Genomic DNA, 62103 nt, shown 5'->3' with positions numbered 1-62103 from the left:
CCTCTCCAAGTCCTGAGACTGCAACTATCTGAAATAAACTTTTTCCTCTACAAGTTGCTTTTGGCCACAGTGGTTTTTTATAGCAATAGAAACCCTAATGTTCTCACTCGAGTTGTTACCAACTGGACAACAGAGGGCATATGAAAGACTGGTAGAATGAAAACAGTTCTGTGACCATGAACTGACAGTCATTGCTGCTGACCCGACTGACCACACTTGAATACATGCTTATGGTAAAAGCTGACTCCCTGGTGAGCTGGGGTGGTGTGCCAAGCTGCTGAGGCACTGGCAACAGAGAACTGTTGCCTGTGTGCATTGTGCAAGGCACAACACCAGCTGTCATCACTGACCATAGCGTGGTCAGCGTATCTACAGCAGCAGCTCCTGATGAGGCTCACAATTACCTCAGTGGATGGGACTGTGTTCTTAGACTGCAGCCCCTCAGGGATACAGGTGCCTTTTTGCTTTTCCGAGACAGGGTTTCTCTGTGTAGCCTTAGCTGTCCTAGACTCGCTTTGTAGACCAGGCTGCCCTCAAACACACAGCCATCCACCTGCCTCTGCCTCCAGTACTGGCATTAAAGGCAACCACAACAATGCCCAGCTACAGGTGATTTATTTTATGGTTGGTATTCTTTCAGCCCATGATATTTCTACCTCACCCCAATCAGTTGATTTTAGCCACATAGTTACGTGGTTTTGGTTCTTAAAGCTAATGTCTTTTTTTTTTTTTTTTTTTTTTTTAACTTTGTGAGCTTTTTACAATCTGATAGCTGGAGTACCTTTCATTGTGAAGGTCGTTACCCAGTGTCACTAGTCAAGGCACTTAGTGTAGAATCTCACATTCTATCTCCTTTATTTTTAATCCATACTCTTTTAATACTAGATCTTTTTGGTACTAAATGTAGCTGCTCCCAGAAAATAATAACCTCCTTGTAGCAGCTTCCTAGGTGATGATAAGGACATAAGAGGTGGCATAGGAAGCTCGTAGATTTACTTTGAAAATCCAGAATTGCTAGGGAAATCCTGAGAGTGTATCTATCTTTCTTCTCATGGCAACTGCATGCTTGGCTGGTAGGTACTCTGAATGGGAAGTCGCTCAAAGAAGGCCCAAGGAATCTGAGCTGCACCCTACCTACCTCCTGCCTCCTGTTGGATTGATGTGGTAATGAGCACTTGGTTGAGAGCCTTTCTCCCCAAATGTTCCAAGAGTGGCCAGTGTAGACCAAAATGGGGACATAATGGGTCTTCTTAAGTATTGGAAATACAGCACTCAGGAGGCAGAGGCAGGTGAATGGCTATAAGTTGAAGGCTAGCCTGGTCTACAAAGCAAGTCCAGGACAGCCAAGGCTACACAGAGAAATCCTGTGTCAAAAAACCAATAAATAAATAATAAAAAGTATTAGGAATATGTAGGTCCTTGGAACTTGCAGAAAATGGACTCTGAATTTTAGAGCTACTTTAGATATTTTAGTTTTGGAGAGGCTATCTGATTCGGAGTTGGCTGGGTCTGCTGTATGCCATCAGACAGCTCTGGCCACAGGTGATAGTCTTCTCAGACTGTTGTTAAGAGTGTCTGGCAGGTCCTGGCCTTCATTAGGTACTCTCCTGGGAAGCTCGGCCCTTTGAGCACAATTCCTGAAGTGTGTGCTCCAGGCAGAAAATGGGGAAGCACAGAGTCAGTGGAGCCTAGGACCCCAAAACCCCAGGAAGGCAGCAGTGAGGGCCCAGCCTGACTTGGCAAGTTGGTGGCTGCTTTGTGAACCATCAGTAACAGAGGCTCTGAAACCAAGAGAGGTAGAGTCAGGGACACAGTTTTGTCCGGGCGGACAAAATGGTTGCTTGAGGAACAGCCAGGCACTTGCTCCAGCAGATGGGCACTGCAGTGGGCGTAGCAGCACTAGAAAGATGGCACTGACATGCAGGTGAATGGTGGAAGAAAGCTCTCAATTGATTGACCTGCAGCCAAGCCTCAGGGGCACAGGAATGAATTCTTTGTGGAAAAGGGGAGCCTGCCCTTCCCCAGAATAAGTGATGAGTACCAGATGTCTTTGATGAAATAGATGAAGCTGCCCACCCCCCCCCCCTTATTTTGTGTGAAATGGGACTTAGAAACCTTGGTTAGTGGGAGGGGTTTTGAGGGTGAATGTGTTTGATTTGCTGGGACTAGAGGAGCCAGGGATACTTGATTTACATAAAGTGGCACAGTCCTATTTAAGAGGGGGAACACAGTACTTAATTATCCTATGGGTGTGGGAAGAACGCCACGTGTGGTTAAAGGTCATTGGTTGAAAGCCAAGTCACCAAGACATCTCATTAGGGTGGGTGTTTCCAGAAATCCCCAGGTACTTGCTGAATGGGTTTCTTATCAGGAAAGGTTTGGGCTTGTAATCTCCCTGAGGGCTATATGATGCTCTTTAGAAGATCTGGAGTTTCCCAGATCAGGTGGAGAGGGCACACAACTGAGAAAGTGAGTCCTGTCATTTTATACCAAGCTCAGAGGCTATCCAGAATTGCCAGACTTCGATGTTAACAGCAGGGTCCCACATCAACTTGCTTCTGCCTCTCTTATGGAGAATATCTGTCAGCACATTGAGCATCTTCCCACTAGCATCATCCTGCTTACCCTTTGCCAGCCATCCTGTAGGATAGATGAATGCTACTTACAGTGTGGCATGGATACCATGCTTTGGATTGATTGCTCTTAGGTAGGCTCTCCACAAACAAGAACTAGACCGAATATCCAAACTGAGGTGTAGCTATCAACCATCTTGGAGGTCCCACCTACCTGTACTTCCCAATTGATATGGGTCACAATCTTGGCCTCCAAAAATTACAAACAACACACAAGTCATCAGTAGCATCCCACTTGAAAACACGGGACTTGGACTCATCTTAAGAGCCTTGAGAGCTCAACAGATCTCTGGTAACTGGGAAGACGGACAAAAAAATAAGACTGCTTAGGGTCACTTTAAGGAGCCTCTCGCAGAGCAATGACTGGTTGTGTGTGTGTGTGAATCTTGCATATGTTACTCCATACAATCGAAACCACCCAGTTGGAAGAGATGGAACAAAACTTGGCCTTACTTTTACTGGAGTGATCAATGATGTCACATTAGTCTGGGAGACTGTTCAAATTGACCACAACTCACTGTTGTTGTAACCAATAGCACTGCCCTACATTTCTTCCTTGCAGGCTATGACAAAAGATATGAAAACTCTTATATAGCCAGTGTTGGAACTAATGCTTCGGACCAAGTGGTAAAGTCAATACGGATACAATAATCAGGATGCAGCTGAGGTAGAGTCCGGTGGGTTTGGTATTTGTTCAGAGACACTGGGACTGGAGCACTAGGGAATGTGGTGGCTAATTCTTCAGGCTGCTCTTGTCCTGCTAGGAGCCCTGTGGATAGGACAGTAGCCTTAGTAATACAGATTCTGGATTTGTTCCAGCATCTGGAGTTCAGATTGATCAGTGACCACAGGACTGTCACATGCATGGGAAAGTTTACCAGCAGTCAAGACTGCAGCAACAGTGTGCGGATATTTTAAATACAATTCTTCGTGGGGTCCTCCTGCTTGCATGTTGATGTGTGACAAAACTTTTCCTAGGGGGGAAACACAATACACAGTCATCTCCTTACCACAGATAGAGCCCATGACAAACCAAAGCAGGGATACCACCAAAGTACAATTTTATGAACCAATGAATTTTATTGGGGTTACTTAAAGGACTTGGGGCGATGCGCAGAAATGACTCAAAGACAGTTGAATCACCAAAGCTCACCCTAGCGGGGTGACACAGCTCACAGAGCTGCCAACCTGAAGCACACTGCACAGATTTCAGGCAAGTAAACACATTGGAACGTGCCCTTTCCAGGTTCCTGTGTTGGTCTAAACCCCTTCCTGGCAGTCTTCTTTGCAGTTGGGCTTGTCTGAGAATCTTCTTTGCAACATTGTTCCTATTGCTTACTCTGGCCAGGAGGGGCCCTAGAGAATCTGGTCAGTTTCAGAGACTTCTTGAAGCTATATGAATTGTTTGCTCTCCTAATTAAGGAGTTTCCCTGTAGGATGGAATGTTTCAATCTCAAAGGAAACTGTTTCACAACACCTGTCCAAGTGTAGCTTACAGAAGCCTTGGTTACACTGTTGCATGCAAAAGAGGCAGCTTATCTGGGTGGGCCAAACGTCTTAAAAAGAGAAAAGGCAAACAGACAACAGCAGAGGGTAAATGATGTAGTCACAAAGAGTGTCCCCTAGAAACCAGAAAAGGCCAGGGCTGGCTTGATTGCCCCTGAGTGTTCCAGAGGTAAAAAGCCTTTCATTACAGACCTGATTTCCGTCCTGAGGATGTTTTCCCTCAGATGCCTTATCATAGCTTTGTTTCATAAAACAGTTTGAAACTGTGTTACTGTAGGGCATCTACCATTTCCATTCAGCTCACCCTCTGATGGCTACAACTGTATAGGGCTACTAGAGAAGCCCAGGAAACACGTTGTATTTCAATTAGCTTATTCATTCATTCATTTATTTAGGTTTTTCCAGACAGGGTTTTTTTGTGTAGCCCTGGCTGTCCTGGAACATAATCTATAGATCAGGCTGGCCTCAAACTCACAGAAATCTGCCTGCCTCTGCCTCCTGAGTGCCCTCTCCCCCTAGCCAGGAAACACATTTTAGATCCAATTGTAGGGGTAAATCTGCCATCTGCAAATTATTAGGCTTGCAATTTTGAAAGCCAGTATGACCCAGCTAGAGCCTGCCTATCAGAGCACTGTTTCTAGTTCCCAGGAAAACCAGTCTTGCAACTTCTGTGAGATGGGCAGCTCTAGGTTGTATTCCCAAAGTCAGCAGCTCTGTGTTTGTAGAAAATGCCACAGGAAGATGCACAGGCCTAAGTAAATCTTAGTGTGAAATACAACTGAAGTTAAATATAAGTTTATAATGGAATCTTGGCAACACTATAACTGGGGGAAACACACTAAGATTTATTCTGAGACAAGCGTGGTGGCACATGCTGTAATCCCAGCACTTAGCCAGCTTGGTCTACAAAGCACAAGTCCAGGGCAGACAAGGCTACACAGAGAAACGCTGTCTTGAAAAACCAAAATAAATAAATAAACAGACTTATTCTGAGTATTACACAGACTTGGAACTAAACTTAACACACCATTTCTTTTACTTTCTTTTGAGGTCAGCCTCAAACTCTAGCTGGGGATGATCTGGAACTTTGGACCCTCCTGCCTCTACTAACGGCACTGAGCTTTATTTTATACAAATTGTAGAGAAGAGGAGTGTTCTCCTTAGGGTCACCATTGCTGCGACGAAACACTATGACCCTAAGCAGCTCTGAGAGCATAGGGTTTATTTGGCTCACACTTCCACATCACTGTTCATCACTGAAGGAAGACAGGACAGGAACTCAAACAGGGCAGGACCCTAGAAACAGGAGCTGATGCAGAGGGCACGGAGGGGTGCTGCTTACTGGATTGCTTTCCATGGCTTTCCCAGTCTGCTTTCTTATAGAATCCAGGACCTCCAGACCATGGATGACACCACCAAAATGGGCTGGGCCCTCCCCATCAATCACTAGTTAAGAAAATGCCCACAAGCTTCCTGCAGTCAGATCTTATAGAGGAATTTTTCTCAACTGAGGCTCTCTCCTCTCTGATGACTCTAGTGTTAAGTGGACATAAAACTACAGCTAGGATGGGGGGCTTGGGGGAGTTTGTGCTACTTTTATCACCTATATGATAATGACATATACCTGATGTTGTATTTGTTATGTTCCTTTTTGGTTGGTTTTGGCTTTGTTGTTGTTTTGGTTTGGTTTTTTGAGACAGTGTTTCTCTGTGTGTAACCCTGGCTGTCCTGGATATCACTCTGTAGACCAGACAGGGATCTGCCTGCCTCTGCCTCCCAAGTTCTGGGACTAAAGTCATGAGTCACTGACTAGCTGGAGCTAGCTCAAACTAGCTTGTGAGAGCTGAGTGGTCAAAATCTAGGTGTTCTTTTTTTTTTTTTTTTTTTTTTTTGGCTCCAAGGGACTTCAAGTTGGTAGCTTAGATTGGACATTTGCAAGGAAATTGCAGGATGCTATCTATCAATCCTTGATTCAGTTTTGGGAATTAATTGCACTCAACTAAATGTAGAACAATTGAAATATGTTCTTCTAATTACCTCCAGAACAACCATTTAATAAATCCACCCCCAAAATATTTAAATTGACATATAGACCAAAGATCAGCAAATCTATTCCCACTGAATATTCTGGACAGAGACCATTTGGCCCATCTGGCCCACTGGACCCCTCATCCCTGGAGAAAGTCTAAAGACCCTTCATCTAGAATCCACATTGCCCATGGTCCTTCAAACTTATGATCCACACAAGTTAGCACCGTAATAATGATAACTAATGACACCTTATCTTCTTGACTGTGCTGGCTAACCCCAGGCATTAGTGAGGGTTCATCTTTGGCTGTAACTATTTGTTAGGTTTATCTAGTGAGAAATAATAGAAGATCTACCATGACTGTAGGCAACAATCTCCCAGAGGTCTGGGGTCCAGCATTCAGTGTGGGCATTTCCTCTTCTGCTTCCTGGTTCACATTCCTGCCAGCACAGCTACAAGATGACCCCACTGCCAAGCCTCCCTTACCACGACAGACTGTATTCCTCAAACCTTGAGTCCAAATGGCTCTTCCTCCCTTAAGTTGCTTCTTGTCAGAAACTTGATTAAAGCAACAAGGAAAGCCACTAATACACTAAATACTTTATAAACTATGCCCAGTTGCTAAAATCTCTTCCCAGAAGACAACATAAGCAATGGCTGCGCCTTCGCCTAATGGCTCAACAACAAACCAAGGCATGATTCCACCAAAGCTCTCGGGCGAACCCTGAGTTTATTGGACTTGTTTATAGAGCCTCGGTGAGGGGGCCCTTACAGGGATACGGGTGCTCTTGGAAAGCCTCTATGAAGTAGCATGAGGGCCTGAGCTGCACAGATGGAGCTCCTCTCCTGGTCTACTTTGACCTATTTACTCTAGCCCTTCCTTGGGTCCATGTGCAATTAAGGCAACATTGAAAACAGGTGGTAGGGAAAGGCTGGATACTCCGGCAAGGGTCTTGTGACCCTCCCTACCACTCCAGGAAGGGTTGTGACAGTCAGTAAGGCCAAGTGGGATGAACGTTTTCCATGAAAAGTGCAGCTGAACTCCCCAGGATGGCAGTTGCTGGTTTGGCTGGGAGAAGAGTCACCGACATCAGAAAATTTTTAGAAATCAACATAGACCATTACAAGGCTATTCCATACGCACACCATTAAGGCTTATCTCCCACCGATTTATTAGAGCGCAAGAGATAAGGTTTCTAAAGGGCAAGGGAGAGTGATGGCTTCTAGGGGAATGTGATGTGAAAACAGACAGGCAGGGGAAGGCAAGGGAGAGCATTGCGGCCACAGAAGGGGCCCTAGGAAGTACACACGGAGAGCACAGCACAAAGGAAAACCAGACAACAGGGGATTGATAAAATTGGAAAGAGATTTTATGTACTTAAAAATATAAAATTACAAAATGCTTCCTTGCCGAATGGTGGAGCTTTCAACCTCAAAGGACTAACGATTTCCTCACACCCACATTGAACAGTGCTGGGAGACATTCAGGCAATATCGACCGACACCTGTATCGCAATTCATACCTTCAAAACTCTGACCCAGATTTCAAAGGGCTCTGTTCTAAGAAGGGTTTATGCAACAGTAGTTAATCATAGAACAGGGCTCGATGGCCTAAGAGCAGAAATATGGACCGTCTTTGCATATTTGGGTCACAGTATGCTGTCAGAGTTCACATTTGTGCAATGCTGATTAATATAAAGTGCCGGACTGTATGATAAGTTATCTTTACGAATAAATGACGTGGGACCCACAGGTAACTTATTTGTACCAATGTTATGCTGGAAAAAAAAAAAAAAAAAAAAAACTTTTTCAACGATTATCCCTGATGCCATCTCAAGCCTGGGCAATGCAGTAACGTCGTTGGACAGAATACAAAAGGCACACATCAGCTAGACTAAATCCTACCCGTCGGATGGACAGTCCTAGGCATCTGTTTCTGCCCCACAAGGCTTGGAAGACAGACAATAAGGGTTGCCCTATCCTCTGACCAAACCGGTTTGACAACAGGGAGGGAAGCTCTGGCCTCATTGAAACAGTGAGTGCTTGAAATCCTTTCTCCTCTACCGACTCAGCTTCCAAGTCCTGAGCACAAGACAGGACAATTCCAGCTCCTTCCACCCGGGCAAACAGCACGAATAAAGTAACTCGCCGCTGTTCTATAAGCCGACGCCCACGGAGACCGGGTGGGGAGGAGACCAGGACCGTGAGCGCCAATGGGCCAGGTCGTTTCTAGCAATTTCGCTGCCTGTGACGTCATCTTAGTGCACCATCATGGTGCCTTCCAGAAACCCCGTTTAATTTATTTTAAAAGAAAAATGGCAGAAGCGAACTGAGTTATGTTCTCCTGCCGACCCCAGCGCTCCTCTGTACCACAGGGGGCCCGCGCTTCCGCACTTGGACAACCTGCTAGGACGGGAACGAGCCCTGCCATGAGTCGGCTCCTTCGCCAGCGCGCTACCCGGCGTGCCTCGCGCGGCCGGCCACCAGAAGTCGGCGCCTCGGCCAGCGCGTTACCCAGCGTGCCCTGCGTCGCGCCGGCGACGAGCGTGGGGGAGGTGCGGGAGAAGGAAGCGGTGGCGACGCGGAGAGTCCCCCCGCGTCCACACAGCAGCCGATCGTCCACCGGGGCCTGCACCCGCAGTCTGCGTCCGCGCACCGCACGCCCTCGGTGACCCCGCAACCTGTCGCGCCTCGCGGACCCGGCCGCAGCTCCCAGCGTCCCGCTCGCCTGAGTCACCGCCATGGCCGAGAGCGCAGAGAGCGGCGGCCCACCGGGCGCGCAGGACGGTGCGGCCGACGGCGGCCCCGCAGAGCCCAAGATCATGAAGGTCACGGTGAAGACGCCGAAGGAGAAGGAGGAGTTCGCTGTCCCCGAGAACAGCTCGGTCCAGCAGGTGAGGCCCGCCGCCCGGCCCCCTCCGTGTCGCCGGCGCGGTGGGAAGGGCGGCGGAGGGGCGGCCTGGCCGGGCGGCGGCCCGGAGGAGCTCCGCTCAGGCCCCGCCGGGTTCCGCTGCGGGAGCCCTGCGAGGTCGGGCCGGGCCGGGCGGGCCGCGCGGCCTGAACTGGGCTGCGCCACGGCCGCCAGGCTCCGGGCCCCCAGATCCCCCGGACCCCCACTTCTCACAAAGGAGCCGGGCAGTGCGGGCAGCGCTCGGCCTCTAGCCAGGCTGGGTGGGGGTCATTGTTTTACCTGCTTGCGAATTGGAGGGGTTTGCGGGTTGTGAAGAAGCACGTGGAGGATTAGTTCTCGATTTTGAATGCTGAAGTCTTTCCCACCTTCCAGCCTTTTATATAAAAATCATGACGTGGAAGTTGTTCTCAGTCACATTTTAATAGCTCACACCAGAAGGAGAAAAAAAAAAAAGTAAATGGCTTTGATTCGTAGGCGACTTGCCGTTTCTGTTTCAATACATTCGTCATCGCTTAGCTGCCAGTCATTGGATAGGTTTTTGTTTGATTTTAGGGGGACGACAGCGATGCCTGGCTGGGTGTTCGAGGTTGCAACTAAACGAGAGAAAGCAAAATTGGTGTTAATGGGAAATCTTACCAAACAAGTAATTGTTTTGGTCTGTTCAGGAAACCACATCTTGCAGTTAATTAAGAGCCTTGGTAGAATTTATCAAATTTACTTTTTCAGCACATTCTAGAGCACTTGAATGTTGACAGTCTCAAACATTGTTAACAGTTTTACGCGAGGAAGCAAACAACCACAGGAATATACCTTTAAATTCCCTCAAGGTTTATCTAGTTTCAAAGGTAAAGTTGGTGTGTGTGTGTGTGTTTGTGTGTGTGTGTGTGTGTGTGTATGTGTGTGTGTGTGTGTGCTTTGTGAACTGAAGGGTGTGTGGCATCAGCCGAGAGAAGCTCCTGTTGACTGACTCATCATACCTTATTTATTAGCGCTACAAAAACTTGGGCATCTGTATGCTCCACAGCATGTGTATACATCACTACAATTGACATCTTCCCATATTATGCGTCTCTTGTTTCTAAAATGCGTTTTTAAATTGTAAATATCAGTATTACCCTTACAAGGAACATAAGCTGTTTTCGTGTAGCTTGAGGACAATTTTTTTTTTTGAAAAATGTATTTATTCCACATAAATTTGAGGTGCAATGAGATGTACACGGTTGCCTTTGCCAGTTTTCACAGACCTATCTATACCCGTGTCAGCCAGGCACACAGTAGGTGTAGTCTCTTATAGTTGGCTCTCAAGCTTCTGGCTCCTCTTTTCTCTTCAGTCACTCTTTTTGTCATCCCTGTGTGAATTTTGTCCACGAGAAATTGAATTTGCCTGTCTACAAATTCACATAAGCAGAGTCATAAATGCTGCAGTCTTTTGGATAAGGCTTTTATTGTCTTCTTTCCCTCGCTCAGCATCTTTTTGGAGAATCATCCTTGTGGATATTTGTACTCCTCCCACTTGAGTCTGACGCTGAACCATGTCCCCAGCTCAGTACTCAACTGCCGTGTGGATCCGTACCATGAACATGCCGTAACCCCTGCCCAGGGTCGTCTCTCTTCGGCTGCTTACAGTTCCTGCTAACAGTCTCATATACATCCTTTTGAGACTATATGTTTCTATCTCTATCAGAATAGTTCTGTTTTGGTTTTGGTTTTAAGACAGATTTTCAGTCAGGCATGGTGGACACCTGTAATCCTAACAGGGCTACACAGGGAAACCCTGTCTCGAAAACAACAACGAAGACAGATTTTCACCACGTATCCCCAGCTGTCCTGGGACTCACTGTGTAGACCAGACTGGCCTTAAACTCATGAGATGGAGATTCATCTGCCTCTTCCTCCAGGTGCTGGGGTTACAGGCATGCACCACCATGACGGGCTAGTTCTGTTTAGTTTTATAAGAAACTTGGAAAATGTAATATTTTGCAGTTCAGCTGTATGGGTGTGTGTTTCTGTCCCTCTGTATCCTTGCTAACATTTGGTATGAGCAGGGTTTTTGGTTGGTTGGTTGGTTGGTTGGTTGGTTGGCTTTTTTGGAGACAAGGTTTCTTTGTGTAGCACTGGCTGTCCTGAACTCGCTTTGTAGACCAGGCTGGGCTCAAACTCACGGAGATCTGCCTGCCTCTGCCTTCTGATTAAAGGCGTGCGCCGCCACGCCCGACTGTTTGTTCTTTAATTGTAGCTGTTTAGTGACTGTGTGGCCACACTAAGTTATGAAGCTCTTGAGTCTCCTGAGAGCCCCAGTTTAGATTTCCATCATCCTGGTGGCTTCCACATTTTATTTCAGGAAATTAGAAATATATGTATATTTCTTTGAGACATAATTTCTCTGTGGAGCCTTGACTGTCCTAGGCTCGCTTTGTAGATTAAGCTGGTCTCAAACTCAGAAATCCACCTGCCTCTGCCTCCTGAGTACTGGGATTACAGGCGTTTGCCACTACACGTGGCTTAGAAATATTTTATAAGTTGAAAAATTATTTAGGTGAGCATTTGTATGATTTTTTTTTTGTGATAGTGACAGTAAAATTTTAAATTCTGTAGAAGTTTATGTTTTACTATGCTGTGACTAAAATGACTTTAATGGATAAAAGTAAAGCTTTCCTAAAGTAACTTATTCTGCTGTTAGTCAGTGTTTACAGTTTTGTCTATTGTTTTCTATGGGAGCAGAAAATGTGATGGAAGTTGAAAGCTTATCTCTGCACCACAAGCTGAAAGAAAACACTTCACACTGCTGGATGAGTACAGGCAGGCGGTACACTCAGAAACATGTACAAGAATAAATAAAGCAGATTTCAGAGGCCCTATTTGTAAAAGTATTCATAGCACAAGAAAAGATCTACCATTTTCTAACTTAGATTTTTCTTATAGAATTTACTAGGTTTGGTATTTGTTATAAAGGTTGTCACTGAGTAATATTTGATGGCAGTAAAATTTTCTTTAAAATGCTTAAGAGTAATTGTGAAGGGTCTACGGTCAGGGTTCAGTGTTGGAGTGTGTGGTTCAGTAGGCCCTGGTGGAGTCCTCAGTACACCCCACATCCTCTCAGATGGCAGGCTCATGTTAGGAGATACTTGATTCTGAACATTCTTTATCTGGGTGGAGAGAAGAGGAAAAGGATAATATTGAAGGCTCATGTTGTTAGGCATTAAAATATTAAAAATGTGTTCTTTATATTAACACACAGAGAAAGTGTGTATGTGCATACATGTGCACGCAGGCTTGTCAGAGCCTGTGAAGGAGGAGGTGGTAGCACAGCCTCCCTCCTTGTTTTGTGATGGTCTTTGTTTCATAGTCAAGGCTGACTGCCTCCTTTCCTGGGCTTCACTGTTTGTGGTAGCCCCTGTAAGAGCACTTTATTAAAGGCCTGGCATTACGTCATGTGGGATTTGAATTTAGGTCCTCCTTACATCTGTGTGGCAAGTGCTTTACCCACTGAGCCATCTATTTCCACAGCTTCAATCCCCCATTTTCTATTTAAAATCACAGTATATCTGCATAGTGTAGGTTATTTAACATTGTACTAAAATGGTATTTATATGAATATATTAGGTGAAACTATTTTAAACCTCTTTGGTAATTTGTAAATTAAGTTGATAAATCTGGAACTCATATCTGCCTGTCCCTGCTTCCTGAGTGCTAGCTAGCATTAAAGGTGTGTGCTATCAGGCCCAGCTTAATTCTTGATTTCTTTTTGTGTATAACCAACAAGTCAAAACAAGTTCTTCTTATACAGTGCTATGTACAGTTGGTATTTAACGAATATTGATTGTTTGATATATATTAATAAAGCCTCAATTTTACTCAAATTAGAGCAAAATGGTTTTCAGGGAGTAGCTAAAATAAATTGTGTAATGTTTAATTTGCTATTTATGAGTAACCGGAACAGTTTATATTCCGCAGTTGGGTTTTTTTTGGTTTGGGTTGGGTTTAGTTTGGTTTTGGTTTTTCAGGACAGGGTTTCTTTGTGTGTAGCCCTGGCTGTCCTGGAACTTACTCTGTAGAGCAGACTGGCCTTGAACTCACGTCGATCTACTTGCCTCTATCTCCAGGATTAAAGGTGTGTGCCACCACGCCCAGGGGTCTTTATAACACAGATTCTAAAAAGGCAAATGGGTAGTGGCTTTTTGTATGGTACTTTTTCTGCTGCTTTTGAACTATTGCAGGCAGCTTTGAAGTTTTCAGGATTCTTTGTCAAAAGGCAAAGTAGAGAAGGTGTGTGTGTGTGTATTGGTGTAGGGAATGGAGGGGAGCTTGTGCATAATTTTGAATGTGGGCCTTTCTTTGATGAGACAGATTCCAGTACTTTCAGGTCGTCATCACCAACAACATTGACGTCAAGCCATGAAGGATGACTGTAGAACACCCAAGCTCATCTTTATGCTAAGAGCCATATGTGGGTGCTGAGCTTGGAAAAGTGTAGTTTTGCTAAGCTAAGGTGTGTTGTAGTTACAAAATATCAACCAGATTTGGGGAATTTGGTATTTTTAGAAAGCTTAATAGATTTTAGAGCTAGTATATGTTGAGATAATATATTGCACATAGCTCATTGAATAATGTGTGAATGTGGATTTGACTTCTCTCCATGCTGGACTGAACCCAGGGCCTCTTGTGCTGCCTTTACTCGGTCACTCCTCTTCCAGTGTGTCTGCTTGAATGTTTGAAATAGTTCCTGTGGTTTCTGTTGTGGTTTTCTGGACAGCATCTTATGCACAAGGCTAGGTTGAACCAGTATTACAGGATAGACTAAGGGAAAAGCATGTCCCTTAGATTATTGTTTTGCATGCTCTAACGAATTGCCGAAGAACAATTCTAACTAGAAGCAAGTTCTCCAGTAGAGCCCAGGCTGGCCTTCAGTTTACTGTCTTCTGCTTCAGCCTTCCTAGGGCTGGGATTACTGTTTGCACTGGATTTACCTTAAAACATTTTTGGTGGATCATAAAAACAAAACATTTATGTATGGGGGGCTATCAGAAGATAATGTGCAGGACATAAGGATTGAACTCATGGTGCCAAGGAGTTATGGCAAACACCTTCACTTGCTGAACTGTTTCTCTTGCCTCAAGTATTTCCTATGATTGCTCAATAATATGCCACTATATGGACATGATCCACATTTATTTATTTATCACCTGCTGGACATGTAGGTTTCTGTTTCTGTTATGAATAGTGTCTCTGTGAACACTCATGAGTCATGTGCTTTTTTGTGAACATATGGTTTCATTTTTCTTGGGTGTAGACTTAGAAGTAGAATTGCTGGGTCACGTGATAACTGTATGTTTAACTCTTTGGGGACTTGCCAAAGTATTTTCTAAACAGGCAGATCCAGTTACTACTTTTTCATTGACACTTGCTATTGACTGCCTTTGATTATAGCTTCCTAGTGGCTGTTGTGAACCTTGAGATACTGTTCGTTATTACGAATTCCCTTTTAGGATAGCCATATCATATTAATGCTGAGATGATGTGCTTTTGTTTTAAATGTTACGAATTATTTTTGACAGACATTTTGAGATTGTGGGATATTTGCAGCATACTGGAAAACTCAGCTTTCATCTGTTAGATTAAAGTGATTTTGCAAATTGGGCTGGCTAGATGGTTCAGTGGGTTAAAGGGTGTGTCAGTCCTCACCCCTGAGTCGTGAGTCCCGGCTACTTCTGGTGGATGGAGAGAACTGACTCAGAAGTTGTCCTCTGATCTCCACTTGTGCATCTTGGCCTATGTGTCTTCATACCTACAAATTATGAATATTAAAACAGTGCAATACTTTTTAAAAAGCTTTACAAGTTTGTGTATGGGTGTTTTATCTGCATGTATGTCTATGTACCAAATGTGCCTGGTACCTGTGGAGGCAAGAAAAGGATGTTAGATCCTCTGAGAATGGAGTTACAGGTGATTGTGAGACTATGTGGGTGCTGAGAACCCAGGTCTCTTGAGAAAACAGCCAGTGCTCTTAACCCTGAGCCATTTCAACAGCCCTGAGCCAACTTTCTTTACTAGGAAATTACAGCTGTCTTTCAGAAGACTGTGGTAATATGGAAAGAGATCGTTTTTTATTAACATTTTAGATTTTTAAGGTTTTTTTGCGGGGGGAGGTTTGTTTGTTTGTTTGTTTTTGGTTGGTTGGTTGGTTGATTAGTTTGGGCTTTCAAGACAGGGTTTTTCTGTGTTAAAAACCAAAAGGAAAAGTAAAAAGTTTTGCCCACTACTGCCCACCTTGGTTTTTAAGTTTTAATCTCTAATATATAATATTAGTAGTTGCAGTTTACATAAACAGCTCCTGGTTGAAATGGTGTCTTGAGACACAAATTGCTGTAGTGGTATAATTAAGAGAAGGGTAGTTGCTTAAAACATTTGAGGACTGGCCTCACCAAGTGGCCATTGTTTTCCTGCCTGGAAATTATATTGTAGCTTACTGGTACTCTCTGACTTATCTTTATTTCTTCCTTCTATTTATTCCCAGATTAATATCTGAGAATTGTTAATCAGATGGTATCATTCTGCATAAAACTAAAGGTCCATTTATTTTATAATCTGAGCTAGGTTATAGTCTGATGGTTTCTGCCTACTTCTCCACTGTTGATGACATCTTTCTCTTTAATCTCTTTGTAATTCCTTGACCTGTTACCACATTTACCCTCTGCCTTAGGACTTCTGTACAGATTGTTCTGGCCTGCTTCCTAGTCTTTGTTGGCTTCCACCAATCCTTTAAATTGTAGAACAGAGGTCAGTTTCTCAAAGAAATACCCATGATTGCCCAGGCTTGACTGGGGTCACCTATTTGCATTTTTCACAATGCCATTAGCACATGTGTGTGTGTGACATAATTTATTATAGTTCAAAAATTATAGTAATTATTTAATGAACCTCTGCTTGGAAGGGGCTATGATTGTTGCTGTTTTGTTCCTAGAACCTGGTGCATAGTACAGACTTCATAAACAGTGTGTTTGTGGGTGACTTTGGAACATTTTCACAGCAATATGTATTTAATATTAAATACCCATTGTGGAACCTTTACTGAATAAAACATAAAACAAATGGCTACAGTCCTCTGGAAACCTCATCTTAAGCTTCTCTTCCTTAATTTACCAATTATCTCCTAGCTTAGAACTATTTCTTGAGACAGGGTCTCTCTATATAACCCTGGCTGTTCTGTAACTTTCTATGTAGACCAGGCTGGCCTTGAACTCACAGAGATCCTTCTGCCTCTGCCTTCCAAGTGCTGGGATTAAAGGCATGTCCCAACATACCTGGCCCAGCTCAACCCTTTTAAAGATGTGTGTGTGTGTGTGTGTGTGTGTGTGTGTGTGTGTGTGTGTGTACACACACTCATCAGAATAACTCAGGATGTTGGTTCTTCGGTTGTGGACCAGGGTCATGAGGCTTGGGTGGCTGTGAGTTTTCCCTTTTCCTGGGGACTGTTGGTATCCAGTCCACAAGGGCAAGGGCAGCAGAGATGGGCCCACCTTTCAGCAAGGCACTTCTTTGCCTGGGTTCCCCAGGTAGAGAAGAGGAAGCCTCTGCTAACAAAGGGAGCCCTCCATTTCTTGCCAAACTCTGGGCTTTCTGGCCACGGTGCACTACAACCATAGCAGAAGGGTTTCCCAACAGGTAGCAAGTGTTTTTCACCTCTAAGTGGTCTCATTGTTCTCTTAGCCTTGGCTGTCCTGGACTCTCTTTGTGTTAAGCTGGAGATATTCTCCCACAGAAAATGACTCAGTACTAGCCATTTTGTATCAAAGATGGCTTGTAACTGATAATAGTTATTTTGTTACATTTGTCTTCGTGTGTGGAGGCATGTGTACCAGGGCACATACATGAAAGTCAGAAGACATCCTGTGGGAATTGCCTCTCTCCCCCTTCCACCACATCAGACCTGCTGATCAAACTCAGGTCATGAGGCCTGGCTGCAAGCATTTGCTAAGCCATCTCACTGGCACTTGATAACATTTCCAGGTCTGTAGAAAAATCAGAGTTTTGCAGAGTCTGTGTTAAACTGGTAAATGATTGTCAACCAGTTCTCCAGGAAAAACAGCACTGACTTATAGTGTTCACTTGTCCGTGTTTAGTAAATAGTCTCACAGTGGTAGATTTCAAGCCACTAGTATTAAACTGCTTCAAAAGTTTCTAAAAATTGTCTTCAACAAATGGTGCTGGTCTAACTGGATGTCTACATGTAGAAAAGTGCAAGTAGGTCCATATTTATCACCATGCACAAAACTCAAGTCCAGGTGGATTAAAGACCTCAACATAAAACCAGAGACACTAAATCTGTTTGAAGAAAATGTGGGAAAGAGCCTGGAACTCATTCACATAGGAGACAACTTCCTGAACAAAAATCCAACAGCTCAGGCTCTAAGGTTAACAATTAATAAATGGGACCACATGAGGCTGAGAAGCTTCTGTAAGGCGGGAGACACTATGTACAGAACAAAATGACAGCCTACAGACTAGGAAAAGATCTTCACCAACCCTACATCTGACAAAGGACTAATATCCAAAATATATAAAGAGCTCAAGAAATTAAACACCACCAAACCAAGTAAGAAATGGGGCTCAGAACTAAACAGAATTCTCAACAGAGGAATATCGAATGGATGAGAAACACTTAAAGAAATGCGAAACGTACTTAGTCATCATAGAAATGCAAATCAAAATGACACTGAGATTCCATCTTACACCCATCAGAATGGCTAAGATCAAAAACTCAAGTGACAGTATATGCTGTTGAGGGTGTGGAGAAAGGGGAACACTCCTTTATTGCTGGTGGGAGTGCAAACTTATTCAACCACTTTGGAACTCAATCTGGCGCTTTCTCAGAAAACTGGAAATAGGCCTTTCTCAAGACTCAGTTTTCCACTCCTTGGAATATACCCAAGAGATGCTCCCCTACACAACAAGGACATATGTTCAACCATGTTCATAGCAGCCTTATTCGTAATAGCCAGAATCTGGAAACAACCTAGATGTCCCTCAGTCAAAGAATGGATAAAGAAACTGTGGTACATTTACACTTTAGAATGCTACTCAGCTATTAAAAACAATAATGGAACTAGAAATGATCATCCTGAGTGAGTTAACCCAGACCCAGAAAGATACACATGGTATATACTCACTTATAATTGGACACTAGCCCAACAGAGATGTGCCCTGAAAGTCTTCACTTAGCAGGAGATTGGGATAGTTACTGGGACTTCTTATTGGTACTCTAGGTGAGAGAGGTAAGGGAGAACGGGGAAATAAGAAACCTCTAAGAAGACCATCATGGCGGGCAGATCTGGACCCAAGGGTGTCTGCTCAAACTACTGTACCACCCAAGGACAATGCATGCAGTAAACCTAGAACCTCCATCTAGATCTAGCCAATGGACAGCACATTCTCCACAGTTGTGTGGAGAGCAGGGACTGACTCTGACATGAACTCTGGTGCTCCCTATTTGACCATTTCCCCTTGGCAGGGAGGCCTGGTGGTACTCGGTAGGGGAGGAGGTCCCCTTCTGTCACAGAGCTAGGAGAGAGGAATAGGGTGAAAGAGGGAGGAACGGGAGGATACATGTGAGGGGATAACAATTGATATATAATCTGAATAAACTTCTTAAATTAAAAAGAAAAAGAAAAAAAATCCTAGAAATTAAGAAGCTATTACTTAAGTGGGTTCCTTAGACAGAGGTCAACAACTATGGCCTCACAATTCCTGTCTGTGTATTTGTATTGTGTATGGCTGGCTCCTTTTAGAGCCAACCAGTCTGGCCTCTAGAAACAAGATAGACTTTATGTATCCCTTTAGTGGAATGTTCCAATGCTCACTGGGAATCTTTTACTATGTAACAATGTGGCTTAATTGAAATGGTATGAGAGAGCTGAAAGGGACTAAGCTGAGCGCTGTCCTTGTACCTACAGTGGCTCACAGCCTTTTATAACTAGTCTCAAAGGATCCAGCACCCTCATCTGGCCTATATGGCAACCAGGCACATATGTGATACACAGACATATGTACAGGCAAAACACCATACACACAAAATAAAAACAAATAATTCTTGTTTTAAAAAAGCATAAGGAACAAATGTAAGTTTTGGAAGCAATAAAGCTGAACTTCTTAAATTTGTTCAGTTAAAAGAAAATTTTTCTTTTGTTTTAGTTTTAAATTTTAAATTGTATGAATGTGTGTATGCATGCATTTGGATAGATGTGTAGTGTGTACACCAGAGTGCGAAGACCAGAGGTATTGAAGCCCCTAGAGCTGGGGTTGCAGATAGTTGTGAGCCACTTAATGGGGTTCCCTACAAGGGTCTGCAGTCTCAGCCACTTAGCATCTCTGAGGCCATTTTTACCCTCTTGTTTGTCTGTCAAGTACATGGCTGGGTGACAGTACATTCAGCTGTCAGCACTCTTTTTCAGGCCTCATTCAGTCTTGCAGAATTGACACAACCATTATGCACTCCTTCCCTCTATCCCCACAGTTGGAAGCCACCCAGTTCCTGGCTCTTTCTTCCTTGACTGTTGCAGGCAGTCACAGCATAATGCATGATCTTCTCAAGGCTGCCCAACGTGAAGCTGACTCTATTAGCTTGTTGCTTTTCTGATTACAAAAAAACTGACAATATCATGTTTCATTAAGGAAGGAAGGAAGGAAGGAAGGGAGGAAGGGTTTGGCTTATAGTGGCAGGACCAAGAGGTAGCTGCACATTATATGAGCAGATAGAGGCATGAGTGCTGGTGCTTCACGTGCGTTTTCCTTTTCATTCAGCCTGAGACCCCAGCCCAAGGAGTGCTGCCACCAGATTTTTGGGATAGGTCTTTGCACCTTAATTAGCCAGTCTACAAATTCATTCACAGTTGTGCAGAGGTTTGTATCCTGGCCTGTTGTCAATCCTGTCAGGGTGACAATATTAACTATCCTAGTAAGCTTTTTAAGAATGGAGGCACAAGTTGCAAATTCCTTATCTGGTGTGTGTGTGTGTGTGTGTGTGTGTGTGTGTGTGTGTGTGTGTGTGTGTGTGTGTACACTAAAGCACTCATGTGCATGCATGCCAAGGCACATGCATGGAGGTCAAGGGACACTGAGTTTCAAGAATTGAACTTAGTCTGTTAGCATGAAGTGCCATGAACTCACACTTCAAACCTGAGGTACCTCTCAAAACCAAGAGGCCCTGTGAGGTTGGAGTCTCCTGTCTGTGACAATAGTTGTTAATAGACCTTTACTTTGAGAGAAGGTGATGTCACAAGTGTCTCGCAGGACTCTGCTTTTTGTTTTTTTGTTGATATGGTACCAGAAAATAATATAGCTGTGCAATAAAATGATAATTAACATAAACAGTTGGGTGTGTGTTTGTGCAGGCGTGTGCACATGTGTGTACATGCATGTGGAGGCTAGAGGCTGAGGTTGACTCCTTTGTTGCTCACTGTCTTTCTGTTTTCGGGTGCTGTCTACTGAACCAGGAGCTCGTGGTTTGGCTGGACTGCCTGGCCATGAACTCTGTAGCCAAGGATGAGGATGGCCTTAGTTAACTTCTAGCCCTCCTACTTTGATCTCCTTAGTGCTGGGATTGCGAATAGTGTACCCAGTTTACACAGTGCTAAGATTTCAGTTTGGGCCTAGTGGGTGTAGGGGATAGGCAAGCACTCTACTGAACCATGTTCCCATTCCCACTGTTAGACTGCAGATTTTACCCCTTCTGCCCTTTCTTCCGTTTTATATAAATGACACCAGACTCTACCTTCATTTGTAATTGATTTCTTTTGCATTGAGATATCTTTGATGACATGTGGCTATTGTTCCTTTATTCTTTGTTTTTGGTTTTTGGTTGGTGGTTCCCCCCCCCCCCCAAGACAGGGTTTCTCTGTGTAGCCTTGGCTGTCCTGGACTCACTTTGTAGACCAGGCTGGCTTTGAACTCACAGTAATCCGCCTGCCTCTGCCTCCCGAGTGCTAGGATTACAAACCATCGCACCCGGCCTGTTCGCTTGTTCTTGAATATTATATTATACTAAATAAATGTACAGTTGAAGAATATTTTAGTTGTTTTCACTGTTTGGTTAATGCCGGTAATGGTATTTGGAATTTCCTTGAAGGTAACTTGGTAAACCCATGAACATGTAACCTCTTAGATAAATAGTGGGGCTGTAAAGTCTTGGTAGTCAAATCCAGTGTCTACTATGAAATGTGTTGGTAAAACTGACTAACTTGTACTTCAGCCTGCAGTTGATGTGACGTCCATTACTATACACACTCTGCAAACCCTGAGTCATTCAGTGACTGTCTCTGGTTGTGATTTATAGTTACCTGATTGTGAACAAGGAAGGGCACCCTCTCCTGCCATGGAGGGTCTCTTTCACTGTTCTTCATTCGGGTTGTGTTTCTTGGTAATTTGTAAGAAATCCTTATGGAACCTGAGTTTGTGCTCTGTTGGGTTTTGGTTTGTTTGTTTGGGGTTTGGGTTGGATTTTTTTGTTTTGTTTGTTTGTTTTGGAGACAGGGTTTCACTGTATAGCCTTGCCTATCTTGGAGACCAGGCTAGCCTTGAACTCACAGTGATCCACCTGCCTCTGCCTCCCAGAGTACTGATATTAAAGGCATTTGCTACAGCCTCCAGCTGCTCTTTTGGTTTTTTAAAAGATATATTATTATTTATTATTTATGTAAATGGATGCTTTGCCTTCAGATACCTGTGAGCTGCCTTGTTGCTTATGAAGAACCAAGCTCATCCTCTACAAGAGCATCTTGGGTGCTCTTCACAGCCCATCCATCTCTCCAGCCCCTCTGCTGGTTATCTGTGTGGCAGCTGTTTTATCTATGACTTGTATTGTTTTTGAGATAGGGTCTTACTGTGTAGACCAGGATGGCCTCCATCTTACAGAGATCTGCCTGCCTCTACCTCCCAAGTGCTGAGCTTAAAGGGGTGTGTCACCATATCTACCTAAAATATCCATATTATTATCTCCTTCCTTCCAAACCCCTGCTGGGGAATGCTGAGGATTTTACCAAAGGTTACCTGTGTGCTAGGCAAGAGCCACATCCTCAGCCCTAAAATTCTCTTTTGGCAGTATGAAAAGTTGGATTCTAGCCAGGCGTGGTGGCACACGCCTTTAATCCCAGCACTTGGGAGGCAGAGGTAGGTGGATCGCCGTGAGTTCGAGGCCAGCCTGGTCTATAAAGCGAGTCCAGGACAGCCAGGAAGGACTACAGAGAGAAATCTTGTCTTGAAAAACCAAAAAACAAGCAAACAAACAAACAAAAAAGAAGCTGTATTTTAAAATTAGGTCTGGTGGTCAGTCTTTGTGTACACAGTCTGCTATGCGATCCAGGTATATTTATTTGTTTTTTGTTTATCCTTCCTGCTTTGTACACCACCACCCCTGCCATTTCCTTTCAGATAAAGTATTTTGCATTTTTCCAGTTGCCTCCTTTATTAGGTTGATAGCTATATACTGTTTTTATACCTTTTGGAGATTTCTCCATGAGTTTTATAAATTGTCCAAGTCAGAAAGTACTTGCTACCTCCTAGAATAATGTACAGATCATAGAACTCTTAGCTCCATGTACTCTGGATTTCCTGCATTTCCTGTCAAGTTAAGATTCATAAGAGCACCGGGGCGTTGGTGGCGCACGCCTTTAATCCCAGCACTTGTGAGGCAGAGGCAGGCGGATCACTGTGAGTTCAAGGCCAGCCTGGTCTACAAAGTAAGGCCGGGACAGTCAAGGCTACACAGAGACACCCTGTCTTGAAAAAAAAAATAATGTTCATAAGGGCTTTGTAAAATTGGTTTTGATTAAGAGTTGCTTGTAGCCAGGCATGGTGGCAGAAGCAGGCAGATGTCTTAAGTTCCAGGATAATCAAGGCTACACAGAGAAACTCTGATTTGGGGGAGGGGGCTATACAGTTTTTCATTCTTAGTCCTTCATCCAGGATCATTTTCCTGTGGCTGAAGGGCCCTGTTACATTTCCTAAACTGTGTGTTCTCTAGGTGTCAGATTATCTGTTTATGTGAGTGTGAAAAAATCCTGTGAGTTGTTTCATTTGTTTTTACATTTCAGTTTAATTTTGAGGAATTTTTACTAGATATAAAAGTTTGTAATCAAGTGTAAGCAGGTAGGAGCCGAGAGATGGTGCTCCTCAGTGGTAGAGAACTTGCCTACGCTGTAGAAGGTCATGGGCTCTGTCAGTGAGTAGGAGTCACAGAGTAAGTACCTTTTCAGGTTGTGGGCTTTTGCCGAGTAATATAGGTTTAACGTTCCTGCATAGCAGTTCCTGCCCTGAGAGCCCACTTCTTCTCAGTGCTGAGTATCTCCGTGATTGCACACAGCTCATCTGCTGAGGAATATCATGCTTGCTTCCAGTGTTGGGCCTTTGTAGATCTACATGAAAGTTTTAATATTAGTCAACTGTCTTCAGTTCCTTGGGGTAAATATAAAGTAGTGGGTGCTGAGTTTCATGCTGAGAGAATGTCTGGCTTCTGCAGTGGCTCTCCCTTCTGCAGCCTCATCCCAGTCCTTGCCAGCACTTGGTGGTGCCAGTATTCCGAATTTTGATAGTTTTAATGTATGTCTGTTGTTTATCTCTTTGATTTAGTTTTACATCTTCCTAGTGTGATGGAGCATCTTTCATGCTAATTTGTTGTCTGTATATCTCTGGTGAAGTGCCTGCTTTTGGCCCATTTTTAAATTGGGTTATTGTCAGGTTTTATGAGTTTTTTGTATATTTGGACAATAGTTTATTGAATATGCCTTTTGCAAAAGGCTTTTTTTTTTTTTTTTTTTTTTTTTTTGCCTTGACTATTGTTCATCTTCTAATTTCTTGAAAGTTTTGTTTTTGGGTTGTTTGGTTGGTTTTTCGAGACAGGGTTGCTCTGTGTAGGCTTGGTTGTCTTGGGCTCCCTATATAAACTAGGCTGGCCTCAAAAGTCACATCAATCTGCCTGCCTCTGAGTGTGGGATCAAAGGCATGCACCACCATGCTTGGCTTTGAAAGATGTTTTTAATTGGCACCCAGTAGGGCTTTTAAATGCCAGAGACTTAATAAGACCTTCCTGCTCCTCTCTTTCTTTCCCTCCTTCCCTTGCATTGGCTAGGGCTTTGAAGACCAGGTGTCCCCAGTGCACACTCCCAGCTCTGTCACTGAATTTAGAAGGAGCCATCTACCAGCTTATAGTTAAGAGTGTGCTTTGTAGGCACACTTCTGTCTAGTTTAAGATGCCTTTTTTCTGTTTTTTAATTTGCTGAGTTTTACCATGAAGGAATGCTATCAAAATGCCTTCCTGATGATGACTGTGTGGCTTTTCTTCGCAGTTAACCCGGTAAGCTACCTGTCTCTAGTAATAAGAGAAACATTCTCCTGTTTCTATAAGAGATTGCCTATTTTGCTAGTTTTTGTCTTTCAAGAAAATGGGGAGCCTTGAGCATAGCTCATTTGCAAGCATGAGGACCTGAGTTTGGCCCCCGTGCACGCATACACCACACTCACACACACATGGAAAGTGGGCAGTGTGCCTGAGGAAAGCTGCACAGCACCGTGTGTTTTATCAGGAGGATACAGATCTACTTAAGTGTTGGTGTGGCTGTGGAGAAACCGGAATCCTGCTGTAAAGCTAGGAGTATAAAATGGACACCAACAATCAAAAGGGATGTTCTGACTATAAAGGCAAATGAAACACAGACACGTGCTGCATGAATAAACTGTTGATGAAAAGGACAGGGATGAGTTTATTCTTGAACCAAATATAAATTGACTATGGCCCAGGAGCATGTGCGAGGCTATCTTGAAAGGCTTGTTCTAGCTGGGTGTGATGGCACACACCTTTACTCCAAGCCACCAAGCCCGGCTCAGACGGTTTCTTACTTATAATGGTCTCTTAGTTTGGGGGTTTTGGTTTGGTTTTTTGTTTGTTTGGCTTCTTTAGATTTGGAGTATTTTTTTATTAGGGTCACTTACTGATGTTAAGTTCTTCCAAAAGCATTTCAGATAAGGAACCCTTGGCCCTTCTCAGGAGCTTTATGTTCTTGTAATGTGTTTTGTTGTGTAGTGATGATCGTGTTGAAACCTACTACTGTAAAGATGGGGTAGAGTTGAGTTTCCCAGACCACTCTGAGGTTTTCTGATTTGAATAAAACCTCTGTATTTTGGTTATTTTAATACAGACTTAAGAAATGGTGATCAGAGCTGGGTGCGGTAGTGCACGCCTGTAATCCCAGCACTCAAGGAGGCAGAGGCAGGTGGATCTCTTGAGTCCAGGACAGCCAAGGCTACACAGAGAAACCCTATCTTGAAAAACTGAAAAGAAAAAGAGATGGTAGTGAGTGCCTGTAGTGTCCTGTTCTTTATCTGCATGTGAAGGCTGTTCTGTTCTCTCTAACAAGCAGGTCCCCAGTTTTTCCTGATTTTGTTTGTTTGTTTTTCTAATCTTTTGGTTTTCAGTTCTGGAAAGCCTTCCTCAACTGTCCTTTGTGCATTCTTTCTCTGTTTATAGTTTATTTGACTCTATGAAAAAGACTTTACTATTTACTATGTACTTTCCTGGTGCTGCTATGGTGGGGATGGTCAGTATAAAGGCTGAGAATGTGAGCATGCCTGTGTGTGTATTGGAATTAAAAAGAAAGAAAGGGGCTAAAGATGGAAGTTCAAGGGACAGTGATAGTGAGCTTATCAAGAGCTAATTTGAGACCTCAACTATATTCGGTCCTGTTGATATAAGAAGGAAACACCCACATATTTTCAGCATATGCAGTGAGTCCTTTGTGGTAGAGATGGGACCATTGCACACCAAGGCAGGAGCGCACTGTTTGTGTCAGAGTCGTGGGACCTTCTAGAGGAACTTCACAAGCCAGTCTGGGTGGTGTGCTGCAGACTCCCATATTAATAAAAATAAATGTTATTTATTCTTTATCTTACTCAGTTCAAAGAAGAAATCTCTAAACGTTTCAAATCTCATACTGACCAACTTGTGTTGATATTTGCTGGAAAAATTTTAAAAGATCAAGATACTTTGAGTCAGCATGGAATTCAAGATGGACTTACTGTTCACCTTGTCATCAAAACACAGAACAGGTATGTCTTTTTTAAATAACCAGTTTAGGCTTTAAAGGGCTTTCCTTACCATTTAACCTTATTTAAATGGTTAAAGGACTTTTCTTTGTTTCTGTTGATAGCAAAGTGTTTGGTGAATAGCAGCAGTGTCACTCCATGCCAGCACATTTGTTATGTAAACAATTCTGTGAGGGGGACTGGGGTGCAAATCCAGGGCGGCTCCCCATTTCAAACTTTAGAAAAGTCAGCTGGTCATTATGTAGAAATCTTTTGAGTTAGGTAACAACTTATTTTTAAAGATGTTCTCTTTGCTTTAGGGAAACTTTTAGACATGATTTTGGTAACATGTTAGTAAACTACAGATCAATCATACTTTTGTGTTTGGTTGGTTTTTTTCAAGACAGATTTCTCTGTTTTAGCTCTGACTGTCTTGGAACGTACTCATAGACTAAGCTAGCCTCGAGCTTACAGAGGTCCACCTGCCTCTGTCTCCTGAGTACTGGGACTAAAGGTGTGTGCCACCAACCACCTACCTGGTCTATCTTAATTTATTAATGTGTGATATTTTTTGAAAGAAATTTACTTTTTATCATTATTGTTCTGAATATCATGTAAATTTTTGTTTCGTCACTAGTGAGAGAGCTGCATCACACTTACTTGAATATGGAATTTTGTTGTATCATATACTACTATACAAATGCCTAAGATAAGGTAATGGGGTAAATGACAAAAGCCTCCTAAAACTTCTTCACGCTCTATTATTATTAGCTTTGTGGCTAGCCTTGGCTTGCTGTGCTGCATAGCCTGGGTCAGCCTGAGTCTGTTGCCATGTTGCCTTCACATCCCCAGTACTGGAAGCATATTTGTGTTGCCACACTAGCTTTCTTTTGGAGGCAGCGTCAGTGTAGTCCAGGCCGACCATGAACTTATTCCTCCCGCCTTAGTATCCTGAGTGCGGGGTGATAGGTGTGCCTCACTGTGGGCTGTGAGCCTCATTCTTCCCACCCTCCCTGTGCTGCAGACAACGGCCGAAAGCATTGTAATGAAGTGTATCTTTCAAAGGCTCGATGTGCACTCGCTCTGGGGGCTTCTCTCAGGGCATTTGTACCCTTGGCAGGCTTTTGTGTGGTGTTCACTCAGGGGTGGATGAGGAAATGTGCTCCTCCTGTGCTTTTCTGTGTGCTCGATGACTTCTTGCATGACAGTGGTCCAGCTTTACTGAGGACACATGCAAATAACTGATGTGCACAGAGCACGCATACACATACATGATGGCTCATACTGAGCTGTCAAGCAAGTATAAGACCGATTCTGATTTCTGGGATGTTGAAGTGAAAAACAGACCTTTGAATCAGTGAACAAAATGGTGAGGTCCATAATCTTACCTGCTGTCAGATGAATGTGGCTTCTCTAATATAGTCCTGCTGTGTTAAATTTCTCTAAGTAAAGATGGCACCCTATTGTTAGTGTCAAAGCCCAAGCCTTGGCTGCCTTAAGCTAGCTCAACCCCTAGTCCAGGGAAACAGACAAGTAATGCTGAAGATAGAGAAGGGAAATCCATTGGATGTAGTCATACTGGGAAGAACAACAGTCCAGTGACAGCCTTTCCATCCTCATCTTCTGGGTCTTGACAAAACGTTAGGTTTAAATAGATGTTAAGAGGTTTACATGACTAGATAATCCTTAGTAAAAGTGAGGCCTGCCTACCCACCCTTCCTTGTCGTGGCTTCAGTCTACAATGTGGCATATCCAGTTGTCAAAACTGATGAAATGGCATTCCAGGAGTCAGACTCTCTCTCCCTCTAGTTGGCACCAAGTCTCCAGCTTTTTTCCTTTACCCAGCATGGGATTCCAGGGGAAGCTAGCTCCTTGGACCAGAGGCACATGGGATGCAGTCTTGACTTTTGCCTAATTACATAGTGATACCAGAACAAGCCCGCTCAACAACTCTCCCCTTTATCATAGCCAGTGCCTTGCCAATCCATCAGCTTCTGTGCTTGGACACGTACGTGTGGGTATATACACAGGCACACTCATGTGCACTTTTGGAGGTGTCTGATTCTTCTGGAGCTGTGGTTGTGAGCCACCTGATGTGGGTGCTGGAAACTAAGTACAGTCCTCTGGAAGAGCAGCAAACGATCTTAACTATGGAGCCATCTCTCCAGCCCCTTAAGTGTCTTCTTACGGTTTTTACTTTTAACATGTTCAAAGACTTAGGTTATACTACCCCTAACCATGGATCTAGCAAATGGTTTAAGTGTTTGAGCTCTATGGGCGTTACTGGCTGTGATTATGTTCTGTGAGGTGACTAATTGCCCTTTCCTAAACAATCATTGTGATTGAAAGCAATGAAACATTCATGTATACTATATTCAGAGAGGAGGCCAATAGTCATTTTATAATAAAGCTTTACTGTGCTTCCAGTATTTGTTCATGACACTCAGCTGTTTCAGGCAGGGTATTGATGACATTCTGTTTACAAGAACTTACCCTTTGTCTGGCTATTAGAATTTTAGAACTTCTTTTAAAAATAATGAGTTCTGCATCTTACATTGTGATTTAATTGTTTCACTAGGCCACAGGATCATTCAACTCAGCAAACAAATACCACTGGAAACAATGTGACCAGTGCACCAGCTCCTAATAGTGACTCCACATCTGGCTCTGCTGCTAACAGCCCTTTTGGCTTAGGTGAGTGTTGTTTTAGTGGTTCTTTAGATAGTGAGTTAAATGTTCTCTTCCTCTAAGGGCAGTTTTAGATAAAGTGACAAGATAAAAGACAAGTCACTTACCAGGCCTGGTGGCACACACCTTTAATCCCAGCACTTGGGAGGCAGAGGCAGGCCGATCTCTGTCAGTTTAAGGCCACCCTGGTCTACAAGGAAGGTCCAGGACAGCCAAGACTACAAGAGAAACCCTGTCTCAAACAAAATAAAACCAACCCCAAAAAAAGACAAATCACGTAACAAAACAAGTTTTAAAAGCTTTTCATGGCTTACTTCTATAATTGTGTTAAGAAATAGCTTGGAGCCAGGCGATGGTGATGGCACACCTATAATCCCAGTACTTGGGGGCAGAGGTAGGCCGATCTCTGAGGACAGCCTAGTCTACAGAGTGAGATTCAGGACAGCCAGAGCTCTGTTCTGTTCTCGTTTGTTTTGTTTTGTTTTGTTTTTCAAGACAGGGTTTCTCTGTTACACAGAGCCCTGGCTGTCCTGGACTCTCTTTGTAGACCAGGCTGGCCTAGAACTCAGATCTGCCTGCCTCTGGAGTGCTGGGATTAAAGACATGCACCACCACACCTGTGTGTATGTGGTTTTTGTTGTTGTTGCTTTGTTTGGCTTTTTAAAAAGATTTATTTATTTTATGTATGTATGAGAGCTCTGTGTGTATGCGTGAACACCAAATGAGAGCATCAGATCACATTACAGATGGTTTTGAGCCACGATGTGGTTGTTGGGTATTGAACTCAGGGCCTCTGGAAGAGCAGACAGTGCACTTACCCCTGAGCCATCTCTCCAGCCCCCACACCTGTGTTTTTTTAATGAAAGAGATGTAGCCTCTGTGTACCTTGTAATCTGACTACCATGTAATTGCATCTGAGGATACAGTTAGTAGATGAGCTGTGATCAAGTGAGTAATAATTTTTTTTCATTGTGTAAGGAAGGTACCCGGTAGACTATACTAGTTTTGGTGTTTGTTTGTTTGTTTTTTGTGTCTTGTGTTTTGTTTGAAAAAGTCTTGCAAATGTAGCCTAGGTTAGTCTTCCACATTGGCTTTCCAAGTGTGGAGATTATATGTAGATAGCATCACTCTGGACTTGGATTAGTTACTTGGAAACTGTCCTAGGGGCCGGAGAGATAACTCAGTTTTTAAGAGATGGCTCATTGTTTGCTCTTGCAGAGGACCCAGTTCAGTTCCCAGCACCCATATTGTGGCTCACAACCATCTTATAATTCCAGTTTCAAGAGACCTGACACTCTCTTCTGACCCCCATGAACACTGAGCATGCCTGTGGTGCACATACATGCAGGCAGGCAAAACACTCATAAGCATAAAATAATAAATAATTAACAGCCAGATGTGGTGACACTTGCCTTTGATTCCAGCACTTGGGAGGCAGAGGAAGACAGATTGCTGTGAATTCAAGGCCAGCTTGGTCTACAAAGCAAATCCAGAACAGCCAAGGCTACACAGAGAAACCACATCTCAATAAAAACAAAACAAACAACCCTAATAACTATAATAATCTCTAATACTTTTTAAAAATCTTGAAACAGTCTTAAACATGTGAAAGAACTGTTTGCTGAGTATCAATAGTGAAGCATCTCCTGTCAGCCCAAAACCACTTTCCTTTTCCTCCTCCTGCTCCCCCCACCCACTCCCCCCCCCCCCCCCCCCCCACCCCCCCCCTCCCACCGCAGCTGCCTTTTCCTCCTGCCTCCTCCCTGCTGCAGCTGCCTTTTCCTCCTGCCTCCTCCCCACCACAGCTGCCTTTTCCTCCTGCCTCCTCCCTGCTGCAGCTGCCTTTTCCTCCTGCCTCCTCCCTGCTGCAGCTGCCTTTTCCTCCTGCCTCCTCCCTGCTGCAGCTGCCTTTTCCTCCTGCCTCCCCCTGCGCAGCTGCCTTTTCCTCCTGCCTCCTCCCCACCACAGCTGCCTTTTCCTCCTGCCTCCTCCCCGCTGCAGCTGCCTTTTCCTCCTGCCTCCTCCCCGCCGCAGCTGCCTTTTCCTCCTGCCTCCTCCCTGCCCTCCTCCCCTGTCTTGTCCCCCTGCATGCTGGGCAGGCACTTCATACTCAACTTCTCCAGCCCCACTCTGCTGTTCTTACTCAGGTGCAAATGTTGAGATTTTTGTTGAGGAAAAATGTTTGAAGCTAATAAAAGGTAGACTAAATAGAATGGCTTAAATGTCTTTATCAGCCCTCTAAGGCTGCAGCTAGTCTAGTTTTTCTTAAGTATCATTTTCACATGTTAGGAATCACACCTTTTTACCCTTTGCATAAGAATTTTTCGGTAACTCAATCATAGTGTGCCAATATGTAGTACACAAGTTTTAGAGCATGGCATTGATTTACTGTGCCACACACAATACTAATAATAAATAAGTGTGTGTCTGTCTGTCTGTGTGTGTGTTTAGGTTTAGGGTTACACAGGGATGAGTCTCCAGTTGCTTCTCTTCTCCTTCCATGACTGGTGGGTGGGTCTGGAAGTTTGACATTTATTCCATTAGACTTTCTGATGACCATCTCCATCAGCCTGTGGCTATCCAGGGCACTTTCACTATTATGCCTCATTAGTATACTGATCTATAGAGCGTGCTATAAATAGCAAAAGGCACTCAAAATGCCTAGGTTTTTAGGAACCCTGTGAGAGATCAAGAAAGAATAAATATGTTGTATTATACTAGACAGGCAAAGAAAAACATGTCTACTTGATTTTGTTAATTATCAAAGTTAGGGCTGGTGAGATAGCTCAGCAGTTAAGACACTGGCTGCTCTTCCAGAGATCCTGAATTGAGTTCCCAGCAACCACATGTTGGCTGACAACCATTTATAAAGGGATCTGATGTCCTCTTCTGGCATGCAGGTGTATATGAAGACAGAACACTTCTACATTTAAAAATAAACAGACAAATAAGTCAAAGTTGGAAATTTGGCTAATTTTGGTTGTAGGATGTGTTTGGGGTTCAGAGGTCAACTGTGACATTCACCAGAAAGAAGCAGTTTATATGAAGTAAAATTCGTTTTGGCACATGGTTTCAGCTGATGGACTGCTGCCCCTTGCCTGTGGTATGGCAAGGAGGGCACAGCAGAGAGCTGTGTCCCTTACAGTGACCATTGTCCTGAAGCTTCTGCTCAGGACAGACTAAGAAGAGGCAGGTGAGTCTGTAAGTTGTGCTTTATCTCAGAGCTGCTAATCATGTGCCAGAAGATTATCTGGGGTGGGGGAGAACAGAAACAAGGTATTGATCATTTCAGAACTCTGTTTTGCCTCTCTGGTCAGATGGTCAGTCATAAGACCAGCAGTGTCTGTCTCCCATGTTAATCCTTTCGTTCATCCCCTTTTCCTTGGGTGTCTGGGTTCAGACAGTTCTTGAAACACAAAAATAGTGTCTGCTGATATTGGTGGGATAGTAACAGGAACATCTGTCTGCCGTGGGTGAGGTTAACTCAGAACAAACTGCTAGCAGTGTGTGCTGTAGGATAGTGATGGAGTGTACATGCAGACTCCAATATGGAGTACAAGAACATCTTTATAATACACATATAGAAGTCCCTTGTTTGTAACAGCAAAACGTCCCTTCAATCACTGCACTGTATAGCCCATTGAGCTACGAACTCATTAGCACCATGATCACCTTCATCAGTGCCACCAGCTGAGGATCAAGGTTTTGGGGCAACACTTCATATCTAGGCCTTAGTCTAGGAATTAAAGCTGAATAGTACAATAGTAAGTATAACATAATATCTTAAAAATGAGTGGTAGAACTGTTATGCTTATATATTATAGAGTTAATGATTCTTCATATTTCAGCACAAACTTGTGATTTTCATTTTTGTTTTTCCCTCTTATCCTTTAAGGTGGACTTGGAGGACTTGCAGGTCTGAGTAGCTTGGGTTTAAATACCACCAACTTCTCTGAACTGCAGAGCCAAATGCAACGGCAGCTTTTGTCTAACCCTGAAATGATGGTCCAGATCATGGAAAATCCCTTCGTCCAGAGCATGCTCTCAAACCCTGACCTGATGCGGCAGTTGATTATGGCCAATCCACAGATGCAGCAGTTGATACAGAGAAATCCAGAGATTAGTCATATGCTTAATAACCCAGATATAATGAGACAAGTATGTAAAAAAGGATTTCCTTTCACTTGACTAAATAAGTTTTATTTCCATATAATAAAATTTTATATATAATAAGGTTTTATTTATATATAATAAAATATCTTTATATAAATTGAAAGATAAAATATGTTCTTTTCTGTGGTTCCAGAGATTGCCTTGTGTGTGTACTGTACAGTTAAAGAGAATCCCAACCATTATTTGAGGAAAGTCAGCAAAATATTGATGTTAATCTGGTCTGGTTGAACTCTGAATTTTCTACTATGCTTGAAAATTCTTTTTTTAAAAAACACTTCTGCCGGGCATGGTGGCACACACCTTTAATCTCAGTACTTGGGAGGCAGAGGCAGACAGATAATCTGAGTTTGAGGCCAGCCTGGTCTACGAAGCGAGTCCAGGACAGCCAAGGTTACACAGAGAAACCCTGTCTGGAAAAACCAAAAAGAAAAAACACTTCTTAGGAGATGAACTTTTCATGCCCATTTCTCCTCAGTATTGTGTGTCAGAGAAAAGGGTCCTAAAGTGCAGAATGGAGAGGTGACATCAGTGCCCTACTCCACACACATTTAAAACAAATGAAAAAGCAGTTTGGGAAGAGGAGAACACCATTTAGATTAAGTATGGTGGCACACGGCTTTAATCACAGTACTTGGGAGGAGAGGCAGGAGTTTGAGGCCAGCCTAGTCTACATAGTGAGTTCTAGTACAGCAGAGAATACGGACAGAACCTTGTCTCAAAAACTGGCTGGGGGTGGGCTGGGGTGGGGTTGAGGTTTTAAGAAATTAAAAAGTCTATTTTTGGAGATGGATTGTTTACTCAAACACACTACTTTGTGATGTCCTGTGAATTTGTTATTTTTAGAGATGAAAGCCACCAGGACGTTTAAGAAGTACTCTCCTAGCTTAAATATAGCAAATTTGGCTTAAAACTCTTTTTAAAAATTATTTATTTTATTTGCATTCGTGTTTTGCCTACATGTATGCCTATGAGAGTGTGTCCCAGCCTCTGGAACTGGAGTTATATACAGTTGTGAGCTCCATGTGGTTGCCGGGAATTGAACTTAGCACGTCTGGAAATGCAGCCAGTGCTCTTAACCACTGAGCCACCTCTCCAACACCTCCCCCCGCCCCCAGCTTAAAAATCTTAGTTGGCCTTTTTGATTGTAGAATTTGATGGCACCTCATCCTGTAAAACAGAATTAGTAGAGCCGGGCATTGTGGCACACACCTTTAATCCCAGCACTCAGGAGGCAGAGGCAGGTGGATCACTGAGTTCGAGTCCAGCCTGCTCTACAAAAAGAAGCCAAGATAGTCAGTGCTCTGTGTAACAGAGAAACACTGTCTCAAAAAACCAAACCAAAACAAAAAACCAGAATTAGTAGTTCCATGAATTGAGCAAATGAAGTCAAGGCTTTTTAGCAGGTCAAACACTAGTAAGGACCACAGAGGTAGGCAGCACCAGGCAGTCACTCTCCTAATAGAGTTAAAATGCTGACTCAGATTGACTGGAATCCTCTGTTTCTAACTTTTCAAAATAGTTGTTTGAAGTTCGGTTTGACTACCTGGCACTTAGCACAAGTGGCTCCCTTCAGTTTTCTGGGGCCTAGTGCAGGAGCTAGTCGTAGTCAGTGGCTTCTCATAAGCTAAATGTTGAAGGAATTCCTTGCATATTTCAGTGTTCTTTTTTAAAATGGAGATTTCTTTCTTAGACATTGGAACTTGCCAGAAATCCAGCGATGATGCAGGAAATGATGAGAAACCAGGACCGAGCCTTGAGCAACCTAGAAAGTATTCCTGGGGGCTACAATGCTTTACGGCGCATGTACACAGATATCCAGGAGCCTATGCTGAATGCAGCGCAAGAGCAGGTGATTATTTATTCCAGGGCTCAAGCCTAAGAGCTGGCCATGACTAACATGGACAGTCTGTGATTGAGGGCACTGCTGTACAGAGAACGTGGCTTCATTGAAAAGCGAGTCTGTAATTAATGTTTTTTTTATCTTTTATTACAGTTTGGTGGCAATCCATTTGCTTCCTTAGTGAGCAGTACCTCTTCAACAGAAGGGAACCAGCCTTCTCGTACAGAAAATAGGGATCCACTACCCAACCCGTGGGCTCCACAGACGTCCCAGAGCTCACCAGCTACTGGGAGCACCACTGGCACCATGAGTGGCTCTGCTGGTAGTGCCACCAGTACCCCAGCTGGGCAGAGTGCCTCAGGGCCAGGTTTGGTGCCTGGAGCCGGAGGTATGTGTGCCTTGCATTGATAATGAAATTATTGATACTATTTCTGTATTTGTGTGCTTCCCTTTTATAAAGACTCTTTATTACAGGCTTCTAGGATTGTTTGAGAGATAGAATTTTTAACTTGTATATGTCTATGGGGTATAATGTATTTGTGTTAAATATTTATTTAAGAGTGTGTGCACGCCATGTGTGTCCAGGAGCCCATGGTAATCAGGAAAGGGTGTCAGATGCCTTAGAGCTGGAGATGTCTAGAGTCTAGTCAGTTGTGAGCCATCATGTAGGTGCCAGGGATTGAGCCAGGTTCCCTGTAAGGGAAGTAAGCTCTCTCTCTCTCTTAACTGCTACTCTATCTCTGTGCCCTATAACATGTCCTGATCTGTGTATTCGTCGTCATGATTGAATGTAGTCACCATACTGTACAGAAGATCTCCAGAGCACAGAGGAGGGATGACATTTTAAGATGATAATGAAATTAGCTTGGTTGTTATTCAGAGAACAAATATGGAGTATTACGGTTTGGATGAAATGCCTCTCACAGGTTTACGTGTTAAAGCCTCAGTGCTGTCACTAATTTGGAAGGTTTTGGTAATGTTGGGTCACTAAGGATGGGTCCTTGGACATATCTCAGCCCTGCCTCTTCCCTGCTTCTTGGCTACCATGATGTGAATTATCATTCTTTGCCAAGATTTCCATGCTGTTGTGGACTAATGTCTCTGAAATCATGAGCCAAATAAATTTCTCTTTTAAACTGTCTTATTCCAATTTTTGTCACAGTTATGCAAAATAACTAATTGGGGGAGTCAGAATTGATGAAAGGAACTTGATTCTGAAGCTATTTGAGTAAGCTAGGACATAGGAAATAATGGCTGAGTAACTGAAAATAAACCACATATCCACTTGCTGATGAAGAAGTGAACAAGCTGCTCTCGTTAGTGCTATGGTTATACTGTCATTGCGGACATACATGCAGGGCATCACATGAAAATGCAGATTTAGCTGTCTTAACTCCTAAGCTGTTGCCTGATTCAAAGATTTCCATCTCTTGCTTCATTCACTCTTTCCCTGAGACAGTGAGTGATCTTTAACTCTATACATGCACAGAAATAGGCTACGTGTGTGGTTCTTCCGTGGCTGTCCATACTGGTTTTGAAATCCATTTATACTGTGTATGTCTATGATTTGTTTTGCTGAAAAGTATTTCCTTCTGGGAATATATGGCTTCAATACCATATTGTAGCCTTTTTTTGGTTTTTCGAGACAGGGTTTCTCTGTGTAGCCTTGGCCATCCTGGACTCACTTTGTAGACCAGGCTGGCTTCGAACTCACAGCGATCCACCTGCTCTGCCTCCCGAGTGCTGGGATTAAAGGCGTGCGCCACCATGCCCAGCTCTGTAGCCTTTTTTTAAAAAAACCTGGTTTCTCCATTTTTTAAAAATGTTTTTATTTATTTATTTTTAGATTTTGGTAATATTTTATTTATTTCTTTTTTTTTTTATTAATTTATTCTTGTTACATCTCAATGTTTATCCCATCCCTTGTATCCTCCCATTCTTCCCTCCCTCCCATTTTCCCCTTATTCCCCTCCCCTATGACTGTTCCTGAGGGGGATTTCCTCCCCCTGTATATGCTCATAGGGTATCAAGCCTCTTCTTGGTAACCTGCTGTCCTTCCTCTGAGTGCTACCAGGTCTCCCCCTCCAGGGGACATGGTCAAATGTGAGGCACCAGAGTACGTGAGAAAGTCATATCCCACTCTCCACTCAACTGTGGAGAATGTTCTGTCCATTGGCTAGATCTGGGTAGGGATTTAAAGTTTACCGCCTGTATTGTCCTTGGCTGGTACCTTAGTTTGAGCGGGACCCCTGGGCCCTCCATTCTTTATAGAGATCTAGAATTAGGTATGAAGCTTGGATAACAAAATTGACATTTCCAGATAAAGCAAAAGCACTATGTGTTGGATCTTAGCAGAGACCAGAGTGGACTTGGAAATTGTGACGGTCTGCTGAGTTGGCGTAGGGGCTGGTGATATGTGTGAACTAAGGCTTCAGTGTTGGCACAATCAGGGAGGACATGTATGTGTACCTCTGGCGGGAGTGGTCTTGATGTCACCCTTAGGTAATTGCTGATGAGGATCCTTGTTGCTGAGTATGTTTAGTTTTGCTCTGTGCTATTTGAACCAAATCTTAGCACTGTTGGTGTGCATGCCCATTTTTGAGGCCAGCCATATTTTTGTGAAAGCTAAAATCTGGATATTGAGGTGTTTGGGTCTGTAGTTGTTTTTTAGTCAGAGTTTGTGAGACTCCTGTTAGATTCTTCCCTCCTGGATTCATTGCCATTGTTAAATGAAAGATTTTGTTGTTTTGGTTTGATTTTTCTTCCTGAAAGAAACTTTACATAAATGATGTCTGATTATTTATGTGTATTACCAGTTAGAATGTTACTGAAGATTTTTATTTTAAAAAGACTTATGTATACAGTGCTCTGCCTGCGTGTATGCCTGCCCACCAGAAGAGGGCACTAGATCCCATTACAGATGGTTATGAGCCACTATGTGGTTGCTGGGAATTGATTTGGTTTGGTTTTGGTTTTTTTGAGACAAGGTTTCTCTGTGTAGCCTTGGATGTCCTAGACTCGCTTTGTAGACCAGGCTGGCCTCGAACTCACAGCAATCCACCTGCCTCTGCCTCCCAAGTGCTGGGATTAAAGGCATGCGCCACTACTCCTAGCTCTTTGGTTTGGTTTGGTTTGGTTGTTGCTGGGAATTGAACTCAGGATCTTTGGAAGAGCAACAAGTACTCTTAACCTCTGAGCCATCTCTCCAGCCCCCTGAAGATTTTTAAAGCAGTTTTGTGTCCACACATTCTAATGAGATAGTGTCCAGAGAGATTGTTTTATTCCATGGGTTTTAGTTGGTCTTGTGATTTCTATTTATGGAATCTCAACCATCAGTTCAAAGGCCAGAGCCCAGTGGCTGGAGTAGAGCAGCAGGCTTCTGTGCCAGGCGGACTGAGGCAGGGAGACCACTTGAATTTGGAAGTTCAAGACCATTGTGGGTAGCAGTGACTGACTCCAACTTCCCAAAAAACTAAGTTTCTGGGTCTTAATGTCAGACCCCATAACTAGACTCTTTCACAGTGAGTTGTGAGGTCTGTGTGGGAGGAAGGCTAATTTATCATTTTTAGATTAGCATAAAAAGCATTGACATTCACAGTGGCATATTTGTGCACGCAAATCATGCCTTTCTCTTCTTTGTTCCCCTTCCCCACTGTCTTCCCCGTGTTCTATCTTCCCAAACTGGTTTTATTTCTTCTTCCAGTTAATCCCAGTTTCTGCTTTTTTATTGCACGTATTCAGGTGTTTCCTCTGTCTTTTAAGATCTCTTCCTCCCCTCTCATGTTCCCCTTTTTAGTTCCCTGGTTTAAATACACTTAGATATAATTAGAGACACACGCAACTTTAAATCTAATTCCAAATGTGAGAGAAAATGTATTTAGTCTGGCTCATTTCACTTAGCATAAAGACTTTTACCTGCTTCCATACAATCCTTACAGATGTCATAACCGTAGTTTTATATTGTTGCAGTTACATAAACTTGCACTGCATATATATTTCACATAGTCTGTGTCAGTTTGTTTGTAGGTGGATATTTAGGCTAGCTCTGTAGCCTAGCTGTTATGAATAGCCTTCAGATCTGTACCCAGGTATGGTATGGCCGGGTCACATGGTGATTCTACTTTGAGTTTTTCTAGGATCCTCCATACTGATTTCCACAATGGCTGCACAAGTTTATATCCCCATATGCAGTGACTAAGTGTGCCTCTTGCCCCACATTGTCACCAGTGATTTCTTAAGCATTCTAACTGGAGTGAGATGGAATCTCAAAGCAGTCTTAATGTGCATTGTCTAATATCTAAGGATGTTGAACTTTTTAAAGTATTTGGATGCCTTTTGAGAATCATTTACTCAGCTTATTACTGGATGGATTTACTGAGTGAATGATTTTCTTTAAAGATGTATTTATTTATTTATTTATTTATGTTTATATAGTGTATGAATTCCCTATCTGTGTGTACACCTGTAGGCCAGAAGAGGGAATCAGATCTCATTATAGATGGCTGTGAACTACCATGTTGTTACTGGGAATTGAACTCTGGATCTCTGGAAGAGCAGACAGTGCTCTTAATTAACCACTGAGCCATCTCTCCAGCCCCCGAGTGAATGATTTTGAGGTTCTTTTGTTGTTGTTTAATATTTGCATTTCTTTATGTAGCTTCAGTATTAATTCCATATGATATGTAGTTGGCAGAAATTTTCCCCAGTTCTATGGTGAAACCCCAAGCTGATCATAAGGTGACTTTAAAGCCTGCTAGTTTCTTACAGTAGTGGGTGACAAGATATGTGGTTTATTTTATTAAACTAGACACTATTTACCTCTCTGTCTCTCTCTGTCTCTCTCTCTCTCTGTGTGTGTGTGTGTGTGTGTGTGTGTGTGTGTGTGTGTGTTTGCATATGTGTGGTGTGTGGCTACAGAGCCTATCAGATTGTCTGGAGTTACAGGTCACTGACATGGGTGCTGAGAATCAAACTGGTCCTTTGAAAGAACAGCATGTCCTTTTAACTGTTGAGCCATCTCTTCAGCACCAACACACACCTTTTTCTTAGCTATTGAGATAAACACCAAGTGCTGACTGACTGTTTAGTGCCTGGGTTGCTATGACATAGAATGAGGAGTGTTAGTTTGGGGTTGTATTTTGGTTTTGTTTTTACATACCTTTTTTTAAAAGAATTTTAAGCTTAGGGGTGTTTGCCTGCATGTGTGTCTGTACCATGTACATGCAGTACCTAAGGAGGCCAGCAGAGGGCTTTGCATCAAGCACTGGAGTTACAGGTGATTGTGAGTTGTTATGTGGGTCCTGGGACTTAAGCCTGGGCCCCCTGGAATAGGACCAACTCCTAACTGCTGTGCCATCTTCTTGGCCCTATTTCGTTTTTTGAGATGGAGTCTCATGTGCCCCAAACTAGCTTAGAACTTAGCATTCTGCCTTGGCCTTCTGGCTCTCTCTTGCTGGCTAGTGTGTTGTGATAGGTGCGTAGTCTGATAATGTTTGTGTATGTTGTATTATTTGATACGGAGCAGTGTTTTGCCATTTCATTTGGTAAGCTAATCCATGCTCCACTGCACCTTATCCCCGTGATATGACAATCTGCTTCTCTTCCTGTACTTCTTACATGATTACTTTGCACTTGTGATTAAGAAAAACAGATGCAGCTGGGTATGGTGATGCACGCCTTTAATCCCAACACTCAGGCAGGAAGCAGAGGCAGAGGCAGGTGAATCTCTGAGTTCAAGGCCAGCCTGGTTTACAAAGGGAGTCCAGGACTGCCAAGGCTACACAGAGAAACCCTGTCTCAAAAAAACAAAAACAAATGCTAGAGTGGTTTCTTATGGCACTATGAAGCCATATGAATCAGGGCTGGCACCACAGTGCCTGTTGGGGTGCCCTGCACCTTTCTAGTGTGAAAGCGCCCAGCAGTAGAGTCAGTGTACCTGTTCCCACAAAATGGTACTTACTGTCACCGAACACTGGGTTTCAGTAGCTTCCACATTTCTACAAATATTTATTCTCACTAGACGTTTTTCTCTTACCATGTAAAAATGTAAAAACAGTGTCCACTTTGTAGACTGTATAAAAACAGATTGTGAAAGCCAGATTGGTCTTGTAGGCTGTAGTATGCCAAATTGTCTTATATTTTTGAACTTTGGAATGTAGAAAAAGCTAACTTGAAACTTGAAAATAAAGGGATACCACAAACACAAGACTTAAAACAAATAAGAAACTTGACTTTAAGCCAGATAAAATGACATTAGTTCAAAAAGCAGAATGGGAATGAAGAATAAATAGTTTAGTTAACATTACAGTGGTGCTTCCCCCCCCCCCCCCCCCAGAATTATGTCAGAACTGTTCTCTTTTCACTCAAAGGAAGCATATTTGCTTCTTTTGGTGCCTTTGAAATGCCAGGGTCAGAATTTTTGTGCCTTGGAGCTAATATTGAGTAAAATAAGGGTTGATCTGAAAGCTGAGCTAAGTAATTAATAATGGATAGCAATTCTGTTTAGGTTTTCAACCCTATTAGGTATGGCTATGCTGGGGAAGGAGTGGAGTAGGACGAGATTTGGACTGTGGTTGACCATGGGGAACCAAACTGCAGAAAGCGCATCTATTGCTAAAGGGAAATGGCCATATATTGCTTCAGTTAACTAAATATAAGTACAATATACACTGTTTTAAAATATTGATACATGTCTTAATCTGTTTTTTGTTTGTTTTTTGTAAATGAAATTTTAGCGAGTATGTTCAACACACCAGGAATGCAAAGCTTGTTGCAACAAATAACTGAAAACCCACAGCTCATGCAGAACATGCTGTCTGCTCCATACATGAGAAGCATGATGCAGTCACTGAGCCAGAACCCCGACCTTGCTGCACAGGTGAGCGTGTCATCGTGTTCAGAAGAGTGCTCTGAGCTAAGTAGACAGTCCGTGACTCTCCTGTCGGCACATCCGTCTTGTAGAAGACACTTGGCCTCTCCAGCGTTTGTGGCAGCTTTAGTTCCTATATACTTGAAACAGCTTTGTTTCTCCTATTTGCTGATGAGGTGTACTTAAAAAACAAACAACAACAACAAAACTCTGAAGTTCTCAGAGAATTTGCTCTAATCACAGTACTGCTCTTGTTTGTCTGTCTGGGTTGGTAGTTTTAGAATAGCGGCATTGCTGGGCCTCAGCAACTGTGGGGGATGTGGAGGAGACTGATCGTCCACTGTGTTGGGAATTTAGAAGGCTTTCTTTCCTTTATAGTTCTCTCATTTAAGTTTAAAAGCATCTCTTGTTTCATTATGCTGAATGAAGTGTTTTTATTTCCAAAATCCTGCAACCACATTGGTAGAAGGATAGAGCAGATGTCCTTCAATGAGGATCCTCAGTGATGACTTACATAGCAACAGACAAAGAGTAATGCTTTTAGATAATTTTCATCTTAAAATGTGTATGTTATGAGGTTTTTTGGTTTTGGTTTTGGGTTTTTTTTTTTTTTTTTGGAAAGCTGGTTTTGTGAATTTATTAATGAAATGCTTGGTGTTAACAAATCCTGAGCCATGTTTGTCACTGGGTACCTAAGATATGAAAATGTGTGAATGACCTTTTCCTGTATTTTCAAGTATGTATTTAGTTATAACACTGAATGCATTTTATCCTTAAAATTCATCTTTAGTAAGCATACTCCATGTAATAAGTTTATGTTTGTAAGGGATCTGGCTTTATAGCTTTATACACTGTTGGGTTTTTTAAACTCTAAAACTGTAAAGCAAAACACTGACAATGCTAGGTGGTGTCTGTCTGTCTGTCTCTGTTTGTCTGTGTGTGTCTGTCTGTCTCTCTCTCTCTTTTCTTCAAGACAGGATTTCTGTGTAGCCTTGGCTGTCCTGGACTCACTTTGTAGACCAGGCTGGCCTCAAACTCACAGAGACCCACTTGGCTCTGCCTCCCTGAGTACTGGGATTACAGGCCACCATGCCAGGCTGGTGTCTCTCATTATAGGATAGTTTAAAACTTAAAGTGTGCTCTGGCATCAGATGGTTAAAGCTTTGGTTTACTCTTTTGAAACTTAAGTATTTTATAAATGTGAAAACTTAATTGCGGCATGAAGGTTCAGGTAAGTCAGAAAAATACAATAAATAAAAAGTTTGTTTGTTTTTTTTGTTTTGTTTTATGGTGACAAGCTTTTTCTAGACTAGTTGAATAATTTAAGATGAAAAGTGAATGTGAAAGAAAAAAAAGAAGAAAAGTGAATGTGATAACTGTTACGGCCTCATAGTAAAGCAGTGTTTGTCTGGAAGACTGAAGAGGCATTCCTGGCCTGGAGTATTTACTGCTTACTCTGAAGCACACTGTGTCCATAAATCATCAACTGCTTTGATGATGTTGAAATTTGAAATTAAATAATCCACTTTGAAGGAGGGAGGAGAGAGTTCTCTTTTTTTTACAGGATTTACATACAGTTGTTCTTCAGTGTGGTTGCCTAATTGAGAGCAAAGATCATTTCCTCCCAGACTTTGGACAGGTAAACAGGCTGTCGGTAATCATTGGAAGTGATATGCAATTTGTCTTTTTTGAACCTAGTAGTTTCTGGTTTGCTTATTGTGCATGATGATCTTACTGGCAGTCCCGTCAGGTTAATACTGGCCCTGACTGTTAGCTTGGTCACACGTTGAAGGTCAGGAGGTGTCCCATGTTTCTACCTGTGGCGCTAGTGAGGTGGGGTCCAGATGCTAATCTTCGCAGTCTCACTCGCATCCTTGGATCTTAGGTATTTTAACACTCCCAGAGGACTGTTGGTGCTAGCTTGGGCTGGTTTTCATCTAGCAGCTCCATTTCTCTGGCCAGTTGGTTGCTGTTTTGTGGTTATTCTGGACCTAATATCGACTGTTAGCAGTGGGCAGGTAGATAACAGTGGCTCCAGGCCTAGGTTTTCTCTGTGCTTGCCGTTTGTGTGTTGGGTCTCTAAGCAAGCCTTATGTAAGCCTTTACACACTGGTGCTTCTTTTACTCTGTAGTGTAGTTGAAAGCACATCTTCCTGAGAGCCTGGCACTCCCACTACTTTTTCATTCAGAGGCAGAAATTCACCTTCGTTCAAGGAAAAGGCGACAAAACAAATGCTTTTATTTTTTAGGGCACTGCATGTCATCCATCATCCACCTTTCTCGGTGACAGAGAAGATGCCTTCCTTCCTACCTACCTTCCTCTCTCCTTTCTTTCCCCTCCCCCGAGCTCCGTGTGGATAGAACTTCCCTGCTCCTTTTTTATTTATGTTCTCCCTTCCTCCTGTTAAGTGCCAATTTAGGCACTTGGAGGAAGGTAGAACATTAAACCAGGTACATTACTTGTTTCAGATATTTCCAGTTAAAACTGTTTGAACACTTGCCCCATAGATGATGCTGAATAATCCCCTATTTGCTGGAAATCCTCAGCTTCAAGAACAAATGAGACAACAGCTCCCAACTTTCCTCCAACAAGTGAGTAAGAAAAGCCGCTGCTGTCTTTGTAATGATCTACTTGACAGGTTAATGGTGAACGTGTCCTTCTCCTTCCCAGCTGATAGAACAGTGTAGAGGACGTGTGATTTTACCCACTGGTAGACACTGAGCCTGATCCTCCCCACCCATATCACTCCTCACTGTGCTCATACTGTGTGTGAGAAGAGAGCTGTGTTGCCTGTGCTCATGAGGACTTAGGGTTCTGAGTGCTTGTTGATAGAGACCATTTCCCTTCACTAGCCTTCAAGTGTTTCTGTATATCATGCATACTGTATGGTTTGGTAGGAAAGTGCTACCCTCTCTTAATCCACAGGCTGGGTTTGTTGCAATGTCTCAATTTCTTCCAAATTAGTAAAATGCTTGTTCTATGAAGAGTTGATCTCATTTCTTCAAAACCAGAATTAGTAAGGTTAAAATTGCCAGTGTTGTCACATTAGGAAGGTTTAGGAAAAATAGTGCCCAAGATTGTCATAGTGTTATTTAAAGACATAAAAGTGGTGTTGGTGTTCTTGAAACTGGTAGTTGTTGGGGCTCAACATGGTTGAAATGATTGCTAGGGCAGCAGGTCACTATCCACGGTTAGTGACTGTCCTTGGTGTATTGCAATGGTATACGCTCCCTCTTGTCAGCTAGGTATGGGTATTTAAAAGCAAAGAAGCTAAACTGTATTGATTTCGAGTTTGGAACAATGCTTTAGATGGCCGACTGGTAAAGTTGTTAGAACAGCGCAGACAAGGCATGGCCAGGAGATACAGCACACAGCTGTCACCAGACCCCACCTTCCGACAAGTGTGCACTCGGAGTTACACAAAAATGTTTTCTTTTTTCTTCTGCTGGAGAGGGGGAAATGTGGCTCTTCACTCAGAAAATGCCTTTTATGGTAGGCTCGTAAATGACTCAAGTAATAATTTGTGTATGGAATTTGCTGTCAAAAGAGTAGGGTTTGTGTTTATTTTGGGAAGAAATATGGAGTACTGGTGTCTGGGAGTGAGATTTTAGATTTTCTTCAAAAATGTTGCAAAGTTGGAAAAATGTACCTGCCTTGCTTTTATTTCTTTGGTGACCACTGGTTTCCTTTCTCCTTAGATGCAGAATCCTGACACACTGTCAGCAATGTCGAACCCTCGAGCCATGCAGGCATTGCTGCAGATTCAGCAGGGCTTGCAGACGCTGGCAGCAGAAGCCCCCGGCCTCATCCCAGGGTAGGCTCACTGGACAAAGATTTGAAATCACACAGTGGCTCGTTTCTCTGAGAATTTTAGATTTAATATCATTCTGCCTTTTATTTTGGTTACTGAATTGTTTTTAGTCAGTTTTCAGTGTTATATCTGCTTATTTTTAGTAGAATAGCCAATATTGTGTTAAAATGTAACCTGATGAAGTTGCCTGTGCTTTCCCTAGGTTTACTCCTGGCTTGGGGGCAGCAGGCAATTCTGGAGGCACTTCAGGAACCAATGCACCTAACACTGCGCCTAGTGAAAACACAAGCCCCACAGGGGGCACTGCTGAGCCGGGCCACCAGCAGTTTATCCAGCAAATGCTGCAGGCTCTTGCTGGGGTGAATCCTCAGGTGACAATGCTTTTTCTACACACTTTGCATTCCTTAAATTTAGAATTTTCAAAAAAAGGCAAAAAGAAAGCAGCAGCCATTTTCTGCTCAGAGTAGTGAAAAGTAGTATTCAATGATATTAAATCTAAGCACAAAGCAGGCGTTACAGAAATTGTTAACTTTGCTGCTATATCAGGTAACAAAGGAAAAATTCTTTAACCTAATGCCATAGTAGTTAGAAGTAGCCTTTCTTCAGAGTCATTTGAAATAAGCTTTATTTTATAAGAGTTTCTCAGGGAGAACCTAAAAATATCGTCAGTGTTTCAGAACAGCTGTGTCTAGGCTTCCTATTCTAGTCTGTGGGCATTTATTGTCTTTTCTATGAACTTACCATTAACGGGGCTAGAGCATGGTTGGCTTGGGTGGTTAAGAGCACCGGCTGTGCGATTCCTGGCATTCACATGGCGGCTCTCCGCCATCTCTAACTCCAGTTCCAGGGCTTTTCTAACTTCTATGGGCAGCACGCATGCAATAGGCTAGTTAGTATTGTAATTGGATACATTTGGTATCAATACAAAAGAAAGTGTCTATAATTCTAAACTGTCTGTGCATGGGTTTTTTACCAAAAAAAAAAAAAAAAAAGTTTCTGCTAGCTGAGCATGGTGCCACACACCTGTAATCCAGGAGGCAGAGGCAGGCAGATCTCTGAGTTTGAGGCCAGCCTGGTCTACAAAGTGAGTCCAGGACATCCAGGGCTACACAGAAAAACCCTGTCTTGGGGCAGGACATGGGAGAGGGGAGGTTTCTGCTTGTTCACAAGGCTCTGAAGCAATGGAATTTATTAGCTTGTTTGCCCTTTGTGGGAGAAAAGAAGGAGGGTTCCACAGAGCCAAATCCTAAGCCCTGTGTGCTTACTCCAGCCTATAAGGTTTTTTAAAAAGCAGCATCATAGGGCTGGAAAGATGGCTCCGCAGTTAAGAGCACTGGCTGCAGCCAGGCATGGTGGCACACGCCTTTAATCCCAGCACTCAGGAGGCAGAGGCAGGCAGATCACTGTGAGTTCAAGGCCAGCCTGGTCTACAAAGTGAGTCCAGGACAGCCAAGGCTACACAGAGAAACCCTGTCTCGGGGAGGTGGGGACACGGGGGGAGAGCATTGGCTGTTCTTTCAGAGGTCCTGAGATCAATTCCCAGCAGCCACAAGTTGCTCATAATCATCTATAATGGAATCTGAATCCCTCTTCTGTTGTGCATGAAGACAGAGCACTCATGTACATAAAATAACTAAATTAATTTTAAAAACACGGTATCATATATGATCTATTTGTCATGGTTTAGGAACAAACTATTCTAAAATAGAGTGCTAAACAACTTTTAAATATAATGGATATTTAATTTATAAATTATTTTAAATTATATTTTGCTCATTTGAAGTAAATATACACATATATATGCAAGGATAAGTTATAGGCTAAATAACATCTGAAAATTAATTTTCTTTGAAAATAATTAGATGGTCTTATGAGTTTTAGTTAAAATAGTCCATTCTATTTAATAAATAACCTCGTGGTGCTGTATCTCAAGGCATAAGTAGCAATTTAAGAAAGCTCAGCAGACCAGCATGCATTGTTTAAAACACAACAGAAGTTTTTGAAAAGTGGCTTGGGTGTAGCATAGACTAGCTTTCCTTAGACTGTACTTCATTGTTCTTTTCAACAGCTACAGAGTCCAGAAGTCAGATTTCAGCAACAACTGGAACAGCTCAGTGCGATGGGATTTTTGAACCGTGAAGCAAACTTGCAAGCACTGATAGCAACAGGGGGCGACATCAACGCAGCAATCGAAAGGTTACTGGGCTCCCAGCCCTCATAGCAGCATTTCTGTATCCTGAGAAAATGTAATTTATTTTTGATAACGGCTCTTAAATCTTTAAAATAACCTGCTTTATTTCATTGGAATTCTGTGCTGTTATAAACAAAACCAGTAGGAAATGTCCGGAGGTGGAGTGCAGTAAGATGTGCAGGTTTTCTGTATCTTTGGAACAGTGGGAATCAATGTTTCCGGTTAAGGCTGCTGCATGCATCAAACACTTGGCATTTATTGTAATTTTTTTTTAAATATCACCTTTTCTAATTGGGTGAACAAATTTTTGTCCTGCATCTGTCCAACTAACTTGCTTTTTAAACATAACCCTGTGGTAGTAATTTATGTAGAATAAAGGCATTAAAAAGCAAATCATTTGCGCTCCATGATTTGTGGTACAATATTGCTTATTGTGACTTTGGCATGTACTTGGCAAATAATGCTGTAAGATTTATACTACTGACAATTTTGTTTAGTTGTATACAATACAAATCATTGCACATTTCTAGGTCATCTAAGCAAAATTCCTGTAACCAAAAAGTAAAATAAGGGTTCCTAATTGTGTAGAATCTTACGGCATCTCTGATAAACATCTCTCAGCAGAGGTGCCATTTAGTCGGGTTTGTTGAAAATAAAGAAAAACTAATTCTGGCTATCTCTTTAGGGACATTAATTGTACAGACAACATAATGTAATGATAGCTCAGCATTGACATGTTGCTGTAAATTACCTGTATTCTGTGCAGACTGAAGGAGCCTGTAGCATAGTCCGATGCATTTGCCAGGGCTTTCTGCTCCCATAGGTGTCTGAGCAGCGCTGGGTTTGACTGGAAGTGCTGATGCTTCAGTTTTAATTGCCATATAAAAGTAGAGCTGTCTTGTGGGTGTAACAGCTTCCTCGTTCATAGGCAACAACCGGATTGAAAATGGTGAGGGAGCCACTTGTTTCTCCAGTGTTTGGCTAGTTGAATGTTGTACTGTTTGGAGCCTCAGAGAGGGGGTGGGGGAGGGGAGAGACAGAATCTATTCCGGATTGGGCCAGCCTGAACTAAGTAATACTAGCAACCAAGATTCAGTGAAGAGTCTATGCATATAGTAGTGTCAGTCAGGTGAAAAACAAAGAGCCGTTTTAACGATTTTGAGTAAGCTTGGCTACTCTATAGCCTCTTTCTTCCTTCCCCAAAGAAGTTCTATTTGCCTGTTGAGGTGATACATTCCTTTGGGACCAATTAAACTATAACTTTAAGGTCAATGATCCATGTAACTGCCTCTGGTGCAGTGCTCTCTTAGGCCATTGCATTCTTGTAGTTGCCCGAAATTACAATGTTAAAATAACCTAAAATGAGTCAGACAAATAAAATCAAGGGAAACGGAAGGTGAATTCCATAACTGTTGCTTGCTATTAAAAAGTTGAGAGGCCAGGTTGCCCCCAGACTGTACAGTGGTCTGACACTTTCCCCAGGAAGAAAACATGTACAAAGGTTGGGACGGAGGCGAGACTAGAGGAGGTCGGCAAGGATAGTCTCCACGTGTGTCTGCTCCCTGCCTTATTCCTCAGTATGCTGTTTAAAGACTTGTACTGGTGAACGGCGGTTCATAGCTGGGGCAGTGTCATAAGCAGTTTGATTAATTAATCATCAAATAACAATAAATCTCCAGCTTTTATACCTGGTTTGTGTTGCCTCTTTTGTAGAAAGATGCCTTTGTTTTTTCTCAACATGCCATAATGTAAAGGCTATTTGGCCTGATATACCCTGGATTTTGTGAAAAGTTAGACATTTCTTTTGTTGGGGAGCTGGGTGGTGGTGGTATACCACATTCAATCCCAGCACTTGGGAGGCAGAGGCAGGCTGATCTCTGAGTTAAAGGCCAGCCTGGTCTATATAAAGTGAGTTCCAGGACAGCCAGGGCTACAGAGAGAAAACCCTGACTCAAAAAACAACAGGAACAACAGCCACAAAGTCTTTTGTGGGGTGGGGGTTTGTTTGTACAGCAGCTCTTACTCTGTCACTCCAGCTGTTCTGAAATTCACTGTGATCCCAGACTGGCCATGGACCTGCACTGGTCCTCCCTTTGTCTCCTCAGTGTTGAGGTAACAGGTGTGAGCCATCCTGTCCTCGAGTAGTGTAGCTGCAGTGAACTGTCTAGAGGATTTATTAGACCTACTAAGTGTGCTTTCTTGATTTCTTCAGCTCACAGTGAGTCTATTTAGGACCCATGTAAAAACAACAGTGCCTACGGTTGGCATTCTTAGAAGTGCTAAGAAGACATTGAGTGAAGGCATAGATTGTTCTTATGTGGAGTTCTTCAGAGCAAGCTGAAAAAATAATGGACAGGGTGAAATTTAAACTCTAAACAAAAAAGTTACCAGATAGCAAATAGGCAAATGACCGCTAGGTTTCTGTTCAGGATTTCTATGTGTCAAAGGAAGAAAGGGGGGAAAAAAAAGACTGAAATCTTGCATTTCAAGTGTGGCTTAAATAACATAGTAATAAATGGGATTTTTGAGTGGACAGGGCCTTGCCATGTGTCCCTAGCTGGCCTCGGTGTGTTTTTTATTCTAATAAATGATATTTCCTTTTATGATGGAAAGGCAGCTGCACATGATTAGAACAGAGATAGCCTTGAGACTGTTACAGGGCAGCATGACAAGGTAATAGAGCATACTGCAGAGAACATATGCCCTCAGCATAGTCACAACAGTGAGCTAGGGACTTAACCCACTCCCGAAGTCCAAAAGAAACACTCTGGACCAAAGCATTTAGTTGTTTTGGGTTTAAGAGTATTTGTGTCTAATGAGACATCTAAGGGGTGTACCTCGAGTCTAGATACAAAACCCATTAATGTCTCGCATACACCGGAAGGTGATTTTATACAGAATTTTAAATAACTTTGTGGGTGAAACTAAGTTTGAGGCTACTAACTCATCAGAAAGCAAAGGTATGGCTCTCTGTTCCTGATATAGACAGTCTAGCTGTTTGACATCACCGTAACTCCTGGCTGGATACACTGCCACCAGTGGGCAAAATCATTTCCTTACACCTGTTCACACAGAAGTAGTGAAAATAGGGCACACTGATGCAGGGGGAGGACATCACACGCTCCCGCCGCAGCACAGTGGGCCTCCCACCAATGGCAGCTGAGGGACCAGGAAACGGGCCTTCTAGAGATGTGCGACCATCGCTGGCTGACCTTTTCAAATGTTTCTTCCAGAGTCAGCTGCCTAATTAGCAACTAACTGTGTTGTTTTGATTTTTGTCCTAGAAGTGTGTGTCTCTTTGATAAGCGGACATGACTGCTGGTCTGAGTGCACACCACAGCCTCTGTAGGCCCATCACACAGTCAAACCATGCTGTCTACAGGCACCTTCTGTTATCAGCATTGTCGTCTTCACTGTTGTGGCCATCTTGTTGCAGGACCAGGCTATCTGTTTTACCACTCCCTGGAAGCTCGCTTATTAGCAATGTCTAGAGCATCTTGAGTATTCACAGCTTCGATGAATTTCTCTGCTCCAGAGCTTTATGCCACGTTATCTGTTCCTCGCTGCTTTTGGCTCGTTTCAGCACAGACCTTCAACAGTTTCTCCTTCTGTTTCTTCAGGTCATAGCTGCTAGTTTTTCCAGCGCCACACTCCCTAATCAGATGGCTCACGCTGAAGTGTTGCCCTCTTTTCCAGCAGCTTGACTTCCCGTGCCGTAGATCAACAGAGGTGCTTCCTCTTTTTCTTATGGTGTCTGCTGGCCTTTGTGACATTTTAAACACAGTCTTTATACCACAGAGCAGAAAAAAAGTAGTACACCTAAGTCCTGACTCTGTGTAGCTGACGGGGAGACTCTTACGTTGGGCCTGTATGTATGCCTGCCATTTTATTTATTGCATTCTGAGAGCATGCCTGGGTAGATGGATCTGGGCAGCTGCTACAAGGTGTGTCACAGCTGGAGAGGACTGGAATGGTCTTGGGGTGAGGGAGCAGGGATGCTAGGTAAATTGTGCTGTGCGCCTGCATCTTGACAGCAGTCTATAATATGAGGTCAGGTGTAGAATTTTCTGCTTGACATGTTGACTCTCAAAAGTTAGAGATTTGGGGGCACTTCAGATTTCTGGTTTTTACACTGGATTCCCAAATATGCACACCTCCCCCCAACATAATGAGACTTTACAGCTATTTTAATTTAATGGGCAAAACAAAATAAATAGCAAAATACAACAGCTGTATAAAAAATTGTATTGACAAAAGTGTGGTTATAAAGCTAGAACTGCGTACTGTCCATTCTCTCATAGAGTAACATTAAATGTGTTAAACAGTAAGGGCTATAACAGGGCCATTCTTTGGCCAGCCTTTCGGATCTTTTTAGGTGCCTCTCACTGCTCTCAGAACCTCCTTCCCCTGGGTTTTGTACGTGCCATCTTGGCTTAGTAGAAAGCCTCCTGTGCTCTCTGGGCTCAGTTTGTGCCAACCCAGTGACTGATTCTGTGATCACTTAGCTTTCCCATCAACGACTGTGTTCTTTTTGTCAGAACATTTGGGTTTTTTGTTTGTTTGCTTTTGGTTTGTTTTTCAAGACAGGGTTTCTCTCTGTAGCCTTGGGTGTCCTGGACTCATTCTGTAGACCAGGCTGGCCTCAAACTCACAGCGATCCACCTGCTTCTGCCTCCTGAGTGCTAGGGTTACAGGTGAGCACCACTACACCCAGTTTCGTATTTTCACTTTTCTGTTCTGAAATTACCTTGGTAGGTATGAAAGTACCACTGTGTGCTGCTCTTTTTCTGTCATCGTGTTTTCCTATGCAGTGGTTCTCATTGCTACCTCATATCTCTAGCTTTGCTATGTTGTGTATCGTATTGTAAATATCTGATACGCTGCTCCCAACGAGGTCAGGACCCACAGGTTGAGGACATCCTGTTGACATGGAGTAGGTGCTCACTGAACAGGGATTCAGTAGGAAGGCCTTTATTCTTTGTTACTCAGCTGCTTTGTAGCAGTAAAATATAATTCTGTCATATATTCACTTCAACTCAACAGAAGCAGAGCAAGGCTGTGTAGGGAGACAGTACCCAAACATCCTGCCTGTCAGGTCTGAGGAACTTCAGCAAGGAGGATAGCCTTGTAATAGATTCCGGACCAGGAGTGGAATTATTTTTGTGTCTTCCTGAGAGATTATATTATTATTGAATGAGAGAATTGTTTGTTTTTGTTTCTGGTGTATTTTGTGTGGTGAACACGGCTGTCAGCATGGGCCTATCTACTGCCTTGTGTGTAGAGGCCAAAGACCGATGGCACGTTTCTTTCACTGGTCACTCTCCTCCTTTGTTTGCTTGCTTGTTTGTTGAGACAGAGGTCACTGGGTAGGCTGGTCTGACTGTCTCCATGTTCCCAGCCCTGGGATCACAGTACATCTAACAGTACCATGCTTTCTACGTGGATCTAGACTCAGGACCTTAAGCTTGTGTGGCAGATACTTCACCAATTGACCCGTCTCCTCAGCCTGTATCTGCCATTCTTAATTGAGAAGCAAGGAGCTAAAGAAAACAGGGTGGGTGCCGGAAAAGTGTTAGCAGGTGGCAGTCTGGGTGAGTCTAGGTTGAGAGGTCACAGGCACTTGGGTGGCTTGGGTGTGTTCTATCTATGGCTCTGAGAGATACTGTGATCAAAAGGAACTTAGGAGCAAAATGTCTGTTGAGCTGGCAATGCCAGGTCATGGTCCATCAATGAGGGATGTCAAGGCAGGAATTTGAAGGAAGGCATGCTTGCTATTCCACGCAGCGCTACCTCTGATGAAAGAACCCTTAGCCAGCTGAGGAGGTACAACAGAAACCATGGAGAAACACTGCTGGCTCACTCACAGGCTGGCTTATATCCAGGACCACCTGCCCAAGGATGGTACTGCCACAGTGGGCATGGCTCCCCTACATCTCTCCACACACATGCCCACAGGCCAGTCTGATGGAGGCACTTTCTCCACTAAGGCTCCACTTTGAGATGACTCCAGATTGTGATGAGTTGACAGTTAAAGCTAACCAGGGGCACTGGGCAGATGGCCCAGTGGTTAAGAGCACTTGTTCATGCAAAGGACACCCACATGACCACTAACAACCATCTAGAATTCCTCTTGTGTCACCATGTACATATGTGCAGATAAACAGTGTACATGAAGTAACAAGGCATAGGCTAACCGGGACAGGATGGTAAGGATCAGTGAGGTCTGGGGTATGGTTGAAGGTTAACCAATGGGATTTACTGACATAGAGGTGTGAAGTTACCCGCTAGCTGATCAGTAGAGGAGCAGTGATGAGAAGCTTGGATCTGAGTGGTGGTGCTGAGAAGGAGGGGACCAAAGAGCTGCAAAGCAGGGTGAGCGGAGGTGACGTCTCCAGGAGCTTAGTCATGGCAACTGATAGCTGTCACTGCTCTGTTGGACTTAGGAAAGGAGGTTCCTTATGGCTACAATAAGGAGTTTTGCATGGTGGGGTCAGACGGTAGTTATGGGAAGCAGAGGGGGCACCACAATCAGAAACAATTTGGCAAGGCTGGTGAACAACTTGCAATGACCCCAGAGCTTGAGTTAGTCCCTTTCAGGAAGACTTTGCTCGGGTGTGGGTCTTGATTGGTATAGACTTGTATCTGGAAATGTACGTGGGCATCGTTCTGACAGGACTGCATGTTTCTTCAGCCTCTTGCATTCCACTCACAGACTCCATTTGATCTACTTTCATTTAATATGTAATTGGTTGTCTGGATCTGGATGTGCCAAGCAAAGATAAATGTGTTACCCATCACTGCCCCTCCCCTTGAAGAAAGGGGGAGGGAACGAGGGCAGGAGGACAAGTGAGGCATCAGAGAACTGTACTTACTAAGCTGCTAATTGGCTCTTTCAAGATGGCTGGCTGAAGGACACCCTAGAACAACAAGGAGAGTTGGGTAGGCCACAAAGGGCTCATTGACTGAGCTTGACATCTTGGGCTTAACCCCCATCAGCCTTTTGAGGACCTTGATGTGCACACTTGACCATGTACACACATACATAGCCCTAAACGTACATGCAAGACCGTCTTAAAGTGTAAGACGAGTGGTGCCTGAGTTGTCGTCTGACCTCCAACTACACCATAGGACATACTTGCCACGTTCAGATGATCATGCATGCACATACAGATATAAAAATACTTGGTCATCTCCAAATGACTGATTATGTGTTAAAATCCCAAAAGTCTTTTGTATGCTCAAATTTCTTAATGATTATATTTTATTATGAGTTTATTAAATGAGCCTACTTCCCTTACAACCCAACTAACCCAAACAATAGGGAAAGAAGATTAAAGAACACAATAATGAAACCTTAAGGATATTAGTTCCAAAGAATAATTCTCCTGGCGTAGTCAGCAGGACCTCAGCAAACCAGCAATCCCACCAAAGTTGCTGCTGGAACCTGGAGCAGCAGCTGGAGCCTGAAGCCTCAGCTGTCGTCCAAAGTGAGATCAGGACAGCCAGCCTGCGTTTCCACCTGAATCTGAAGCTGCCGGGAATATCTCTGTGTTGACACTCCACTCCTCAAACCGGCTGGCTGTCCAGTCACGTTCTTCCTTGGTAAAATGCTGAGCGTTCACAGTGTTGACAGTTCACTTGGGATTGTGTCTTGGTTATTTAGAACATAACAGTACAGGGCGAATGAAGTGGATGTGAGATTTAGAAACTCCTCCTCCTCTTCCTCTTCCCCCTCCTCTTCTTCCTCCCCCTCCTCTTTCTCCTTCCCTTCTTCCTCCCTCTCTTCCTTTCCCTCCTCTTCCTCCTCATCCCCCTTTCTCCTCCTTTCCCTCCTCCCTCTCCTTTCTCTTCCTTTCCCTCTTCCTCCTCCCCCTCCTCTTTCTCCTTCTCCCCCTCTTCCTCTTCCTCCCTCTCTTCCTTTCCCTCCTCTTCCTCCTCCCCCTTCTCTTTCTCCTCCTCCCCCTCTTCCTCTTCCTCCCTCTCTTCCTTTCCCTCCTCTTCCTCCTCCCCCTCCTCTTCCTCCCTCTTCCTCCCTCCTCCTTCCCCTCCTCCCTCTCCTTTCTGTGTCTCTCCTTTTACTTCCTCTGGCCTCTCTGATACAGGCTTCAGGAATGTTACTGAGTGAAAATCAGGAGTGGACACCCTTGTCCGGTCCCTGGTTTTAGAGAAAATACTTCTTTGTTTTTCCCACTTATTGTACTGTTGGCTTCACATTTGTTCCATTAATCCTTTCGTGTGTTCAGGTGTATTTCTGTTATTCTTGGTTTTTCTAGGTCTTTTACCTTGAAAAAGAGATCATGATGTGACTTCTTTGGTTGACATGCCTGACTCATATTCTTGGAATAAAATGAACTTTGTTGGTGATGTTGGGTAGGTTTTTGTTGTTTTTGTTTTTGTTTGTTTGTTTGTTTGTTTTACTGGAACTTGCTGTGTCACCTTACTTGGCCTGGGAACTCAGAGATTTCCCTCCTGCTTTTGCCTCAAGAGTGCTGAGACACAGGCAAGCACCAGCCACACCCAGCTTCATTGTGTGCTAAAAAGATTTTGTTTTTAATTTTCATTATGTGTATGCATGTATCTGTGCACATCTATTCATGTGGGTGCTGGTGCCTGTAGGGCCAGAAGAGGGCGTTAGATCTCCTGGTGCTGCCATTCAGGAAGTTATTATCCACCTGGTGTGGTACTAGGAACCCAACCCTGACCCTCAGGAACAGCAGAACTGGCTCTTGATCACTGAGCGGGCCATCTTTCTAAGCCCTGGAGTGTGACTCTAAATTGCACTGTTCATGTTAGTAAACTAATATTTTGTTGAGGATTTTTGTATCTATGTTCATCAGTGAAATTAGTGTCTGTCTGTCTGTCCGTCTCTCTCTCTCTCTCTCTTTGTGTGTGTGTGTGTGTGTGTTTATCTGGGTTTTATACAGGGTTAACAAAATAGCTTCATAGCATCCTTTCCCTTTCTTTGTAAGTACCACATGTTAGCCACGAATCAGTTTTGCCTCAGGAGCCATTTCCCTTTCTATTATAAGGAGTAGTTTGAAAAACATTGGTATCTTACAGTATGACAGGGAGCTGGAGAGATGACTAAGCAGTTAAAGCCATTGGCTGCTCATCCAGAGGACTCAAGTTTGATTCCCAGCACCATATGGCGGCTCACAAGTGTCTATAACTACAGTTCCACCCTCTCCTGACCTCCAGGACCTAGCATGCATGTGGTACACATACATGTACAGGCAAACACTCATAAACATACTCTTTAAAATCCAACATTCTAAGGCTGGAGGGATGGCTCAGAGGTTAAGAGCACTGACTGTTCCTCCAGAGGTCCTGAGCTCAATTCCTAGCCACCATATGGTGGCTCACAACCCCTCTTCAGGATTGCAGGCACAGATGTGGGCAGAATACTTACTGTACAAATAATAAATAAATCTTTTTTTTTTTTTTATCCAACGTTATATAAATACTATTCAAAGATGCACCAGTGTGGTGCGGACACGCTGAACACAGATGGTAGGAAGTGAACAGGTCTAAGCCATTGTTTTCTTAATAAGAGCAGAAAGCTTTGTGTGTGCAGTAAAAACTCTAGTCCATAACATATAGTGGTCTCAAATCTGGTCTGAGGTGTTTCAGAGGCAGTGCACAAACATCTGTCATCCCGCATGCCTCACGGGGAGCTGGGAGGCAGAGAAAACCTCAGAAGGTTGCAGGTGAGCTAACCTGGCTCGTGTCACTGCTCTAGTTGGTGGCCCAGACCTGGAAGAGCCAGCCTAAGAATGAGGTGGCCTAAAGTCATGCAATAGCTAACTTTATTCAGAGTGTCAAATAATTTATATTCTTAGGGTTACCAGGCGGTGGTGGCGCACACCTTTAATCCCAGCACTCAAGAGGCAGAGGCAGGCAGATTTCTGTGAGTTCTAGGCCAGCCTGGTCTACAAATGAGTCCAGGACATCCAAGGCTACACAAAGAAACCCTGTCTCCAAAAAACAAACAAACAAACAAACAAACAAACAAACAAAATTCACTAAGTAAACAAATAAATATATTCTTAGGGTTAGACAAAGTCATGAGCAAAATTCACTTAAGTTCAACTTGTATACAGTCACCCATGCTTGGAAACATCACGGAACAGCAAAACAGCAATGTGAAAAATGAAGCGAACCACTCCTATTTACTACATGTGGGAGGAACGGTTTTGTTTTCTCACTTTCTCTCTTCAGAAGTCTCGCAGCCTCATTCATGCATGGAGGCTGCAGGGTTGCGTGCATGTGTGTACTCCAAGCTTCTGTGACTCTGCAGCGCAGCAGCACTCCAGAGATACCTGGACGTGCTTGATCTTAAATTAATCTGTGGTTATTGCATGTCAGAAACCTGTCACTATCATCACCGAGGCCAAGAGGTGGAGACAAAGTGAAGCCTTTGTTTTGACAAGGATGGCTGGCTTCAAACTCACAAGAATCCACCTGCTTCTGCCTCCTGAGTGCTGGGATAAATGGCCTGTGCCATCTCACATTAAGTTCTTTATTCAAATTCAGCAATCGCAGTAGAGTTTGACTGACTGACTCCAGCAGTCAAAGTTACAGGAGTGTGGTGGGTGGAGCCACAAAGAAAGCCAGTCATTCTAGAGTTCAGTTTTGTCCCTTTGCTCTAGAGGCTCAGCCAGCTCTAAGGCTTATGAGGTCTGTCTCTCACCATCTCTCTGCAGTCTTTGCTTGTCTGGGCTCAAGCAGCTGTTTGAACCACAAGTCTAGCTAACATCTGCCTGTGCCAACCTTGCTCTCCTCCAGGGGCATCTGTGCTGTAGGGACTGGTGGGGTGGGCGCTAACAGAACAAACCGTAGATTATGTGACAAACAAACTCATATACAGCAGAATCCTCTCAGCAGTGTGAGGTAGAAATGCCTTCATAAACTGGGTGGTGGTGGCACACCTTTAATTCCAGCACTTTGGAGGCAAGAGGCAGGTGGGTCTCTGTGAGTTCGAGGCCAGCCTGGTCTACAGAGTGAGTTCCAGAACAGCCAGAGCTGTTACACAGAGAAACCCTGTCTCAAAAAACTAAGAAAGAAAATATCTTCATAATACAGAAAACAAACATCTGCCTGCCCCCTTCATTACTGCAGCCAGTTTTTTGTGGCCCCACACTTTTTTGAGCTGTATCTACCCTGGGACTTGCAGAGCCCTCTGTGCTCAGTGTGCACTGCAAGGCCCACCAGGCCTCATCTGTTTAGAAGCTGGTCTATGTTAGCCCAATTTTCTTATCAATTATATTTTATTATGAACTTATTAAACGAGCCTACCTCCCTAACAACCCGACTAACCCAAACAATCGGAAAAAGACATTAAAGAACACTATAATGAAACCTTAAGAGTATTGGTTCCAAGGAATGATTCTCCTGGCGTAGTCAGCAGGATTTCAGCAGACCAGCAGTTCCACCAAAGTTGCTGCTGGAACCGGGAGCAGCAGCTGGAACCTCAAGCCTCAGCTGGAATCCAAAGCCTTGAAGCTTTCCCTGGAGCTGTGGAGCAGTCTCGGTCTGTTCAAGGATGTTTTTCACCAAGCTCCCCCAGGAAGTAGTTCGACTTTCTGCTTCCTCACATCTAAGTGGTACACATCCTGCCCTCTTCTCCATTCCACACTTGGGATCAAAACAGAAACAGGTTTATTGCCCCCTTCAGGTCTGTTTGCAGTTCTGTCCATTGAGTTGCTTCATTAAGCTTTATGTTCCAAGCTTTTTATTTTTTTTAGAATCCCTCTGCTGAATTTCTCATTGAACTAGAATTTTCATCCAAATTGTAAGTTGACTTCATCAGAAGTCTCTTGAGGTTATCTGTTATTAAACACAAAATATTTATTTATGGTGTGTGTGTGTGTGTGTGTGTGTGTGTGTGTGTGTGTGTGTGTGTGTGTGAATGACTATGTGCTGCATGTGTACAGAAGCCTGCAGAGGTCAGGAGAGGAATCAGATCTTGTGGAGCTAGAGGACCAGGTGGTTGAAAGCCACCATGTGGGTGCTGGGGACCAAACCTGGGCTCTCTGCAAGAGCAGTTGGCACTCTCAATTGCTGACCCAGCTCTCCAGGCACCATTTATCTTTTTGTTTGTTTGTTTGTTTTGGGGTTTTGTTGTTGTTGTTGTTTTGTTTTGTTGTTTTTCAAGACAGGATTTCTCTGTGTAGCCTTGACTGTCCTGGACTAGCCTTGTAGACCACGCTGGCCTTGAACTCACAGCGATCTGCCTGCCTCTGCCTTCCAAGTGCTGGGATTAAAGGTGTGCGCCACCACGCCTGGCTCCATTTATCTTTTTTATTTTTTATTTTATTTATTCTTTTAGATAGGATCTCTCACTTTGTAGACCCGGCTGGCCTGGAAGTCAGAGATCTGCCTGCCTCTGTCTCCTGAGTGCTGGGATTAAAGGCGTGCGCTGCCTTCCATTTATCATTTTTTTTTTTTAACTAGTTTTCAGTTCTATATGTAGTAGTTTAATATCATTGCATCCAGCTATTGGGGTGTTAAGAACCAAAACAAAGCCAGGTGGTGATGGCAGTGCACACCTGTGATCCCAGCACGGGGCAGTGGGGGCAGAGATAGGTGTACCTCTGTGAGTTTGAGGCCAGCCTGGTCTACAAAGTGAGTCCAGGACAGCCATGGCTACACACAGAAACCTTATCTCAAAAAAAGAAAACAAAACAAAAACAAAAGATCCAAAACAAAAAAACTTAAATAAAATAGTAAAATATAATAAAAAGGTAAAATGGTGTGTGTATGTGTGTGTGCACGCACTGAATGTGACCGCCTCATTCAGGTCTGCTAACCCTGGAGCCTGCCAGCCTTTTGGGTGGGATTTACTGCATCTGTAGATGAGTTTACTGCAGTTGCTCCTGCCTCCCACTGGGCTGAGCTCTGGAATGGTCCCTATTAAGTTGCCAGGGTGAGTGCTGATTAATTTCAGAGCATGCCAGTCCTTGTGTATCAGAACCTGCTGCCGCTGGCTCCGATGGACTGTGCAGCTTGGAACCTGTTTGCTTCCCATTTCCTCTAGAGCATCCCCTTCCACCCTCTGTGCACCCAGAGGTAGTGCACGTCCCAACTGAAGTGTGTCAGGGTGGGGTCAGCAGGGAGAGATGTGCAATCCCAGACCTGTGCACGGAGCTTTGTTTCCATGGTAACATCAAGCTAAAGGCTTACCTCTCACCACAGAGGGTGGTGTCAGTGAGCACACTGTGTCTATATCTGACCTGCCCCCTTTCCATGCTTTTGTGGCTGTCTCCATGGCAACACAATGACAGGGAGTTCCCAGGGTATCTGATATTGATTGCTCCTTGTTCTCTGGTCCCCAGAATGGCTGGTCTCACACAATAGCCTTCTCAATATGGTGGCTAACTGTATAGCACTCTGAGACATAGGGGGTGACAAAACTGATTGCATCCTTAAAGCTTGCCTACCACGCAGGCTAAGTCATCCCACATTAGATTTAAGGCGTAAAGGAAGGGTGGTCTTTACTGACTAGACAACTCCCAGCCCAGAAAGCTCAACTTTTACCTGTTCCCAATGCACAGTCTCCCCTTTGTTACCCTGACTCTCAGCCTCATTGAGAGTGCAGCGGCCCAAGACCTGTTAAAGTGGCATTAAGCAGAGCATCCTTTTCTGTTGTAGCAAGCCCAGCCTATCTGTAGTCTAAGCCCAATTCACCGCACCCCTTTCTGTGCTCCATTCTACCTCCACTCTCATCCAAATCACAGCTTCTCTCTGCAGATCCCACCTGATCACCAGCCAGCGTCATGGCAGAGGTTGCTTCTCCTCTGGGGTTTGTGTCAATTGTTCAGTGGGTCTTTACTTGGTCAGAACCCCACCAGCTCTGGGCTTCACCATGAAAAGTCTCTAGGATGCTTCCTTCCTGGTGGTGCTCTACCTAAACTAGATATGCAAATAAGGTTCCAGACCAGGCTGCTCTTGACAGTTGCTAGGCTCTGAGGTTGCTAGACTCTCGGGTGGGCCACCTGAAGACCCTGGTCCAGGTGGTTCAGTGTGCTGGCGAGGCTTCTGGTGGTGGTTGCAGCGCTGGGGTCAGACTTGGGCCTTGCAGATGCTAGGTAAGCACTCTCCACTGAGCTGTCTGCAGCCCTGAGACACTGATTGTGAAGTGTTTGGTCCAAGTCTTATCGGGATATGCTTTCACTTCTGTCATGGGAAGGGAGTTGGGCACAGAACAGTCTACCAGGGACTCTATCTTTCAGCAGATCCTAGACCCAAGTCCAAGGCTCTTGCTGTGTCCTTCCTAATGAGGACTCTACCTGAGAATACAAGGTGCCCTGTTTTTCCCTCTTGCAGTGAATGGAACCATCTAGAACCCCAGCTTTGTGTTGTCATCCTCCAGCCTTCCAGAGGACA

The 62103-nt window shown here is 43.6% G+C and overlaps 1 protein-coding gene across 2 annotated transcripts; it reads left to right on the top strand.

The window, feature by feature from the left end:
• Positions 1–8735: 8735 nt before the first annotated feature.
• On the top strand, positions 8736–48114 carry Ubqln1 (ubiquilin 1). Of its 2 annotated transcripts, XM_051172559.1 has the most exons (11): positions 8736–9062; positions 26019–26170; positions 28725–28840; positions 32730–32992; positions 34698–34856; positions 35001–35235; positions 41582–41724; positions 44224–44307; positions 45415–45530; positions 45730–45898; positions 47596–48114. In XM_051172559.1, exons 1-11 carry the CDS (start codon positions 8910–8912, stop codon positions 47746–47748), a joined length of 1743 nt encoding a protein of 580 aa, XP_051028516.1. In that variant the 5' UTR covers positions 8736–8909; the 3' UTR covers positions 47749–48114. The 2 variants fall into 2 exon arrangements, with proteins under 2 accessions (XP_051028516.1, XP_051028523.1); XM_051172566.1 differs by lacking the exon at positions 44224–44307.
• Positions 48115–62103: the final 13989 nt, after the last annotated feature.

The sequence above is a fragment of the Acomys russatus genome, chromosome 3 (genome assembly GCF_903995435.1).
Source record: "Acomys russatus chromosome 3, mAcoRus1.1, whole genome shotgun sequence".
NCBI classification, from domain to species: domain Eukaryota; kingdom Metazoa; phylum Chordata; class Mammalia; order Rodentia; family Muridae; genus Acomys; species Acomys russatus.
The sequence above is the reverse complement of the archived record's forward strand: the minus strand, read 5'-3'. Positions and strand labels throughout refer to the sequence as shown.

Excerpts from the sequence above, each read along its gene's own strand:
- Ubqln1 (XM_051172559.1), top strand. The coding sequence starts at position 8,910 with ATGGCCGAGAGCGCAGAGAGCGGCGGCCCACCGGGCGCGCAGGACGGT. Across the intron at positions 32,993-34,697 it reads ACCCAGATATAATGAGACAA|ACATTGGAACTTGCCAGAAA; the intron begins GTATGTAAAAAA and ends TTTCTTTCTTAG. Across the intron at positions 45,531-45,729 it reads GCCCCCGGCCTCATCCCAGG|GTTTACTCCTGGCTTGGGGG; the intron begins GTAGGCTCACTG and ends TGCTTTCCCTAG.